Here is a 72,089-nt window from a genome sequence, read left to right as displayed (position 1 = left end):
CTCTTGGAAGGTCTGAGTCTGTGGCAGCAGAGCCCACCCCTTCCCACAAAGAGCTAGTGCACCCACCCCATGCCTGGGGGAGAAAATGAGGCACACGTCATTCCCCACAGGGTCCCTCCATTCGTGCAGGGAGGGTGACTAACTCTCCCAATTTGCTGAGAGACTGGCAGTGCTACAATCCAGTCAGTCCCAGAAAAACCAGGGAGATGTGGGAGCCTACTGGCAGGCAGGACCCAACCAGAATGAAGTCACCACACAACACAGGCAGGTCGTGCAGGGCCTGGAAAGGGAAAAAAGGGACTACACCTCCCCTCTCCAGAAACTGCAATAGAGATCCCAGGGAGACACTAAAGAAAAGGAGCCAGAGGCTCACGATGAGGAATACCACTGACAAGGAGTTCACCATAGGCAGGTGGTGGTGGACAATAAAACATGGCCTCCCTGGGGGCACAATGGATGGCCAACTGACCAAGATACAGCCTAAAATAGAAACTCAAAAGAGCAAATATGGACAACAGGGGGCTAAGGGCAGCAACCACTATAAACGAGTCATGATGCCTTGGCAAGGTTCTGCCCCTGAACCATGGACCAGGGAGGTGTCTGGGTCCCCAGAGAAAAGAATCTTGCAGCACCATGGCAGAAAGACACTGGAATGATCCCCCAGCCCTTCCCAAAGGGAACACCAGCTATGTACTGGGTGAGTGAACATTGGAAAGTGGGCAACCCAGACAGTTGGAGGCTGGGGAAACTCAGTGACCAACCTGACAAGTAGTTGGGAGACTCAGTAAACTGTGTCTGTGTATGCTTAAGGAAGGCCTCCTGTGCTGAAGTTTCAGAGCAGAGGATGTCACTGGGTCCAAGGTACAGTGGGCCAGTCCTGAGGATTTCAGTGGTCTTGTGCAGGGAGAGACTTGCATCAATATACTCTAGAATGAGGTGTTGAGCCTAGTGAGAGGTCTTCTGAGGAATCTTTCAGAAATAAGACAAAATGGTATTACAGCATAAATTCAACTGGGTAAAGAGAAAATGCATAAAGAACTGGGAGAATACTCACAAATTGTGAATGTTCTCGCCTCCTGGTAATGCCTCCCAAGCATCCTTTGACCTGATTCTTCGTGCACTTTCTGTCCTTTCCATAGTGGCCACAGTAAGCATGCAGATACTCCAGAGTCAGCAGAATAGGTCTTCTGCACATGGCCCATTAGTCCACCCATTAGTGCCCTGTAACCATGGTCCTGGGCTGGCAACACATGCTCCAGGCCCCCCATACCCGAATCTCCTAAACACAGCAGCTGGACTGCACAGCATGATGTTTGTAAGCCTACACAGGAGATAGGGAGGGCCCTGAGCATGGGTCGTGGCTTATTTGCTCAGAGACTGAGGACAGAAAAGAACACGTAGAAAAAGAGACCAGGAATGATGGAAACATGGAAATAAGTGGCTCCTAGCCCCTACCCCCAATTAAAGTTAATATAACCATTTGTAATATGAATGTGGGTGAAGGGGTGCCAGAAGTTCACAGAAACTCCCAAGGTGCCAACTCTGCTGTGCCACGTTCTGTGAGCAGGCCCCACACCTAACCAGGGAGTCCAAGTCACCTGTCTATATCTGCAGGATCCCTGTAGTGCAGCTTCTTTCCACAGCCTTGGAGTGCCAGGAAGACAAAACCAGAATTAAGTACTGCTCTCAGGATGGACCACTCGATCTGGACTGTGCTGAGAGGGACACAGCCAACGAGAGCTGCCCAGGGGGGCAGGGAGGAAGGGGGGCAGGGGAGTGTGCATATTGGAAACAGGCCTGAGGCTCAGGAGTCCAAATGGGAGAGTTGGGGAAGAAGTAAGAAGGCTTGCTCTCTTGCCACAGAGCCAAGGCTGCCCCTGGCCTTCTGCAGCAGTCCAGGGCACGGAACTGAGGCCAAGCAGTGGCCAAGTGAATTAGAAACAAGAAGCCCTTTGCCACAGGCAGACTGCTGGACCCAAGGGCACCTCCTCTCAGGGGACCTCTCATCCCAGGTGGCAGGCAGCCTCCAGCGGGAGGGGCAGTGGGACAGGCCCTGACCTGTGGGGTCGCTTAGAATTTGGAAAGTCTAGGTGAACAGTGCGTCCAAAGCAGGCCTGCACGGAGAAGAAAATCAGTCCCTGAGAGGCACAAGGAGGGATCTGAAACAGAAACCACCAACGTGGGATTAGCATCCTAATTTCACAATACCTGCCCACAACTTGACACAAAAAAGACAAGCAGCTCAGGAGAAGGATGGGCCACAGGCAGTTCTTGGAGGAGGAAACAGGAGATGCTGAGGAGGGAAACCAGGAATTTGGGACAAGCAGTGCTGAGCAGGGTGGTTCCATAAAACCTGTGGCAGGAGCAAACTGGAAACTTCTCAGGGCCTCAGAGCCAAATGATGCACAATGGGGTGAAGAGGGACAGCAAACTGCAAAGGCAAGTGCTCAGAGGGCCATGGGGGACAGGGAGTTCTCCAGGGTGTCAGCAGGGGGACAAGAAAGGGAGGCTGACTTTAGGCAAGTGCTCTGGGCTCTAAAGAGGTGGCTGTGTTCAGGAGCACAGGCCCCTCAAAGAGCAGTGACAGAAATGGCACGGACTTCTGAAAAGGAAGACTGGGTGAGTTATGGTATGGAACTGCAGGCTGGGGAAGAAGTGGAGCTTAGGGAGGTGCCTCTCTTCTGCCCTGGGAGGCAGTGAGCATTGTAGTAGTGTGTGTGGTAGTGTGGGAGGCCTGCAGAGGTATGGCAGGTGGCTGGGAGGGAGCAGGAGGAGTCCCAAGAAGGCCTCACTATCCCCTCAGAACTGCCAGATCTCCAGGGCACCTGTGCAAGGCCAAGCAGTGGAAGGCAGGAGTGGGCCTGGTCTGGCAGGTGAGGTGGACCTACCTTCCTTCACTGGGCTCTTACCTGCCAGGACTTTGTCCCTGAGAGGGGATGGGTAGCAGTTGGTAAAGAGAATGTCACCTGGCAATCAGAAATCAGACCATTTTCGGTTTCTGTGCCAACGTTTTATTTGTACCGACAATCAGGATTGAGTTGCAACTGGGTCCCTAAGACAGTGGCAGCCAAGACCATCCCACCCCCACCTGCAATGTGGCCAGGCCACTCTTCCTGTGCCCACCCACCTGGCATGGAATTGACCTTGCAGCCACCACCCTTGCATGTCCCCATCATTAGACCACCCTCTTCACCTTTACTGTTCTGCTCCCCAATGGAGAGACCATACACCCTGTTCTCAGCACATAAGAGTGACAGAAAAGGGAGTCCTTCTGTCGTGCCATCACTGTCTCCCACCAGGAGCCATAGAGTATCTCTAGCTCATTGGGCAAGTTCTATTTCTTCAAACAAGAGGATTTGGGAGGAACACCACAAGCTGGCCAGTTGAGAGACCCTCCTTCATGTCTTCAAACTCCCACACGAGGGTCTGGGTTCCTCAGTGACAGTAGCTGGAAACCATTTTGGGGGTGAGGAGTTGAGGAGGGGAGGCCAGCATGGATGGAGTTTGACCTGGTGGTCATTAAAGCCCCCTGCAGCCCTGACGCCTAAGTCTTATGAAGGTAACCTCTGTCCCTCACCTCATGGAGAGAATTCGTGTTACCGCCAGCTTCTGCAAGAAGAGAGTAGGTGCAGTTCACTGGAAAAGAAAGGCCTCTGTTGAGTCAACATTTACTATGCAACTACTGTGGCCCGGGCACTTGGTTTACAGAAACCAGTAAGACACAAGCCTTGCCTTCAATGACCTCGGAGCCCCTGAGGGGTTCTCAGCCGCCAGAGTTACAACCCTGGGAGGTAAGAGTCCAGTGAAGGAAGGTACATGGGAAGGTACAGGGTGCTACCAGAACTGGGACACAAAAGTACCTGGTGCTTGATTGCGGGGTAAAGAAGGGATGCTAAAGCCCCTGGAGCCGGGTGAGCCCTGGGCCCCGGGTCGGGGCGAGGCCGCGGGCCCCTGGAGCCGGGTGAGCCCTGGGCCCCGGGTCGGGGCGAGGCCGCGGGCCCCTGGAGCCGGGTGAGCCCTGGGCCCCGGGTCGGGGCGAGGCCGCGGGCCCCTGGAGCCGGGTGAGCCCTGGGCCCCGGGTCGGGGCGAGGCCGCGGGCCCCTGGAGCCGGGTGAGCCCTGGGCCCCGGGTCCGGGCGAGGCCGCGGGCCCCTGGAGCCGGGTGAGCCCTGGGCCCCGGGTCCGGGCGAGGCCGCGGGCCCCTGGAGCCGGGTGAGCCCTGGGCCCCGGGTCCGGGCGAGGCCGCGGGCCCCTGGAGCCGGGTGAGCCCTGGGCCCCGGGTCCGGGCGAGGCCGCGGGCCCCTGGAGCCGGGTGAGGCCTGGGCCCCGGGTCCGGGCGAGGCCGCGGGCCCCTGGAGCCGGGTGAGGCCTGGGCCCCGGGTCCGGGCGAGGCCGCGGGCCCCTGGAGCCGGGTGAGGCCTGGGCCCCGGGTCCGGGCGAGGCCGCGGGCCCCTGGAGCCGGGTGAGCCCTGGGCCCCGGGTCCGGGCGAGGCCGCGGGCCCCTGGAGCCGGGTGAGCCCTGGGCCCCGGGTCCGGGCGAGGCCGCGGGCCCCTGGAGCCGGGTGAGCCTGGCCCCGGGTCCGGGCGAGGCCGTGGGCCCCTGGATCCGGGTGAAGCAGTGCCCCTGGGTCCAGCCGAGACCAAACCAGAGGGAGTCGGACCTGCATTACCACCATTTGTCCACCATCCAGAGCTGAGGGGTCAGTGCCGACATGTACTCATAGGGAACCGGTGGACATTGATATTGGGTCTCAAAAGAACTGTTGGTCCAGAAAGAAACTCACTACAGACTGATTCATTTGCCTGTCAGCATAACTATTTTTGCTCGTCGCACATTCAATTCTTATAAGTATATCTATAGTGACACATGATTTCGCTCATCTAGGGGAAATGATGAACAACATAGACTGATGAACAAGAACAGAACCAGAAACAAGGAGGCATCGATCGGACTATCGGGCCTCAGAGGGAGGATAGGGGAGGGTGGGGGGAGGGGGGAGAGATCAACCAAAGGTCTTGTGTGCATGCATATGAGCCTAACCAATGCTTAAGTTCAACAGAGGGTTGGGGCATCCAAGGGGAGGGGTGTGGGATGGGAATGGGGGGATGAGGACAAATATGTGACACCTTAATCAATAAAGAAATTAAAAAAAAAAAAAAAAAAAGAAGGGATGCTAAAGTTGCACCTGGAAGGACAGGAGTTTGCCAGGACAGGAGAAGGCAGGCGCTCCAGGCCTCAGGAAGCACAGGCACCAAAGGCAGAGTCCTGGTAGAAGGCGTGCAGATGCCCAGGGTGCAGGGACTCCGCAGCACTGTGACCCAGAGGGCGATGAGGGAGAGCTGGGACCACTGGAAGGCCCTCCTATGACCCCCAGGTGTTTGCCCTTAAACAAGAGAGAACTCCACAGGGTTTCCTGTCTGGGGTTGATGAGAACAGATGTGCAGTTTGATGGCACCTTGGAGGACCCACTGGAGGAGGAAAGACAGGGTTGTCCAGGCCAGTGGGGGAGACTTAGGGAATAGCACTGGCCCCAGACCATGAAACCTGACCTCAGGGAGAAGCAGCGGGGACAAGAAAGTGTAGCATTTTTTCTCATTAGGAATTTTAGAGGCAGGGACACGGGCCTTGGTCATCAAGTAAAACTAAGGAAGCGGGTGGGTCAGTGGACTGGAGGAGTCAAGTGTGGTGGCATTGAGAGGGTTAAGCCTGTAACTGAGAGCTAGAAGAGAAGAAACAGCCAATAGGGAAGGTGGCTTTGTTTGAGACATGTCAGCTCTGAGAGACAGCAAGAAACACAGTGGGGATTTTTCTTCTCACATGCTACAAAAAATGCCAATGTGAAAACCTTAGCTCAAGGCACTACCAGGGGTTGGGGTGGGCTGGATAGGGGCGTGGATGAGCTTGCAGAAAGCAGAGCTGGCCTGGGCATTCAGACCTAAGGTGCAGGACTCAGTCTAGTTGTCCTGCCTGGGGCCTCCATATCCCCCAGGGTCCATTCTCAGGGTCCCCTTAGGTCATTCAGGCCCTGGGCTGCCACTTTGGTGCATGGCTACTGGTGCAGGGCAGACTGAGGGTAGGTGTCATGGTAATCAAAAGGGCACTGTCTGGCCTTGGCCATTGAGTGGGAAGCCACCTGTCACATGGTTCCCAGTGCCCAAAGGTACATCCTTGCCAGCTCTGCCCCACTCTCCCCGTGGCTCCTCCCCACCCCCCACGCTCAGAAGCTAATCCTCTTCAGCTCCCCGCTAGTTTAGCCCTGCTCCATAGCCAGCTATGTGCAGCTGAGCCCTAAACCTCCACAGCAATCCACCCCCTCTGCCCTGCTCCAACCCCAGATTCACCTCCACCCTGCAGCTCCACCCCCTGCTTTCTCACAGTTCTGCCCCCAGCTACTCCTGTAGCTCTTTCCCACAGATCATCTTCCCCCTGTTCCGTCTCTGCCACAGTTCCTTCCCATCTACTCCCAGAGCTATTTCACACTGATCTGCCCCCAGACACTGTCCCCCAACTCTCCCCACTGCCCGCCTCCTCCTTCACAGCCTCTGAGCTCCGCCTCCCCAGCTTTCCTCCACCCCCTCCCCTCAGATCCTCCCCAGCTTTCTCACAGTTCAGTTCTCAGGTCTGCCTCCTCCACCAGCTTTTCCACAGCTCCCCCTACCCCAGACCACAGATCCTCCCCAGCTTTCAGAGCTCAGCCCTCAGTCCTGCCTCCACGCTGTCCCATAGATACTCTTCCACCAGCATTTCGACAGCTCCTCCCCAGCTTTCTCACAATTCCGGCCCCAGCTACTCCCCCTGGCTTTCTCCAATGGTCGCACCCAGATACCCCGCCCCCAGCACAGCCTTCGCCCCAAGCCCCGCCCCTCTGCTTGCTTAGCCCTGCTCACTGTCAGGAGGTCCCAATCTGCCCTGGTCATCTTGTGAGCCTGTGTCCAGTGAGCCAACAATGTCTCCTAGCAACCGTGGTCTGCATGCGTGTCTAAGTCTCTACCCGACTGCTTACCTGCGCGCCAGCTAAGTGCCTGCAGAATCCTGGCACGTGTGCTGCTACGTCATGGAGTGCTGCTGTGTCCTGGCGTGCTACTTAAGGATGTATGTGTCTATGTGCCTTTGTAAGCCAGCAAGAAAAGGGGTTTTTGTCTCTGCCAGCGCGGGTAGCTCACCAAAGCCAGTGGGTGTCAACAGTCACCTGTTAGCAGTCCTGGATCAGCTGAGGAGCAGCCAGGATGCTGGCCTGCTGCTCTGTGGTCTCAGAGTCCCAGAATCCTCTCCTCATCAGGTCCTGGGAGGCGCTCTTCTCCGCACTGGCTGTCTCCCTGGGCCCCGGAGAGGAGGAGGACTGTCCTGTATGGGGGCCTCAGCTGGGTCAACCCAGAGCTTAGCCACCTCCATGGCCAGTGGGGCCAGGAGACCTGAGTCTCCAGAAGGGAGCAGGGATGCTCAGTTTGGCTGCAGGCCTGCTGGGCCCTCTGAAAGATAGTGCTCCGGGGTTGTGGATTGCTGTGGAACTGGAAGCACTCCTGCCCCAGCTCAGGCCACATTTTTCTGTGTCCTCCTCTGGCTACCTTCACTTGCCCACCATCCTCTGTGTGTGTGTGTGTGTGTGTGTGTGTGTGTGTGTGTGTGCACGCGCGGTTGCCCATAACAACCCTCCCAGTGGGCCTACCCAGGATTACATTGAAGGGAATGAGATTGTAGGATCCCCAAGTCCTTCCCATTTGATGATGTGAGGGGAGGGGGAGTTTTCTCCCCCTGGAGACAGGCTCTGCTGGGCTGTAAGAACATGAGCCACTTACATTACATGGTTTTCTGTGCAGCTGGCTGGGCCATCATGTGGTCCCTGAACAGGTAAGGCAGGAGAGAGCCACTGCTATGATTAGCAGAACCAAACCCTGAGTAAGGTGCCACACGTGTTTCCCACCAGTTGGAACCTCCTTGGTCCTGGTGGTTTCCAATCCCTGCTGAGTAGAAGACTGTTCTGGTATGTTAGCCAACATTGCTGTCTTGTCCCTAATGACCTTGACTCATTATCCCTCTTGTCCTCGTGCAGGAGAAGAAGCAAAGGCAAGTGGAAGAGTGTGTCTTCCTCAGGCCACAAAGCAGGTACTCTACATTGTGAGGCAGGAGGGCACTCAGCCCCCTTCGTGCCTTTACAGGGCCTCAGTTCTCCCTAGGGATGCCACCCATGCAGATCAGATCTCCTTGTGATTTTGTGGCTTTGATGAGAAAAGAGGCCAAAACTCCATGGCGGAAATGAGGCATAAACCCCAGCAGAACGAATACAAATGGCCAGGCCACAGGGGAACATCCAGCCTCTGCCATAAATAATTCAAACCCAACGACAGGGCGACCATTTGTTATTTAGCAGGTGGGTGAAGGGTAAGCACAGCGGTGATGCTCAGAGCCCACAAGCATGTGAGAAAATGGTACCGAGGCCCATGGTTGGCAGGGCATACACGGCTGAGCTTCTGTGGAAGGCCATTTGCTGGTGTGAGTGAGCATCTCAGATGTGCGTGCATGTGACCCAGGCCTCCTGCTAACAAGTCTATAGTCAATGAATGTTTGTGGTAGTGTCCCTTATAGTAGCAGAAAATGCGAAGTAGTCTGTGACTCTTCATCAGTAGGGGAAAATCAGTCAATCTTGGGGTAGCCCACAATGCTATACCATGCAGGCAGCAAAATATAGGCTAGAAGACAATGTAGACATGAAAGAATGTATTTGATGGGCTGTGGATGGTGAAACCATTCTTTACCCTGTTGAGATGTGTGGGAAAGAGCTATGCCTCTGTGGTCATTTGCTGGGGTGGTCACATGAAAGCACCACTGCTCTAGTGGCTTAAACAACAGACACGTACCAGTATTGTCTCACTGTTGCAGAGGCTGGAGGTCAGAGATGGAAATGTGGGCCCAGTTTGCCTATACTGAGGTCTGAGAGAGAATCTGTCCATCCCTGTCCCCAGCTTCTGGTGGTTTTCAGGCAAGCTTTGGCACCCCTTGGCTTGTAGGTCTCAGCCTTCATCTTTACAATGTATTTGTGTGTACATGTCTGTAAATTTCCTCTTTAGGTGAGGACACGGGTCATTGGAGGAGGGTCTCATTTTAACTTGATTACCTCTTTAAATTCCTTTTATTTATGGATAAGGTTCTGGGGTGAGCAAGAGGTGTGGTTCAGACCCCCGGGATAGGAGACCCAGCTAGAGCGAAAAGGAGTGAATTCAGAGGAGCTGGACACAGGGACTGTCAGGACACTGAGTTGGGAAGTTTGAACAGGTGGCAGTTTTTTTGCTCAGAGCCTTGTCTTTGAGAGTGGGTGTGTTTCATAAACACGAAGACATAATAGCTGATGTCAGGTTTATGTTCTTTAAGACAGGAGGGGAGAGACAAGCAGAGTGGGGGGTGCTCATGTGGAGTGCGGTACTGAGGCTCAGGTTCTATGATGATGTGTAGCCACTGGTTCTGACTGTCCTATTATGGGCCAGATACTCACAGCCCTGCGGAGACTGAGCTCCGCCAGGTACTAGGACCTGGATGAGACTTCGGCCCAGGTTTCTGCTCCTGTCACAGCACAGCTCTGCCCTCCAACAAGGAGGAAGGACCCCATTCCTCAGGTACAAGGAAAAGAGGCAAGAACAGGGGGTGAGTCAGTCAGGGCCCCAAGATCGTGGGCCATCTTTTCATCCCTAGGTGCCACCTTCTCAACTGTAGAATGGGGTGACAGTGGCACTGTCCCACCCAGTTATTTGAGGATTGAATTCTAAGATCCCTGGATCATGCCCAATCCCAGGGCCTGGCATGGGGTTGGTGTGTGTGGGTACTGGTGCCAATTCTTCCTGCTCCTGTTAGTCCTTTTTCTAGGCTGCAGTGGGGGCCAGGAGTGCCTGCTAAGAGCAGATAGCAGTGGTGCAGCCAGGGGATGGAGGAGGGTGGCTCCCAAAGTGGTCGAGTGTAGACACCTGGCAGGATGATCTGAGCTCATACGGTGGTGTCCCAGGGCCCAGCTGAGGTTGGATTCTAAGGATTTACAGTCAGGAGCCCTGGGAGAGGAACCAGGGTGCTTGGGGACTTGCCACCCCTTGGGATGAAAGGACAAGGTTAGCTGACTGTGTTGGATGGGGGAGAGAAGAAGCAAAGCCCAGGAAGGTCAGTGCTGGGAGAGGACTAGAACCCACTCACCCAGTGTGAAGCCAAAGCGCCCTTTCTCCCTCCTCTGTGCTCCCCTGGCCTCAGTGACCTCCTTTGTGGAACTGAGCACATCCTGTGCTGAGTGCCTCTCCTTACCTGTCTCCACCTTCTTCCTTGATCCCCCCAAAGACTCCATCTGATGGACGAGGCATCTGCATCGCCAGCCCTTTCCATTGGGCCTGGCCGCTGACTGCGTGGGGATAGGAAGGAGGAGCCAACACTCTCTGCTCTCCCACCATCCCTGTCAGTGGGGTTCCAGGGCCCCAGGGGTCATTGGGGAGAGGTCAGCCCACATGCATGAACATGGAGGGCTGATGCATGATGCTTATTGACATTCACACTTGTAGGTTTCCCCAGGCCACGTGAGGCCCAAGGATCTCTAGGGAGATGGAGTTCTCCTTCCCGCAGCCTTATGCAGGCTTTGTCTTAAATGCGATCAAGACTCTGGAGACTTGTTGGCAACCCTAGTGAGCAGCCAGGGGAACTGGCTCTTCACCAGGTGAAAGGAGCTGGTGTGGGACCTCAACCACTGAGGGGTGAGCGAACGGGCCCAGGATGCCAAGGGCAGTGGGGGTGGGACAGGTGTGTGAAGTGAAACGCCATGCAGATTCAGGCCCTGCTCCTGGAAGGGAGAAGTATGAGTGAGGAATGATCACTGGCAAGATGTGACACCCTGAGCACAGCTCACACCCCTCCAAGAGTACCCCCAAGACCTTGCTCAGGGGTTTGGGGCTTATTTTCTTTTAAGCCTGTGGTGGTGGAGCTGTGGTTTCTGTAAGCAGCACACCTTCAAAGGGGCAGCATGGAGCCCAGGCTGGGGTTCCTTGGGCCGAGTTCCTACGACCTGGGAGAACCCTTCTGTCCACACTGGACCTCAGTTCCCATTGGTGACCTGAGAGGCAGGGACAGGTCCAAGTCTGCATGTGGTGTTGCCTGTGTGCACGCATGTGTGTTTATGTGTGTGCACGCATGTTTGTGTGTGTGACAGACCATGGGAGGCTTCACAGCACACAGAGAATGTCAGGTGGCCTCCAGACTCAGGCTGTCTGCCTGACTTCACACACCTGCCTCTCCCCCACTGCCCATGGCATCCGGGGCACGTTCGCTCACCCCTCAGTGGTTGAGGTCCCACACCAGCTCCTTTCACCTGTGAAAAGCTTGGGACCTGATTGCCTGTGGGTTCCTCACAGTAGTCAGGGCCCTTCTGACCTGTACATGCTGCCCACAGCAGTTGGTCTGGGACCTGCCCGTTAGTGGAGCAGGCTCTGTCCTCTTCTTTTCCCTCTCTCCCCTGGCCTCACCCAGAATTCCCTGAACAGAGTTTGACACATCAGAAGTGCTCAGTCAGAGGGACCCACCTCACTCCATGTCCCTTTGGTGAAATCAGCTTAGCTTCTAGTGGGTGCAACTTTGAAGAATTGTTTCCTCTCACAGGAAGCCTTTGGTTTATGGAAGGAAAAACATCTTAGTGCTTCTCTCATGGTGCTGAGGGCTCCTTGACATTGGGGCAACTCTACAGTGCCCAGAAAATGTGGCTCTTGAGGAGGATGTGGAACTGGAAAAGCAGGCTGTACTGATCAACATGAAGCAGAAGTACCTGACTGCAATTTCAAACCCCAGGTGGTTACTGGAGCGCATACCCAGCAAAGGCCAGTTTTCCACAAGAAAACATTCAGACCATTACGACCCTTACAGAACCTCAGCTCCTCTTTTCATGAACTGAAGCCATCCCCTCTGACCAAGGCCCTGTCCTTTCTGAGTGCCCTGAGACAAACGTGAGGAGGAACCACCTCTGCAAACCCATGCCAGGCCTTTCCCAGGGCTGACAGCAGCACAGATTGGGTTCGGGGCACCCATTGTCTGGAGTGTGGTATCCTCCTTCCTGCCCAAGCGACCCATGTTCACTCGTGGAGTGCCTGGGACCTTTCTCTTCTGCTGACTGGAGAATGAATACTGCAGGCCATGTCCACTATCTCTCTGAGACCTCCAAGGTGGACTTGAGGACACACCACATTGACTATCATGCCCGAGTGACCCAGTTGCACCAGCAGAGACTATGCCAACTGGTCTAGTTATTTTTACTCGGGTGAGAGATACCACCATCCTGCCTCAAGACCCCCACTTTGATTACCCAGCACCTTCAGGACAATGCCCTCACCTCCCTTTGCCACTCCTAAGGTAGAACTCTGGAAGCAACCCAAATCCACAGGCCTAGCATGAGGCTTCCAGGTGCTGCTGGCAGGAACAGGCACACTGGGGACACTTATGACACTGGCCAAACCTCAGGCATACTTCAAGGTGTGCTAGTGGGCTTCCTGAGCCCTAACTCGGGTCCTTACCTCCTATCCTGGGAGAGCCCTGCAGCCCTTCTTTTCCCTCCTGGAGCCTGATCCCTCAGCCCTCAGGGGGTGGAGTCCCCTCTTCTTCCCGCAGGATCCTCACCGTGACTCCTGGCTGGAGTCGGAACCTCCTGTCAACCCAAGATGCCCAAGTCAGGAAGAAAGCATGTGGTCATCGACCGGCGGCCTCCCAGGGTTCACAGTAGGGGTAACATGGGGCATCTCTGTTGTGGGGTCCCAGGTCCCTCAGTCTTCCCTTTGCATGTCCACCTGGACTCTGTGCAAGACCCAGGTCCTCCCCTCTTCTGCATATGTTGTTTCCCCTGAATTCTCAGGGCAGACATCAAGTCTGGGCTTCTTTGGTTCCTCTAGGCATGGTCATCCACCACAGGGCCTCCCAAGACTTTCAGCAGGGCAGACTTCTGTGGCCTCCCCTTTGCTTAGGGTTCCTGGATTCCCTCAGTCCTCCCTTGGGGCCCTCCTAACCCTTCCCTCTGCCACCTGAGACCCTGCTCCTTACACCAGACCCCGGAGCCTGTCAGACCTGGATGCAGAAGTCAGGAAAAGCACCTTGACTCTGGGCAGTGCCTCTGCATCCCATCTGTGGACCTGAGGCCCTACACTTTTTATCAAGTTTCCACTCTCACTCAGACCTGAATGCTGACGTCAGGAGACACCACATGTGGTCAACCTCCCTGGGGCCTTCCAAGGCTGAGAGCAAGGTGGCGTTCTGTGCGGCCTCTACATTGGGAGTCTGGGTCCCCTCACTCCTGACACAGGGTCCTCACCTTGACCTTGGCTGGTTCTGGGTCCTTCCTCTGCGGAACTGGGGCTTGTTTGTTATATGAAACCCCACAGGCTCCTAGACCCTGATTTGAAGGCATCAAATCCACCTGAGTCCAGGCAGTACCTCTGCCCTCCCCTCTGTGGACCTGATTCCCTACACTGTTTTTATTTTTAATGTTTTAATAGTTCTTTATTATTTAAAAGACTAGAGGCCCGATGCATAGAATTGTGCAAGAGAAGGCTTTCCTATGCCTGGCTGCCAGCAACAGGTTCCCTCTGGCACCTGGGACCCGGTTTCCCTAGAAGCCCTGGCTTCCAACCGGAAGGTTATCTGGAAGGATGTCTGGTCTAATTAGCATATTTTGCTTTAATTTTTTTAGATTACATATTACCCCCTCCAGCATACCCCTGTCCCCTGCCCCCCGCCCTCAACACCCAATTGTCTGTATCCATGGGCCCTGCATATATGCATACAAGGTCCTTGGTTGATTATTTCCCACCCTCCCCAACTTCTCTCTGAGATTCCCCAATCTGTTCCATACTTGCACCTGTGGGTATCTATTGGGTTCATCAGTTTACTTTGTAACTTAGATTCCACATATGAGTGCAATCATGTGATATTTATCTTCCTCTGACTGGCTTATTTCACTGAGCATGATACCCTTCAGGACCCTCCATGCTGTCTCAAAGGGTCAGACAGCCTACCTTTTATACTGCTGCACAGTATTCCATGGTATAAATGTACCACAGCTTTTTCATCAAATCAATTACTGATGGGAACTTGGGCTGTTTCCATATCTTAGCTATTGTAAATTGTGCCGCTATGAACATAGGGGTGCATACATTCTTTCTCATAGGTATTTCCAGTTTTTTAGGATATATTTCTAGAAGTGTGATTCCCTACACCTTATACCAAGTCCTGAGTCTCACTCAGCCCTGGATACAGAAGTCAGGAAACTCTTCACTTGGTCTTTTACCAGGGAGCATCCCAAGGCTGATAGCAGGGTAAGGCTTTATGGGGTCCCCTAGTTGTGGGGTCCAGGGTGCCCTCAGTCATCCTGTGGCTGTGCTCCTTACAGTGAACCCCAGTGTGTCGCAGGCCTGCATGGAGAAGTCACGAGACACCACAAGGGATCATCTGACGTGGGGTCTCCCATGGCTTGTATCAGGGGAGGGCTTTTATGGGGTCCGCTACATTGTGGGGTCCAGGGTTCTGTCTGATCTCCTTCAGCGGACCTGTGGCTCTGCTCCTTACACCGAACCCCAGAGTCTCTCAGACCTCATGCAGAGGTCACCCCACCCTGTAGTCACCCCGCCCACTGGTCCTCCCTAGACTGATTATTATGGTGTCCAGGGTCCCCCAATCTTCTTCAGGGTCCTCAACTTGACAGCAGCAGGACCTGGGGTCTCCCCTCTGCTGCCTGAAGCCTCTCTCCTTCAATGAAACCCCCAGTGTCTCTCAGACCAAATGCAGAAATCTCAAAGCACAATGTGGGAGATCACCCCTCCCTCACTGCCAAGGAGGCCTGCCAGATGGACACGGTTCTGGGGTCCAGGGCTCCCATTGTCCCTCACTTTCCTCAACTTGACGTCAGCTGGACCTGGGGTTCACCCTCTCCTGCCTGAAGTCCTCTTCCTTGTATCAAACCCCCAGTTTATCTCAGACCAAATGGAGAAATCACAAAACACAATGTGTGAGATCACTCCTGCACCACCCCGGATGGCCTGACAGATGAACCCTGTTCTGGTGTCCAGGGCTCCCCAATCTCTCTCAGTATCCTCAACGTGGCAGCAACAGAACCTGGGGTCCCCCCCCCTCTGCTGCCTGAAGCCCCGCTCCTTCTATCAAACCCCCAGTGTCTCTCAGACCTAATGCAGAAATCACAAAGAACAATGTGTGAGACCACCCCTCCCCCACCCCTAGGAGGCCTGCGGGATGAACACTGTTCTGGGGTCCAGGGCCCCCCAATCTCCCTCAGGGTCCTCACACTGAGACTGGGCAGGTCCCGGACACCCTCTGCCGACCTGAGACTCTGCCATGACCCGAAGCCCCCCCGACTGTCTCCACCCCGAAGATGGGGAAGTCAGTCCTAGCCGCTCGCGGTCACCCCGCACCTTGGGGCTCCCAGGACTGACTGCTCTGGGGCCCGGAGTCACCTTGTCTTCCCCCACGGCCGGCCGTCACCATGAGGCCTGCAGGTCCTGGGACCCTCCCTCTGTGAGCCGGGAGGCCGGACCCCCACACGGAGGCCTCAACCCCGAGACCCCAGGGGAGGTCCGTGGGCCTCGCTCCCTAGGGCTCCCGGCAGGGGCTGACCTAGATCCCAGGGGAACCCCTCTGGTCCTCACCCTGACTCCAGGCAGAGTCTGGGCTCCGCCGACCTGAGATTGCTCCCCTCAGCGCTTGTCCCCTCTACCGGCCCGAAGCCGCCTTCTCAAGATGGCGCTCAGCTCCCTCAGACGTCTCAGGTGGAAGTCAATGACATCACTTCCGGAAACCAATTCTGGGGTCACCCAGGATGCTACCAGGGGCGGGGCTCCGCTCCCAGTGTGCCCAGCAGCACCGTCTGGTCCCCACCTGGGCTGGATGGCCTGGGACCCCACCCTGTGCTGACCAGGGTCTGTGCCCCTCAGGCCAAGTGTCGGCCTCCCCCAGGTCCCTCTCGGAGGTGGGGCGGGAGGGCACAGCCTGGCACCTCCGCCTGAGGTACCCCCGATCTGACAGGAGCACCAGAGCTGGGTGCCGGGTGGGCCCTGTGTTGTGGGGCGGGTAGAGCCCTCAGTCCTCACTTGGAGGGTCCTCACAACCCTGGTGTAGATCGCTGTGGTCACATCGCAGTTCCTAGAGAGGGCGCTGCATTGCCAAGGTCCCTGGGGAGCATCAGAGGAGAAGCCCCCTTTCTCACAGTGTCTATTTACTAGGCAACCAGACTTTTGAAACATTTTGTTCTAAAATAATTGTTTTCTACATGGAAAACGATGAGCAGCAGGAAATGAAGGTGGAAGGGGGTTCTGTTCTTTTGAAGTTATCTAATGTTTTATAGTCCAGATGACTGACTTTTGTTTTTTCAAACCCTCAATCGAAGTTAGACATAAATTTTACATCTTGCCAAGTTTCAGGATTGCATTCATACCCACCCTTACTCTGTCTGATTTACTCTGATCTTGACACTCTATTTCTAGTCCTGTCTGCATCTTTTATTAAAATGACTAGAGGCCCAATGCATGAAATTCGTGCAAGGGGCTCGGCCCTCACAGTCCCGGCTACCTTGGCTGGCCCTCGCAGCCTCTGCCAGCTCTTGCATCCCGGCTTCGTCCAGAAGGTCGTTCTGCTGTTCGGTCTAATTAGCATATTAGCTCTTTCTTATATAGCATTAGTTTGAAAAGTTCTGAGTCACCCACTAAGGTGATTTCACACGGTTATTAATACAGACTCTGAAGCCCTATTGGCTCCTTCCTCCCTTTTACTCATACTGTGCTGGTATTACCCGAGAGTTAGTGGCATCTGTGGCCTGATATGTTGCCTCTGATTTCCACAATGCAGTAGAGGTAGAAGTTTACACTTTTCCTACTTCCCATCCAGTCATCTGCATCTATGCAGGCTACGGACCCTCCCAACTTCCCACTACCTCCAACAGCTTACCACATTCTTCAGTCTTCCCCAGGAGTTTCTTCTGTTTTATTGTTTAGATTACAATTTTTATACATATATATATTATTTTTTCTTCTCTTCTTTTGTCTCTTTGGTTCTTTTTCGTGTGTTTTTTTTTCTGATATGTATATTTTACAATTTCATTCTCCCTTCTATAGTTTACCAGTGTTGATTTTGGGAGCAGAATGCAGAAGCCCAAGATTGTCAGTCATTTTGGTCCTAAACTTAAGGCAATAGATCTATAAATCTGTAAAAACATTTAAAAAAGAAAGGGTGATTGCTATCTTTGCAATATTCTGTTCTCCTTAAATGTATATGGTATACTGCTCTATTTATTTGGGAACTCATTAACTTGAATCTATCAGTATACTTGTATAATTGCCCCCCTTCTCATGGGGTTTCTTTATCAGCTCAGCTATCACTGTGGGTTCTAAAAGTTAGCTACTACTGAAGATGCTGAGCAAAGCAGGGATTTGGGGAGGTGTTGTGGGATTGTGGTTGTCTGTCTACATTTCTCTGTCCAATGCACTTCTTTTCTAAATATATTTTTATTGATTTCAGAGAGCAAGGGAGAGGGAGAGAGAGAGAAACATCAATGATGAGAGAGAATCATTGATCGGCTGCCTCCTGCACACCTTCCCCTCCCCCACTGGGGATCGAGCCCACAACCCGGACATGTGCCCTTGACCAAAATTGAACCTGGGGCCCGTCAGTCTGCAGGCTGACACGCTACCCACTGAGCCAAACCAGCTAGGGCTGATTTCACTGTTTAACCTTACTCATAGTAATCTTTCTCTGCCCCTGACACATCCTGGGCCCAGCAGCGCCCCCTCCAGCATCTGTACTGGTACTGCAGTGATCTCTGCAAGGGTTGTGAGGCCCTCCTGAGTGAGGACTTTGGGGTCCACTGGTCTCAGAACAGAGGGTACTATAGAATCCAACTCCTGGTGTTCCTGTCAGGTCTACAGGACCCTGGGTTGGACTCCCAGGCTGAGCAATGCCCCCTGCCTCCACATGCCTGGGGAAATCTGTGGGAGTCAGAGCCTTGGTCTGAAGGACACAGACTCAAATAGCAGAGGGCACAGGCCTAGGTCTTGCTGAGTCCAGGTGGGGATCATGAGGACTTCACCCCTGCCCCAACAAGCTCTGTTCAGATTATGCTAAGAACTTAGGTGGCCAAGGCATGCAGGGGAGAGTCACCATGCCTAATGAGTCTTTGGGTATAGTCTGAACATGCAGTATGCAGAGAGAAAGAGGGGTGTCATTGGAGATACTACTGTTGGCTGGGGAACACTGGCATCTGGACTTAATATTTCCTAGTTGCAGACTCTGGGCCTGTTACTTGACCTCTTTGAGGTTCTATTTACTCATGGGGATAATAGCAGTTGCACCTGCTTCATGGGGTCCTGAGGATTCAATGGATGTACATTAGGTAGCAAAGTACCTGATACTTAAATCATAGCTACTGTGTTTTGTCTAACAATTAATCTGAAATCTACTGAGCTTTCAAAATGATAAATCTGTGGCCTTTGGCTCCCATAGGAAATAATCTGTCACCAGAAAATGGTGGACTTCCTTGATGGTTGATGTGAAGCATGGGCTGAAAAGCCACACAATTTAAATGCTCATTAAACCACACAGGCAGCTAGAGTGAGCTAGACAGAAATCACAGACTATTTTATTTCATAAGCAATACTCAGCCACTGTTGTGACCACACAATGCCTTGGGAGCACCAAATAGCCAATTTCAGCTTTAAGATTGTCTTAGAACCACAGAACACTTTTGTAAGACTCGTGAGCTGTAACAATTACAGAACTGCGTTCATACTGTACCAGAAGACTCATTAGGGATGTTCACCCACCACCACATTTCTCAGCCACTTGTGGCAGCTAGCAGTTTCCTTCCCTCTGGATCAGAAAAATTTCAGTGTCCTGGACCATATCTAAAGCAAGAGCCATACAGAGTGCATAGAAAATGAGGAACCAGTTTATTGAACAGCTAAAGGGAGCAAAAATAGTGGGCTGATCTACACTTGTTACACACCAAGCAGGAAAGTCTACACGATTCCAAATGTCTCCAAGACAGAACAGCCTGGCTGGAGGCCAGGGCAAAGCTGGAGTCATGTATGTGGTAGACATCAGTAGAGCCCAGTTTAGACAAGTTAGCAGATGCCCACCTTAAACCGTCCACTCTTTTCCTGGGTGAGAATGCCAGTGTCCCTTTACCCTCCTTTTAAAAAATTCCCTACTTGTTCCCAGGCAGAAGGCTGTTACTTATAGGATCTGCTTTGACTCGTGGTTTTACCATCAGCTCTTGGAGCAACTGCTTTCCTAGTTAAAAGCACAAGCCCAGCCAAAAGTGTTCTTGTTGAAGGCAGACAGAAAGCCTCAGATCTTCTCATATACACAATTCTACTGGTTGTTCCTAGTCTCAGCAACTTCGTCCAGTGTACTAGTTTTAAGTCATGCTTGATAGTTTTCTGGCAAGCCAATATTCCCAGACTGTTAGAAAAGCACAGATCATTTCTTGCTTTATTTTGGCTGTTCTGGCAGTAGCAGCTACTATGTATGTGCAGAAATTCAAGGGGAAATGGTGATGTCCTGTTAAGGGGTGGCACCACAGTGGGTGGGACAGGTGCGCCCCCGACTTCTACTTCTGCAACAGAAGATGCATGTCTCCAGTACAAGCTTGTAAAAAAATACTTTAACAGAATATACTGTACAGAACTAGGATTTAACACGGTATATTACAATGCTAAAATATTTGTATAAATACTATACAAGCACGGAGTCACTCCATTAGAAAAGGCTCACTGATAGGGCCATTAAAAATTGCTGTCAGCATGCCCAAAGAGAAACTACTTCCACAGCAGGAACACAAACAGTAATGATTGTGTGGATACACACATGGTGCCAGAGAGGATTATTTACAGTTCCTACTGACTACGCCACAACAGGATAATCTGAGCTAAGCAGCAAGGCTGGCTGGGCTTAAAAATACATTTTCAAATAACACTTTTGATAGGCATTTTAGCACTTTGAAAACCAGCTCTGTAGATGTTACTTCTCTGGCCTAATCAGCCACCGCCAATTGGTCAGAATCAGCTTCATCTCTCCCTCTCACACATGCTCCCTCCATTGCATCCACATCCATTGACACACCCCAAACCACACCACATGTTCCAGTCACCTGCCACCTGTGTGTCCCATTGTGATGAGTCACTGGCAGGCATTGAGTGCAAACAAGGCATGAGATGGAAGTACCTGGAGCCCCAGCTCCAGTACCAGTTCTGGGGGATGAACAAAGAGGCAGAGGAAGGTAGAGGAGCGCATGCGTTCCAGTGCGCTTGCGTTCTGCCCCAGGAAGTGGTGTCTAATCTGGCATTTCAATGTTTAATTTGGGAGGTGGGAGAATGTATTTCCCAGGGCTTTGGGTGATAACTACCCTGGCCTTCTTTCGAAACAGAGGAGCAATTTTAGGAGGTTCAGGAACTGGGGTTTCCTCGGTTTCCTCATTATCTTCATGATGAAGATCATATGAAATGTTTCCATATTCTCTCAAAAATGGGAAGATTTCAAGGAGAAACTGACAGAAATCCTTGCGAATACCAAACCACCCTGAAAAAGAAGAACGCAATCTTTCAAATACTAGCCTGCACTGAATTTCAAATTACTTTTCCATCCTGAATGAATTCATCCTGGTGTCTTAGAAATGAAGATTGAGCAAGGCCTAAATATCCACTAAGGACAAGAAGTCAGATCTGTGCATCATGGTTTTCCAAGTGGGGCTCCCAGACCAGCTGTGATAGTGTCCCTGGGGTCTTGGTAGGGATACAATTTTGGCCCAGCCCAGACTGTGTCAGAATCATAAGTTGGGACAGTCTGCTTGCACAGGCCCTCTCAATGATTCTGAGGGGTGCTCCAGTTTGAGTACTTACTCTAGTAAGTCCCAAATACCTGTGGAGTCTAGACTCTATAGACATCCTCTAATCTTCCCTACCCAGGATAAACTAATGTATGACAAAGAGTGACATCCAAGGAAAGCATTCTTGTCATCCTCCGGAATCCAGGAGAAAAGCAGGCCAGGAAGCAGCCTGAGATCATGCGGCCACCTCGAAACTGCTTCTCTGAGGTTCACTCTTCCTGTTTGTTTACCATAGGACCATCAGAGTAGTACTGGCTCTCCTGGGGCACAACACCCTCCCTCATTGGCTTCCAGAAGGGCGGGTTCAGGGACTATATGCAAAGGAGCTTTCAGTCTAGTGAGGAAGGGATCCTTTCCATAGATCACAGCAATAGCGAAGAGGAAAGAGAGCTAGCAGGGCACCACTGACAAGACCTGGGAATGTCAGGAATGACACTGGGGAAAGCTAGAAGTAAATCGAACCTAGGAGGACTCCTGGGAATCAATGGGCAATGTGGATTTTTCTCTAATCCTAGGATCCCCTGAAAAGGAGTTACCTTGATTCTAATGTTGCAGTGGATGGGATGGGATCAGACAGGCCACGTGCCAGAGTCAGTCCTACCTCAAACTGTAGTGTACTGCTATGGAGGCTGTAGTACAGGGCAAGGAAAGCAAGGTTAACAGCATGCCCTTCCCTTGGAAGATTCCACATTTTCCTCAGCGCTAGCTTTCCCATGCAAGCTCCTTAATTGGTGCCCTCAGGCTCATCCTTACACACACACACACACACACACACACACACACACACACACACATTAAGGATTTCTGAAATACTGAGTACATACAGTGGTTTCCTCCTTTCTGTCCAAATGTGGTTGCCATCAGAGTGATCAAGGAAAGCCAAAGGGGAACAAATATTGGGATACAGGAGAATGCATTGTGACCATCCAGTTTGTGAACCAGCAGGATCTAAAGAAAGAGAAAGAGCTGAGTTTCTTGGATACAGCATCTGAAAATGGACAATGTCTGAAGCCATAATGCTCCTCCCTCGCCAGGTCTCATAAGGGGAAAGTCATCTCCACGGGAAACCATAGAAGCTCTCTACTTTGGGGAAAATAAAATCCATCCACCTGCAAAGTATCCAACAACAGCATTGTTAAGGGGACTTCCTCCTGGTGCTGGTTTTGAGGAGTCAACAGTGCCCATCCTATAACTTTCTACAGAATCATACATGAAATACAACATCCAACTTTCTTCCTAGAAGTAGACAAATTGATGCATACAGATGCATCATACCTAGAAAGGTACATTTCTCACTGTCAGTCCCTAGCCCTTTCCAAAGAAACAACATTCTGATTTTACTATCATTATCTCTTGGTGTACTCTCCAAGAGTTAGCTCATGGTGATATTTAAAAAGAGTGGATTGCTCTTATAGGTACGCAGGATGCTGTCATAGGAAAGGGTGGTCTTTAGGACCTCAGAAATTCTGCTGTCAAAAGCTTACCTCAAATGTAAGGAGAGGCACAACAATGGTCATCCAGCTCAGTGCCATTGTTATGTGTGTCCTGCGCTGTTCTGCAATCACATCCATGGATCGCAGGAACAGGACAGACCACACAATATAATAGAGAACCACCAGGCACAGAAAGGACATGAGAATCCACAGGGGGACACATACAACCTGAGGGAAGGAGAGAAAAAATGTCTTTATAGTATTCTAGTTTCTGCCCTAGAATCTAAGGGAAGGCATAGTCAACCCCTTGCTGGATCATTGTGGTGAAGACAGTACAAGCATGAACAAGGACAGCCTTACATGCTTAGAATGCTGTGAGGACACAGTGTGCTCACTGTGGGACCTGCTACCTGCCCTGAAGTACTCCACCGTGGATTACTCTTGGAGTGAAGAGCTTTGCAGCTGCTTTTTCTAAGGTATGATCTAACTCAGTCTGCACCTGCTCTGCCAACATCATCCTCATGCACACTCACCACATCTCAGGATGGAGAAATGTGCCCTCTTCACAGGCCATTTCTCCATCCTGCCAGAGGTACTTTGGCCAAAGACTGGGGAATGTGTGCCCTAGAAGCTTCAGCTGCCCAGGGTGCACAGGTCTTCTGCCAACTTGCACACTGATGCTGGGAGGACTCTGCTACCTGGTCCCTGCCTCCTCTCCCATGTGGGTTCTGTGTTTCTTGCTGTCATACCACAAAGACCTTGTTTAATGTCCATACAAGCCCACAGGCTAAGTTCTGGGGGGGGGCAGGATCTCTCCTCTGCCTGTACTGCCCCCTTGAACATGTCCATTAGTCCTCTATCTTCTGTTATCAAGCAGTAAACTTGTTTTCTTTGGTGTACATTCTATGATTTTTCATGCATGCATATGTAGAATACAGGATAGCTCCTTGACCTCACAAAACTCCCTCATGCTGTCCCTTCACTGTGTTACCTCCTTCCTCTACCCATAAACCCTGGCAACCACTGATCTGTTCTCTATCACTATACTTTCGTCTTTTCAAAAACATGCTACAGATTAGCACATAGCATGAGACTCCCTTCTTTCAATCAGTGAAACGTGTTTGAAATTCATCCAAGTTGTTGAGTGTATCAATAGGTCGTTCCTTTTCATTGCTGAGTTGTGTTCCACTGGATGGACATACCAGTCTGTTCATCCAGTCACTCATGGAAGATTTGGGTATTTTCCTATTTTTGACTATCCCAAATATAGCTGCTATAAACACTTGTGCATGGGTTTCTGTGTGGCTGTACATTTTCACTTCTCTATGGGGAATACCCAGGGTTGGCACTGATGAGTCACATGGTAACTCCATGTTTAACTTTATAAGAAATTGTCAAACCATTTTCCAGAGTGCCTATACAATTAGGCATTCCCTCCAGTAATGTGTGAGGGTCCATGTCCCTCTGCACTAGATAATTGTGTTAGCTTTGCCATTCTGATGTGTGTGTGTGAGTTGTGGTACCTCATCCTGGTTTTTATTACCTTTCCCTAATGGGTAACAGTGTCCTTTCCATGTGCTCATTCAGTATATGTATATATTTTTTTGTGAATGTTCTGTTCAAGTATTTTGTCAATTTTTCAAAAAAAATTGATCATTGTTTGGTTTTTATTTTTTAAGTTTTAAGAGTTCTTTAGAAGTTTTGGATACAATTCCTGGTCAGACCTGTGCTTTGCAAATATTTTCTTTTAGCCCGTGGCCTGTCTTTTCATTAATTTCATTTCGCTTTCAAGCTTCTTTTATAGGCCATGTTATTGGTGTTATTTCCAGAAACTCTTCACCTAATTCCAAGTCCCAAACATTTTTTCCTATGTTTTCTTCTAACAGTTCTTTGGGTTTACATTTTACATTTTTAGACCAATGACCTGAGTTATTGTATGATTTTTTAGTCCTCCTGAGTGGAGTTCCTGATCATAGGTTTTACTATAGAGTCTATGCACAGTCTCTTCCCTGTGATCAGACTCTCACTTAGTGGCATGTTCCCTGTGGGTGAAACATTAGTGGTCCTAACAGCCTCATTTGCTCTCCCTTGATCATTGTGGTAAATGTGCAAGCAGACTACTTCATCTGCTGGGACCTGCACAGGATTGGGTCTAGAAAAATTCTTCTGTTCAACTACAGAAAACATTCACAACTCCTATTCTTTTTTTTTTTTCTTCTGATTTACCTAACACTTAGATTTTGGTCTTACCAAAATTTGTTTCATCCATATCACAACAGAAAGTCTGAAACCCAATTATTGTTGTCTAGATACAGTACCCTGAAGATGTAGGATGGGTGCCTGGACAATATTTTCTATTATGAATATTTTATCAAAGATTTTGGGCAGAAGTGATGAGCCTTGTCTTTAGCCATTGTGAAGGCAACATATGTTCCCTTATTTTCTTCCCTGTTGCCAAATGAATAGTTTCGCTTTTTTTCTTCTCTATTTTTTTTCTTTTGGTTTTTCTTTTAAAGGTAAACCATGTGAATTAAGAAAATGTCTTCTGTGAAAAAATACACAACAAGCCCTAGCTGATTTGGCTCATTGGATAGAGCACCAGCCTGTGAACTGAAGGGTCCCAGGTTCGATTCTGGTCAAGAGCACATGCCTGGGTTGTGGGCTTGATCCCCAGTAGGGGGTGTGCAGGAGGCAGCCGACCAATGATCCTCTCTCATCATTGATGTTTCTATCTCTCTCTCCCTCTCCTTTCCTCTCTGAAATCAATAAAAATATAATTTTAAAAAAATGCACAACAAGCAGCGAAGGCCGGGGCTGAGGGGCGGGGGGAGGGAACTGGCATGACCACTTCCCAGAGGCAATGGAGCTCCTCTACCTTTATTCTCATTTTCTTTCTATGCATTAATAATAGAAACCATAGTGTATTCTCTAATTTATAGCTTTATATATATATATATATATATATATATATATATATATATATATATATACACACACACACACACACACACACACACACACACACACAACTAGAGGAGGCCCAGTGCATGAAAATTCATACACTGGAGAGGGTGGTCCCTCAGCCTGGCCTGCCCCCTCTCACAGTCCGGGAACCCTTAGTGGCAGGAGGCAACCCAGTGATCAGGGGAAGGCGACGCCCCATCACACCTCTGCTGCTACCACTGCCAGTAGCGCAAGCCTTGGATGGTCCTGGTTACCTGTGCCTCGAGCTGGCCCTGGGCAGCTGGGCAGCCACCATCCGAGGCTTACCTGTTTCTCGGGCTGGCCCTGGGCGGCTGGGCATCTGACATCTGAGGGTGTGGCAGTCAATTAGCATATTCCCTCCTTATTGGCTATGGGAACCGCCATCTTTGAGGGCGGGGCAGTCAATTAGCATATTTCCTCTTTATTGGCTTTGGTGCTGCCATCTTTGAGGGAATATGTCAATTAGCATATTCCCTCCTTCTTGGCTGTGGGCACAGCCATCTTGTGATGGTGTGAGTGTCAATTAGCATATTCCCTCTTTATTAGAAAGGGTATATATATATATATATATATATATATATATATGTACACATACACACACATATATGTATATATATATGTGTGTGTGTGTGTGTGTGTGTGTGTGAGTGTGTGTGTGTGCGTGAATGTATCCATCCATCAGTCCTTCTATCTATCTATGCACAGTTAATATTAACCAAATATACATTAGTTGAAGCCATAGGTTACAAGCATGACTTAGACCTCACCCTTGGCAGGAGTATAAATTGGCACCACTTTTTTGAAAAGCAAATTGGCAGTTCAGTTTTTATTTCAAAATCTCAAAAAGTTCCCACCCTCTGGTCTACTAATACTGTTTCTGGAGTTTTTCCTACAAAAACAATGAAAAAATTAGGCAAAAATTTTATGCACAAAAAATATATGCTGCAGCATGATTTATAATGCTGAAACACTGGTAACAACCTCAATAGTCAGAAATAAGGGGATGGTTTGATAAATGCATTTGAAGAATATTTTCCATCAATTAAAATTTAACAGTTATGTTTTTAAAGACCTTTTATTGACATGGGAAAATGCTTATGATAGATTAGGACAAAAAAGTAAGATACAAAATTTTACATGTGGTATGCTCTCAACCATCAGTATGAAACAATAAACCACAAAACAAGAAAAAATATTCTAAACATCTTATCCCCCAGTAGATTGTTATTATTATTCTATTACTTTTGCTTATCTGTCCTTTCTAAGTTTTCTACAATGAACACAAATTATTTTCATAATAAAAAAGTTTATTTAAAGATTTAAAATGTTACATACAAGCCAGGGCCAGTGGATGATCTTGTCCAGTCTTAAGGCAATGAATATAAACTGGAGAATGTTGACAGAACACAGGATTTCTAACTAAAAGTCAAGAGAAGTTCAGTTAAGCAAAGTAAAAGTAAATACTGCAATTATTTGGCTAACATACTAAAAGGTAATGCAAATTACAATATAGTAAAAGTTTTATTAAGTTACACTGGGACTGCCAGATTTTCAGCACATAAGAGCACAGCAGTGCTATGACTAGGAGAAACCTACCCGTGGCTTCCTGCCTTGATCCCTCTGCTCAGTGGCCGCCCTGTCCTTTATGCTCCCCTCAGGCAATGACCTTGTTTCCAGGATTGCTGAGTATAGATGCAATCTATGGGACTCCCTAAGCTTCCTCCCTGCCCCTATCCACAAACACCTCTATTCCTAACCACATTTGTATTTCCTTCTTGTACCCAGGACTCAGCTTTGCATCCACGCCTTTCTTTCTGGCTCCTTGAGCACCTGTCACATCAAGACATTAATTATAAATACTTTACTGCATCTTTAATTCTGCCCATTCCACTGATCTTTCCCAGAAACACAGAAACAAGTTCAACTCATTTCCATTACACACAAAAGAACCCAAAGACCAAAGGAATTCACCCTTCCCTTTATCCAGTATGTCCTCCTCGTTCTAGCTTTCTCTTTCCATGACCATCAAATTTTATGAGACATCAGGGATACTTAAGCCCCATGGCCTCCCCTGCCATTCCAAGCTCTACACACTGTGATCTGGCCTCCACCCTGATGACCACCCAAAAACTGCTTTCATCAAGGTGGCCAATAACCTTTGCAGCATCAGACCACTTCAGTTCAAATCTTATTGGTCATCTCTGCAGCATCTGATGTTGCTGACCACCCCTTCCTACTTCTAAGGTCTCAGTGCACAGTCTTGCCCACCTCTTGGTACTCTGACAGTTCTTTTCAGTACTTTTTCCTCTCCTTAAATGGTGATGCTTCTTAAACTTGGTCTTCTCTCTCCACTAGAGACATAGACACAAACACATGTTTTCATTCACTTGCTCTGCCCTAGTGGTTGGGAAGAAGAAATGTCATCCACACCCCTGGTTTGCATTACCTACAATTGGTTGGTTCTGTAATCTCTGTTTTCAATCTAGTCATCATGCTGTGGCATGGGCCCAGCTCTCCTTGAGGCACCTCAGATAAAGCCAGTCCCAAACTGAGTTCATTGTTGCCCATATCTTTACCCCTTTACCTTGTCCAACCCCTTTTGATAGCCTCCCATCTTGCTGTAAGGTACCACAGTGGCCTAATTATCCAAAGCATGATGCTATAAAGCACCCTATATTCCTTTTCCCAGATTCTTCTCTTCAGTCACCACATCCTGTCTTCTCTACTATCCAGACTTTTCTTGAATCCCCTGCCTGCTCTCCATCCCAACTGCTATTGCCTAGTTAGTTAGGCCCTCCTCATCCCTAACCTTCCAAAGCACTCCAACAGCCCTCTAACAAACTGCCCAGCCTTCAGTCCTGTAGGCCCGCTGGTCCCCATCCAGATTGTCTGCCTTCTGCCTGTAGTACGCACTGCTCTTCAGTGACTCACCAGTGCCTACCAAAGTAAAATCATATAGTCAATTGGATTTTGGCCAGAACTTCTCAAAAGTTCTCAGTTCATAGGACATTTAGTGACTCAGAAATTCTTTTGTAGCCTTCTGGACCAAAAAAAGTACCTAACAGTTCCATTTATTTAAGTAATTAGATCTAAAATTAGTATCTATATACTAAGTAGCCATTTAAAAATAAAAATCTCAACACAGCTTTTTAGGAGAAGACCTTTGCTTTGCATATCTGGTTTTTGCCTTCAGTCAAGATTCCAAATAACTTGATTTGGGGAAAGAAGAGGAGCTTCCTCACCTTTTTGGCAGTTGATAATGCTTTTTGGGTCCTCTAAAGTGATAGCTATTTTTGGAAGATAAGTAACTGCCCTTTGGAATAAAAATGGAACAGGACAGAGATGCAAATTCTCAGTCAATAGCCCCAGGTCTACATTAACTGGTGGACTAATAGAATGTTCCATTGGCCAGGCGGCCCATTGAAATTTATAAGTAATTACAGAAGGCACTGAGCATGCGCAGGTATATTAAGACAGTATGGTCCCTGGACCTAGAAGGACCAGATAACTTTTCAGAATGTGTAAGGCAAAAAAATTGAGACTAAAATGGTACTTAGCCTTTTTCATCCTCAAAATTGGTTTTCTAATTGCATAGCTTAATGAATAGAGAGCAGAAGCCCACGAGAACCTAGATGCCATTTTTAAGGTCCATTTCTAATATATTTATGAATTATAATAAAGGTGACTATATACTTAAAAAAAAACCTCACATAAATCAAAATCATTCTTAAATAAGCACAACTAATTGCTAATGGGATAGGTGTGCCGGTTGGGTACTGAATGATTTCTCAACAATTTACACCCTTTATACCTCTTCCCCATACAAATTTTTGCACACTAATACCTTCTCATCACAGAAACAGCCAACAACCAAGCTTCTTCTGTGATGTTATCAAAAGGAATGTAATGTGACTAAAACCGTAAACTATTTGGAGCTAGTAGTTCCTATGGTGTCCCCACAGATATCAGCTATCACTGGTTTTCCCTAAAAAAATGACCACTACCTCATAATGCCCTGTGAGTTCACTATGGAACCAGGGGTAGCTCAGCACATGCTTTGAGGACTGAAGTTCTGGCCCCTACTCAGCCTAATCCCTCTATGAAGCCTCCCTTTTCGCCAATTACCACAATGTCTTCCTTTCCACTTTATATTCCATGGATGTATGTTTTCTTGTGGTAAAATACATACAACATAAAACTTGCCATCTTTGCATTTATATTGTTGTGCAAATATTACCACTATTCACCTCCAAAAACTTTGCAGCTTACAACACTGTGCTCCGGTCATATTGGAGCCACCATAATTCGCTCAATATGACAGACTTTCTCCTGCCTCTGCCTTTATATGTTTTGTTATTCCCTCTGCTTAGAAAATACCATCTCCTCCCCTACATGCATAGGGCCAATCCTAACTCTTTTTTTACATCTCTGTGTGAGCCTATTCCCAAACAACCCTTAGCAAATGTAGGTACTCCTTCTTCTGGGACACAAGAACCAAGGGGGAGATCAACTCTCCAAATCATGTTTTTTCTTATAGGCAGGAATGCCAAGAGTGTGACTATATGAACAACAGACTTTCTATAACTCTGCATTAGGAAAATATTGTTTCGTGCTCAATGCATTCCTAGCCCTCATATATGCTTTTACTTTTAAGAAACAAAGTAACAAATTTTTAGTTTTCTTAAACCTCCTTCTCAGCCTCTATCCAACTTGGTACTTTTCAACCTAGGTGACAGCTGCTCCCTTGAAGGGGCAAGGCCTGTGTAGGGGTACTATTGAATGTCACAAAGACTAGGGGAAGAGGTCCTGCAATGCACAGGACAGTCCTGTTCAACAAAACATTTCCTATCCAGAAGGCCAACTGCGTACCCCATCCGCCACTGAGAAATACTGAACCAAATAAGCAATATCTGGAATATTTTAGCTCAGGGATTTTATTTAATGTAATCTTTTGCAAGTGATTTTTAAAGCTTGGTTTTACTTCGTTTTCTCTGGTAATAGAAAAATGTGCAAAGCAAGAGAGGCATAACATAGATAGGTAGGATTACTGGGTAGGAAGGGTGCCTTTAACCAATATAGAGAATACATATTTTGGTGAAGCTGAATATGGAGTCTGGAGCTAGAGGGAAAATCTAAGTTTAGAAATATGAATTTAGGATCTGACAGCACATAAGTGGCAGTGGAAATAAGAAGTGTACACATGATATTCAGACACAGTGAGGACAGAAAATACCCAAGACTAGAACCCTAAGAAACAGTATTGGAGCAGAAGATGGAGGTGGCCGAATGGTCAAAGGACCAGGAGCTGCAGAGTGGATGGTGGCCAGAAAAAAAATAAAGTGAGGATTTGGCTAGAGGGTGTTCAGTGCCAGTTTTAGGGTGTGTAGGAGCTGAATAGGGAGCGCAAGGTTAGAACAGAATTATTTCAGGGAGCCTTTTTGAAAATTGAAGGAAAAGGCACAATAGCCAGAGGACTGAGAGGGTTTTGCAGCTGTCATTTTGTTTTCTCATTCAGATGAGAGAGACCAGTTACCAGAGAGACTGTGGATAAGTTCAGGAGCAAATGCTTAGAGGAACAAGAAGGGGAGAAGTGCTGAAGCACAAGCATGACTGGCTTGCCCCAGGAGAGAGGATGGACTGGACAGGCAGGGAAGAGAGAGAACAGACAAAGGTCTCCAATGACTCCTGGGGAACAAGGGGTTGGGAGGGGCACCATACAGAGATGACTAGGTAACAGGTTGCAGGGGAAAAGGAGGATTTCACTTAGAGCTTCTCAACCTTGCTCAAATTATTGTTTCCTAGGAGTCATTTTAGACATTTTTTTCTTAATCATACTCCCTCCTGAAATTGTAATACTGATGGCTAGCAGCCACAGGGGGCAGTGCAGAGAAGTGGCTGGATTGGTCCATCTTGGGGAAGTAAGTGGAGGGTAAAAATCGGCCTTCAGGGGTACTCTGCCTCCACAGTCCACCCAGCACCAGAGGAATCACTCTCCATGTTCAAGATCAAGCTCTTCCTGGTGATTAGGGTCCTGTTACTTCTTTTTGTCACAGACCCACATTCCATCACTCTCCCTCTCCATAGGCACCTTCTTCTCCAGGTTCACACATCCTAAGTAAGCCACTCTCCACCTTCCTTCCAACCCAACTGCTATCTCCTTCTTCCAGTTTTTACCCACGAAGCTCAAAACAGTGTCCATAGTGTCCAATTTTCCCCTGAACCAATCTGTATAGGACTTCGGACCCACAGCTTCTATGCACTTCAGTTAACATGAACTGAAATGCAATCCTGATCCTGCCCTGAATGAGCCAGGTCCTTAAACTAAATCTTATATTTATATTTATATTTATATCTATAGCTACAACTATATCTACATCTATCCTGTTGGTTTTGTTTCTCACGAGAAGCCTGACTGAAACAGGTGGATAGGCAAAGATGTGAAGCTGGATGAAGGCTGATGACCTGGGTGAAAAATCAGTGTTTTAACTCAATAAAGTAGAATGTGATTATTTCCCTGGAGTTTTGTTTCCTTATATACTGTGATCTAGAGTTAATGATTAATCTCTCCATAACAAAGGGTAAAATTTACATTACAATAATTAATCATTCTTAAATATAAGAAATCTTACCTCCAGTGACCTGTCATGTCGAAAGCCCCAAACACAAGCTGCAACAGACACCGGGGAAACAAAGAACAGCGGCATGAAGACCAGAAGCCAGAAATGGCTGCCTCGCTCAATCCTATCACAGACCAGCACTTCAAACATCAACAGGAGTAAGTGGATGCCCACTGCAATTAGCATGGCTTTAAATTCCACACATGTTTCTCCTTCTGCTCTAAAAAGGGACAGAAGAAGAAGAAAAACACCCTCAGTTCAGACTAAATAATAAGCAAGCAGTCCAGGGAAAATACCAACTTATGTTGATAATGTGAGTTGTATTTGTAAATTTGACAAAAAGCAAAGGAAATATCAGGTAGAAAGCTAATTTAAACTTAATATTTAATAGGCGATCTTTCAAAAATAGTACTGCATGATAAGAAATAAACATTACAATTAAACCAGACTTAAAGTTTTAACTATATAAGGATATTATCAGAAGTAACAGCACAGTTATTATTTCCCTGACAGGGTACAAAACACTTTTGTTCATAACTTTAAACTACTTGCAAGATTACTTAAGCTGATTGTGTCTATTGCTAAAAACTGACAAGTATTCCTTAAATTTTATGATCCTCATTTCTTAACGAATTAAAAATCATGTACATCACATTTCATGCAATGCTATAAAAACAACTTTAGCTTTATGAACAAGTGTGGGTTATATTTCAAGAAAATACATTAATTATGGTTAGGTGCTATTTTAAAATGCAAGTAAAAAGTATTAATGCCTTTTTATTTTCCTTTCTATTCCAATAGGATGAATTAACACCTGCAGATGAAAGAGAGAAGAGCAAAAGAGTTAAAACTGTTCTTAAACAAAATCAGTTTAATTAGCTGTCTAAATATCATGCATGAACTTACCAGATGAACAACAGAAAAATAATAAGGCGACTAATCAGGAAAATGCTTCATAATACATTTGGAAGGCCTACAATGTTTCATTCAAAATATAGATGAACATTTATGAAGTGTCTTGATGATGATAAATACAACTGAGTTTAGGACACAGAGAAAATAAAGTTATTTCTATAAGACCCAACAATGTTTCCTTGACTATTGTTGACACTAGAACAACCACATCTGTATACTCAGTACATTAAAATACACACATACAATTCATTTCTTTCTTCTAAAAATCTTAAATTGAGCCAAGACAGAAAAGTTCAAATAGCTTCTAAATCTCAATTAGTGGAACCCAACATGTTCAGTGATTTAACTTTTTATTTTTGGAGTAGTAAATGTAGATATTGGAAAGTATCTCATTAGAAAAAAAATTGCAGCCACAGAACTAATCTGGAAAAAAACCATCCCAATAACATTAAAACAGCTACACTTGAATGTCCCCCACCTACCAAGGCTCTTTGTGTGGCTATGTTTAAGTTTTTGGACATGTATGTGGCAATATGTTTTACATAATCTAAATCTTATTTTAATGTCAATAACCAAGAATTAAACAAGTTGAGATGTCACAATGTCTACACTTTTCTCACATGAGCAGCTGCATGTGTTTTTCCCCTACAGGGCATTCCTTTACTTCTCACCATCCTGGTGAGGTTCAGAATAGCCCTCCTCTCAATTCCCCCCTTTTATCCTTTCTGAAGTTCCAGTATCTACAAGGTAGAAAAGAGAGACTCTAACAGGTCACAGCAGCTCCAAGCTACATGTTGGAGTGAGTCAAGTCCAGGCACTTGAATCAGCTGAGCCATCCAAGAAGAAAGGCACAGAAGAGCTGAAGGTAAAGGTCACACACCTGCCCAGCCCTCAAAGGTTCTGCTCTCCTGCACAGCATCTGGGCCTCAACTCTCCCTGTTTCAGGACTCACTGTTTCCTGGCCAAACTACCTCCTCCACATTGATTAGAGTCCTAAAACCCCTGGACTAAGAGATTGGACAAGGTGAGCCCCAGTTCCATGACTGAATTGAGAAGGATATATCCCTGATGATCAGAGCTAGAACTTTGGTTTGTAAAACTGCTCCTACAAATACGGTGGTTTCATACCTCCTAGTCTAGCATGGCTATAACAGTTCTATATTTGGCATGAACTTTAGATCACATAGATTTTTGTGGGCTAGCTAGGAAATGAACCACCCAAAATAACACTGCTTTTGCAAGAAAAATGCATGTTGAATACCTTAGTTTTTAAAAACTTAAGACTAGAACTCAGTGTGCCTATATAATAGTTCTAATAAAACCTTGGATAGGTAGAAAAGGAAATAGTCTTTACTTTATTCAAAGTGAAAAACAAGATATTGCTCCCTCAGGATAGAGACCGATGGGTTTTATAAAGCAGTATTACCGATACTGGGGATTTCGTGCCCAGACTCCAGTTCCAACGGAGGCTCCAACAATGACCATTAACTTCCACAGCCATATTGGTGCAAAAACAGCCCAGTAACTCCACTGAATGATGCCATCCAGACGAAGGGCCAATAGCACAGAGAACAGCAGCAGACATGCATAGATGAGGAATTTACTAGGAGAAAAGTAAAATTATTAAAGATGATTCACATTTACAAATATGTGGTACTGAAATGGGGAATAATAACAGCAGTGTTTTTTAGCACATGAACAGAATCACTAATTCAACAATCATTTATTGAAAAGTTCTATGTAGAAGACATACTATGTTAAGAGATAAGAAAAAACATAAAGAAGACTAAAATCAGTTCCCTGCTTTCCAGGGCTTCCTGTAAGGAGTCCATACAGAAACATACCATTGTAATACAGCATGAAATATGCCATAATGGTGCTATGGGGCAGGGTATGGATGGGAGCCCATAAGAGAAAATATGGGCACTGGGAAGCAGAGGTGATGACCCTGGAACTGGTTCCTGAGGATATGTGGAAAGCTGCCAGGCAGGAAAGAATGTGAGATTAGGAAGCATTCCAAGCTGAAGGAACTAGCCATACCAAATCATGGAGACTGGGAAAAAATGACATTTTTAGGAATGGTCAAGTTCTGTCACTGACTAATTATTTGATTCAATTTTTTAAAAGGCTGCCATCTCATAAATGCATAACCCATGGACACAGACAATAGGGTGATGAAGGCCTGGGGTGGGGGCATAGGCAGGCTAGAAAGGGTCAATGAAGGAAAAAGGAGACATATGTAATACTTTCAACAATAAAGATTTAATTTAAAAATAAATTTTAAGAGGCCGCCATCTGTCATGATCAGATAAAGTAACATTTTAGTACATGTATTATACTTTTAATGACTAAGTAAATTTATTTCTTCTCTCTCTCTCTCTCTCTCTCTCTCTCTCTCTCTCTCTCTCTCTATCATAAAAGGAACTTCCTGAGTAGTATATCCTTCAAATATTAATTAGAAATTACATTGTTGATGACTTCTATTTTTTATGTAATAAGAGGTATGGGGTTTTCCTTCCCACCTTAAATAAGAAACTAGGCAAAATATAAGAAAAAAAAAACCTGTTTTCAGATACTAGACAACAGGCAGTGAAGGACCTTGATGGTAGAAGGAAAGAAAGAAAACAAAGAAGATAAACAAACTCTATTATTGTCCCAGCTTATTGTCTGGAGGCAGTTTCCAGGCTGTAGCAGAAAGTAGTAATTAAAACCCAACCCAATGAACAATTATATGAAATGTAAATGATGTAAATACAAATTAAAAGTCAAAGATTGTCAGATTGGATTTAAAAAGCAAGACAACTGTATGCTATCAATAAGAAAGCCACTTTATCTATAAAGTCACATATAGACTAAAAGTAAAAACAAAAACACAGAAAAAGTTATACCAAGCAAACACTAACCAAAAGAAAGTTAGAGTGAATGACATTAATATCTGTTTTAGTCTTCTATTACTGCTGTAACAAATTACCACAAACTTAGAAGCTTAAAATAATACAAATTTAGTCAGAAGTCTAGACAGGCTTCATTGTTTCCTCTGCTCAGAGTCTCTAAGGCTGAAACCAAGATGCCAGTTGGCTGGGCTCTTATCAGGGGACTCTGGGAAGGATCTCCTTCATTCAGGTTGTTGGCAATCTGGTTTCTTGTGGTTGTAGTACTGAGATCACAGGTTCTTTGCTGGTTGTCAGGTGGGGGCCACTCTTGTATTCTAGAGGTCTCTCCCCCTCTGATTCCTGCACATAGGCCTTTAAATCTTAAAACCAGCAGCAGCATATCAAATCTTTCTCAAGCTTGTCAGGCCGGCATTACTCCGTGGGTGAGTGTCAACTTATGAACCAGGAGGTCATGGTTCAATTCCCGGTCAGGGCACTTGCCTGGGTTGCTGGCTTGATCCCCAGTGTGGGGTATGCAGGAGGCAGCCAATCAATGATTCTCTCTCTTTATTGATTTTCCTATCCCTCTGTCCCTATCCCTTACTCTCTGAAATCAATAAGAATATTTTTTAAAATAATTTTTCTCATGCTTGGAATTATTCTGACATTTCCTTCTGCCATATTGCTCCTGCTTCTTGAGAAAGTTCTTTGTTTTTAAGAGCTCATGTGACTAGATTGGGTCCATCTCAATAATCCGTGGTACTATTCCTATTGTAAAGTCTGTAACTATGGTAGGCAGAGAATTCTAAAGATGTTCTCCAAGATTCCTGTCCTCTGGTTATTCAATCAAACACAAATCTAGGTGGTACTACCATGAAGTAACTTTGCAGGTGGAAGTATGGTTACTAATCAGGTCATCAGCTCACCTTAAAATAGGGAAATTATTCTAGATTATCCAAGTGGGTCCAATGCAATTATATGTGCACTTAAGAGCAAAAGGCTGCATATAGGTAAGTCAGAGAGATGAGGCAGAAGGTGAAGTCAAAGATTTCAAGCATGAGAAGGACTTGACCTGCCTTCGCTTGCTTTGAAGTCAGAGGAAGAGGTCCATGAGTCAAGGAATGCAGGCAGACTCTAGAAGCTGAGAATGAATCCTGGTTGACAGGTAGTAAGGAAATAGGTTCCTTAGCCCTACAACCACAAAGAACTAAATTCTGACAACAATTTGAATGAGTCTGGAAACAGATCAATCCCCAGAGACTCCAGAAAGGAATACAGTAAGTCCTCAGTTAATATTAATAGGTTGTGTAACTTTAAGTGAAAAGATATAAACAAAACCAATTTTACTATAGGCTAACTGATATAAACAAGAGCTAATGAGTTTTTTAATTAATTTAATACGTTATTTTATATATATATATACACACAAAAACTTATTATCTCACAGTTCTGTAGTCAGAAGTACAGATATAGCATGGCTCAGTTGGATCTTCTGCTTAGAGCCTCACAAGGTCGAAATCAATGTGTCAGAAGGGCTGTAAACAGAATATCCAACTGAGCCACGCTGTATCTGTAGTTTTAGCAGTCTTAAGACACTAAATCTGTGGTAATTTGTTCTGGAAGCAATATAAACTAATATTGCAAAACTAAATACATCTGCAAAATCCCCTTTGCCATGTAACAAAACATATTCATAGGTTCCAAGGCTTAGGGCCTGGATATCCTTGGGGGGACATTCTACCTACCACAATATAAGACATGGTATATTTTTTAACAAGGAAAAGTACCAGAGACAAACAGGGGCAGATCATAATGATAAAGAGGTAAATTTTTCAAAAAGGACCTAACAACTGTAAATATTTATCTACCTAATAACAAAACTTCAAAATACATGTAGAACATATTAATATTTACTAGTAAAATATTAAGGAGAATAGAAAAATCCACAATTATTATTGGAAATTAATATTTCTCCTTAAATAACTGATAAAACACACAGAAAATTATTAAGGCTATACAAGATGGTAATAACACTATCAACCAACCTCATCTAATTTATATTGATAAGGCATTCCTTCCAATACCAGCAGAATACAAATTCCTTTCAAGTATACACAGAACATTCACCAAGACAGACTGAATTCTGGGCTATAAAACAAGCCTCTACAAAATTAAAAAGATTGAAGTAATACAGAGTAAACATCTAAACACAATGAAATTAAACTAAAAAAATCAATATAAAATAGATATGGAAAATTTTCATAAAACTTGTAAATTAAACAACCCTCTTCTAATAATTCATAGGTGAAAGAAAAAAACACAAGGAAAAAAATCTGAAAAATTCTGGACTAAATGAAAGTGAAAATACAATATACCAAAATTTGTAAGATGCAGCTAAAGCAACATTAAAAAATTTGTAGCATTGAATGCTTACATTAAAAATGATATTAAGTTAATAATCTAAGATTCATTTAAAAAAACTAGGAAGAGAAGGAAATTTAAAAGAAGGAAGGAAATGATAAATGTAAACACAGAAATCAATAAAATACAGTAAAAAGACATTAGAGAAAAATTGATGAAACTAAAAGCTGGCTCTTTCCAAAGATCAAGAAAATTGGTAAACCTATAGCCAGAGTGACTAAGAAAAAATAGTATACACAAATTACCAGTATCAGGAATGAAAGCAGAGACATCACTACAAATCCTACAAACATTATAGAGATTAGAAGGGGATATTATGAACAACTTTATACTAGTAAATTTCTTGAAAGAAGGACATTATCAAAGTTCACACAAGAAGAAATAGATATTTTAAATATCCCTATAGCTATTAAAATAACTAAAATTATAGTTAAAATTCTTCTAACAAAGAAAATGTCAGGCTCTGACAAAATCTACCAAACACATAGCACCAAGGAAGAAATAGCACCATTTTTTTCACTAACTCTTGCAAAAATAGATAAGGAAGAAACATTTCACAATTTATTTTATGAGGCCAGCATTACCCTGATACCAAAACCTGACCAAGAAAGAAAATGACAAACCAGTATCCTTCATGAACATAGATGCAAAAACCTTTAAAATTAGCAAATTGAATCCAGCAATCCTATCTAATAAAGGGGGAATATGCAAATTGACCATCACACTGTAATGGTCAAGATAGCTGCACCCACAGCAGAGGCAGGGATTCTGTAACACAAGATGGCTGTGCCCACAGTGGAGGCAGGGATTCCGTAACACAAGATGGCTGCGCCCACAGTGGAGGCCAAGTTCCCAAAACGAGCCTTAATGAGCAATCAGCAGGGACCTCTGGCCGCGCCCCTCGCCTCAGTGCCAGGCCGGGGGACCTCAGGCCGCGCCCCCCGCCCTGGCACCAGGCTGGGTGACCTCAGGCCGTGCCCCCTGCCTGGCAGGGCTTGACAGGGGACCTCAGGCTGCATCCCCTGCCCTGTGGAGCTTGATGGGGGACCTCAAGCTGCGCACCCCACCTGGCAGGGCTTGATAGGGATCCTCAGGCTGCACCCCCAGCCCTGGCGCCAGGCTGGGGGACCTCAGGCTGCGCCCCCTACCCTGCAGGGCTTGACGGGGGACCTCAGGCTGTACCCCCCATCCCAGCACCGGCCCGTGGGACCTCAGGCCCTGCCCCCTGCCTGGCGAGGCTTGAAAGAGACCTCAAGGCATGCCCCCTGCCCTGGTCTGGGCCGGGGGACCTCAGGCCGCGCACCACGCCCCGGCCTGGGGGACCTGAGGCTGCGCCCCCTGCTTGGCAGGGCTTGACAGGGGACCTAAGGCCACACCCCCCACCCCAGCGCTGGGCCAGGTGACCTGAGGCTGCGCCCCCCACCAGGTGGGGCTTGATGGGGGTGGGGCCGGCCAGGTCTGGGTCTCGCGCAATTTTGAGGCACACGTGGGTGGGCGGGGACTTGACTCTGGTTCCCATGGCTCGCCCCAGACGCTGACAGGAGGAAGATTTTCATATACATTTTACTAATTTTCTTGCATCTCTGACACTTCTATTATAGAGAAAGGGCAAATAGCAATATTAAAATATTTCCTCTAATTAATTCCCTTTTAATGAGCACGAATTTTGTGCACCGGGTCACTAGTATACATATAAAAAAAGATGTCACATTACGATCAAGTGTGGTTTTTGCCAGGATTGCAAGCTTGACTCAACATTTGAGATCAATTATAAAATTTGTAGTACTGATAGAATGAAAAAGAGAAAAACATGATTATCTCAATAGCCCTAGAAAAAGCATTTGACATAATTCACTACCCATTCAACTTAAAAGTTCTAAACAAATTAGGAGTAGAAGGATATCTATTTAAAAACCCTACAGTTATAATACTTAGTAGTGAAAGACAATACTTTCCCCCTAAGATTGTAAACAGGCAATTGTGTCCACTTCAATACATCTATTCAATATTGTACTAGATGTCCTAGCCACAATGATAACACAAGAAAAAAGAAATAAAAGGAATGAAGATTTGAAAGGAAGGAGTACATTTGTTATTTGCAGACAATATGACTATATATGTAAAAATTCCCAAATCAGCTACTAAATCTAATAAGTGAACTAGGCAAAGTTGCAAAGTACAGAGTAAATGTACCAAAAATATTATTTCATCTTTATATGCTAGTCATTGAATACTGAAAAATTTAAACTATCATTTATTGCAACTTTCCTATAAATCTAAAACTATTCTAAAAATAAAATTTACAACATCAAAATATCAAATACTTATAGATAAATGTAACAAAATATGTGCAAGACTTGTTCACTGAAACCTACCAAACACTACCAAGAAAAGTTAAATATCTAAATAAATGGAGAGATATACCATGTTTATAGATTTAAAATGTCATTATTGTTAAGATTTACATCCTCTGTGTATTAGTTTCCTATCTATATATATAAAAGACCAGAGGCCATAAGCATCATGACAGGAACGACCGCTCAACCAGTCACCATGAGGTGGCATTGACCACCTCTCGGTCCCTCTCCCACCTGGCCCGCAAGCGGGGGTGGGCGGGACTGGCGACTGGCGAGTGGGCTGAACGGCTGACCTCTTGGTCCCTCCCCCTGGCCTGCAGGCTCTGATGGGTCAGCAATGGTGAATGGGAGAATCAGGGTGGGTCGCGGGAGGACCAGGCTGGCTGTCAGGCCATTGGGATCACCAGCTCATCCCTGGCTGCTTGGGGGCTCAGGCCTACGAGAAAGCGGGCGCCAGCAATTTCACCTCCATGCGCATGCACCGGGCCAGCTACTGGTGGAACGCGCTGCCCACTCGGGGCCACTCATGCCAGGGCAGGTAGGTCGCAGGCGCGACCCACAGCCTCCGTCAGCGCCTCAACTTCCAGCAGCTGTGGCAGCGGCAGGGTGGTGCCCATGTGAGCAGCCCCCAGTGGGCAGCGTGTTCTATCAGCGGCCAACCTGGCACACACGCATAGAGGTGAAGTCACCGGCGCTTGCTTTCCCACAGGCCTGAGCCCCCAAGCAGCCAGGGATGAGCTGGTGATCCCAACGGCCTGACAGCCTGGTGGCATTAGGCCTGGGGACTGGCAAATGGGCAGAAGATGGCCCTGATTGCAGGAGGCTAGGCCTAGGGACCCTACCCACACGATTTCATGCACTGGGCCTCTAATGTTTGCTGTAACAAATTACCACCAACACGGTGGCTCAAAACAACACACATTTATTCTCTTATAGTTCAGAGGTCTAAAATGGGTTTCACTCAGTTACAACTTAAGTGTCAGCAGGGCCCTGATTCCTCCAGAGACTAGGGGAAAATCCATTCGTTGCTCTTCCCAGTTTCTAAAGCTGCATTACGCCCTGACCGGTTTGGCTCAGTGAATATAGCGTCAGCCTGCGGACTGAAGGGTCCCAGGTTCGATTCCAGTCAAGGGCATGTACCTTGGTTGCGGGCACATCCCCAGTAGGGGGTGTGCAAGAGGCAGCTGATCAATGTTTCTCTCTCATCGATGTTTCTAACTCGCTATCCTTCTCCCTTCCTCTCTGTAAAAAATCAATAAAATATATTTAAAAAAATAAAAAAAAATAAAGCTGCATTACTTGCACTCCTTGGGCCCCTTCCTCCATTATCAAATCCAGCAATGTAGCATCTTCAAATCTCTTTCTCTGCTTCCATCAAATTGCCTTCTCCTCCTAACAGTTTCTCCTTCTGCCTCCTTCTTATATGGAAACCTATGAATACATTGTGGTTCACCTGGATAATCCAGGATACTCTTCCAATAGAGATCTTTAATTTAATCACATTTTGGCATATAAGGTAATTATCACCTTTTTGCCAAAGAAAGGTAATATTCACAGGTTCCATGGATTAAGAAGTGGATATCTTTAAGGACCATTATTTACCTTGCACCACTCATCAAATTATTCTAAAGATTCAGTGCAATCCCATTGAAAATTCCAGCAGTCTCTTCTATAGAAATTGGCATACTGATTCTAAAAGTTACATGAAAATGCAAAGAACCTAGAATGCGCAAAACAATTGTAAGAAAGAACAAAGTTGGAGAATCTATACTACATGCTTTCAAGGCTTAGTATAAAACTACAATAATCAAGACAATGGTATTACATAGAGAATAGGATAGAGTCCAAAACAGGCCCATACATACATGGCCAGTTAACTTTTGCCAGGGTAACTCAATGGAGAAAGAATTGTGTTTTAAGAAATACTACTGAATCAACTGGATAGATGGGAAAAATACACCTAGACCCTTAACCTCACAGCATATACAAAAATTTACATGAAATAGATCATAGACCTAAATGTAATCACCAAAACTACAAAATGTCTAGAAAATATAGGGGGAAAAATAATTGCCACCTAGAATTAGGTAAAGATTTCTTAGATGGGATACAAAATTGGACTTCTTCAAAATTAAAAACTCTTACTCTCCAAAAGACACAATTTAAGAAATGACAAACCAAGCCACAAACTGAGAGAGCATGTTCTGAAAACACATCTGACAAAGTACCTGTATCCAGTATACATAAAGAACTTTTATAACTAAAAAAATCTGATTAAAAATAGCAGAAAAATAAGAATAGACATTCCATCAAAAAGTTACATAAAAGGCAAATATGCACATGAAAAGATACTCAATATTTTCAGAAAGTAAGGAAATGCAAATTAAAACAACAATGAGATAAAACTACCTACTCACCACAATGGCAAAAAATAAAATGATCAATTATGACAATTGTTGCTAAGGATGTAGAGCAACTGGAACCCTCATATATTGCTGGTGGGAATGCAAAACAGTACAGCCACTTTAGAAAACACTTCTGCAATTTCTTATATAATTAAGTGCATACTTACTTTATGACCCAGCAATCCCATGCCTAGGTATTTACTCAAGAAAAAGAAAAACAAATATGCACACAAAGACTTGTATTCAAAAGTTCAAAGTAGCTTTATTTATAACAGCCACTCGAAACAACCCTAATGTCCATAAACTGGTAAACAGTTAAACCAATTGTGGCTTATCTATTCAATGGAACACTAATCAATAGTAAAAAGGAACAAACTAGGGATGCATGCAACAACATGGATGAACCTCAAATGCACTATGCTAAGCAAAATTACTTGGACTGAAGACACAATATACTGTATGACTCCTTTTATTTGACATTCTGGATACAGATACAAAAACACAGATCAGTGTGGTTACCAGTGGCTGTGTTGGGGGAACGATTGACTACAAAGGACATGAGGGAAGTTTTTTCAGCAATAAAATTTTTCTATATCTTTGGGTGGTGGTATTACAAGTGAATGGATTTATTAAAACTCATAGGACTGTGCACTAAAAATGGGTAAGTTATACTGCATGTAAAATTTACTTTGATAAACCTGGAATACCTATTGATCTACCTACACACATCAACAGCTAACATTTATTAGATGTTTGTGGAATGTCAGGTACTGTGCTGTTTCTCATGCATTATCTCACTTAAGCCTCACAGCAACCCTATAAAGGAGGCACTTTCACTATTTCCATTTTACAGATGAGGAATGAAATCTTAGATGCTAACTTGTTCAAGCAGGTAGCAGCTCTGGATAGAGAAACATGGATGGGCTGCCTCCCCTAAGCTTGAGCGGACTGGGGATTTAACCTGCAACTTTTTGGTGTACTGATGATGCTCCAACCAATCGAACCCAGGCTCCAAAATATTTTCAATTGAATACTATCACAAGTAACTTTATATTGATAATTCAACATTTTTGGAAAAGCATCCAGGTAGATAGATATACACTGTGGATGAATAGCAATCTCCAGCAGGGAAGATTAAAGACAGTCTTCACACTTTTTACGTATGATTGCTGATTTTTTTGGAACAGTTTATGCACTGTGTATTACATATACTTTGTATTATGAAAAACACCATAAGGAATGTCAATTGGAAAAGTGGGGGGGGGGGGGGTTGTAAGGAAAGGAGACCTACAAAATTCAATTCTGAAGCAAACCTCCAAGAGTGTAAACTGCAGTGATTTGGAGAGGTTGCTAACATTATATATATACTAGAGGCCCAGTGCACGACATTCGTGCACGTGGGAGAAGGGGAGGCAGTCCCTCAGCCTGGCCTGCGCCCTCTCACAGTCCAGGAGCCCCTGCTCTCCATGGAGGGTGGGCCTAAGCCGTCAGTTGGAAATCCTTAGTGCTCGCCAGCCATGAACCCGGCTCAGGACTTCTGGCTGAGCGGCGCTCCCCCTGTGGGAGTGCACTGACCACCAGGGGGCAGCTCCTGCATTGAGCGTCTGCCCCCTGGTGGTCAGTACGTGTCATAGCAACCAGTCGTTCCTCTGTTAGGTTGATTTGCATATTAGCCTTTTATTATATAGGATATATATATATATATATATATATATATATATATATATCCTTTTTGTGTTGTGGTATTCTGCTCTACAAAATCTGGATAATATGTACCCCATAAGGTGGTTTTGAATGTAATATCATGAGTATGAAAAGTGTGTTGTGTAAAGCACTAAATGAGTAGTTCTCAAAATATTTTATATCAGGATTCCTTTACTATCTTAAAAATTAATGAGGATCCCAAACAGCTTTGTTTTTATGCATCATACCTATCAAATTTTTAAACTTCTGTTGAAAAAACATTAATTAAAAATAAATAATAGCCCTGGATCAGATGGTTGAGTGTAGTCCCATGCACCAAGAGGTCCTCAGTTTGATCCATGGTCAGGGCACATGTCGCACATGTCGGGTTGTGAGCTTGATCCTTAGTGGGGGGTGTGCTGGAGGCAGCAGATTGATGTTTTTCTCTCTTCCTGTCCCTTCCTCTCTCTCTCTAAAAATCAATAAAAACATATTTAAAAATACACAAAAAAATAAAAAAGAATGTTTTAAAAATAAATAAATAATAAATTCATATATTAATACAAGTAAAATAATTTTAATTAAAAACAATTTTCCAAAATTGTTTTTATACTTTTGCAATATTTTTAAGTGTCTGGCTTCATAGAAGACTCCTAGATTCTAATATCAACATCTGCATTCATTCTGTTGCAATATGTTGTTTTTATTCAAGCATATGAAAAAAATCTGGCCTCACAGAGATATGTAGTTAGAAAAGAACTAAATATTTTAATAGCTCTTTCAGATAATAGTAGATATTCTTCTTTGATAGGATACCAAAGCTGAAGCAGTGATAATTTCTTGAAGGTTGACTGTGGTGTGGAATTTTAAGCCCTATCAATGAGCTTCTAGAAAATACTGGCTCACTGAGTAATAAAGAACTTTCAAATGTTGACATATTTCACTATACAATAGTAAAAATCATATTAGTTATTGTCACAACCCACTTTATCAGAAATATTTTATGTATTAGGAGACTCAAGCTCATGGTGGTGGATATAACATTTCAAAAATTCTAATTTTCCCTTGAAAGCTCAAATTTTACCATTTGAAAAAACACCATCAGCTGTTTTCCTTGAAGTGACAGGTTCATTTGCATTTTTGAGTAAATTTCTGTTAAATACCCTAATACAAACAACTACAGTCCCAGATTAAAATGATGTTCCATGAAAATGGCAGCTTGCAACTTAGGTACACAAGTGTTTTTCTTTGAGTCAACTACTGTATTTCAGTATACAGCAGAGGGCCTTTATGTATTCTTTCTATTTTGTCACATGGAATACAAAAACAATGTATATACAAGGGCTAAGATTGAATGAGATTGGTATTTTTTTCTGTTTTATCAAGAACATTCCTAAGTAAAGCTGCCTTTTTTTTAACTGCAAGAACACTGGTGAATAATCCAAAGAACACTTGTACAGTTTCCTCTCACCAGTGTGATTTGTGCTCAGATGCCAGCAGTTTACCCACCACTGCTTTTGCACCATCAGTGTAAATGTCAACCCAGAGATGGAGGCAAAGAATATCTTAGTATTATTATGCAAATAGTTGTGACTTGCGGACCCCTGGAAAGGTTCTCAAGGGTCCCCAGGTGTCTGTGGAAAACAGTTTGATAACTGCTGCGCTATATGTATGTTACTTATGATTATTAATGCTCAAAGATAAAGGGAGGCTTTTAAAAGCTGCTGCAAAGAAAAAGAGAGCTACCACTGAAAGATGCCAAGTGAATGACTTCATCCCTAGACTTTGGAGAAGAAAGGGGGGAATCCACAACTAATAAAAATGGAGTGAGCAGCACAAATAGAGAAATAACCAGTTGAGATGACTTCTTCTCTCTGAAAGTACAGGGAGAAATTGCAAAGTCTAGAAAATCAGAACCCATTTGTCAACCAAATTCAGCAATACATATCATTACCAGAAACGATGAACTTAAAAACAAATAATATTTAAAAGAAACACAGTGGAACCTCGGTTCTGGAACATAATTTGTTCCGGAAGGCTGTTCTCAGAAGCTATTTGTTAGAAAACTGAATCATTTTTCCCATTTGAAATAATGTAAATTGAATTAATCCGTTCCTGACCCCTAACTGATTCCCTATTTTAACCTTTCTTATATACAGTACATGTCTAATGCACTGTTAAATCTATAAACAAATACTTTTTTTCTTAAATTTATGGAACCACTCCCTGCTAGCCTTAAACAAATCACTTTCAGCACTGGGTGTAGCATCTTCCTCTTTCACAAATCATTGCCCCAGAAATGCTGTCACCTGCCTATTGCTTTTCCTTTAATCAAATCAACAAGTTTTTCTACCTCTTCATTTGCCTGTGAACATTGTTTCTTTCACACCATTAGCAACATTAGCACTCTTAATGGCCTCTTTATGTTTTGAAATTGTGCTAACTGTCCATTTCACCAACAACAAAAGCAAAAAAAAAAAAAAAAAAAGAAGGAAAGAAAACAACACGAAAATATCCACAGCATGGTAAACTGACTCACATTCTCTCCTTTGTTAGTGGCCAGAGAGACGCTTTTTGTCATGCTGATGTGTCAGCATTAAAGGGTTGTCAGGTCAGAACTGAAGTTTTGTTCAAAAAAAACGAAGACATTTTTTCCTTGAACAACTTGGTCGAGAACTGAATTGTTCAAGATGGGAGACATTCGAGAACTGAGAACCCAGGCTTGACTGTAAGTGAATATGCAGCTGGAAGTAGAGCCCTGGTCCTCTTTTCAGTAACTAGAACAGAAGTTGTGGGCTGGTGATGTCATTAACTCTCTTGTTCCCTGTGGCTCCATTCCATTTTTCTTTCTGGGCATAAATCCCTATCCAGGCAATCCTATTTAACTTTATATAGAAACAAACCTCTCCTTCATATTTTAGATTAAATCACTGTGGGATCCTGAAATTAAAAAAAAAAAAGAAATGTGATTTAGAATATCAATAAATGAAAGGAGAATGATAAACATAGGATTCATAAGTAAATTAGATAATATGTAGAGGTAAAACTTTTCTAAAGGAGTTGCAGGCTTAAAAAAAATAGATGAGTTAGGGGGAAATAAAACCTGTAAGCTAAATTCATTATCTTCCCTAAAAGAGAGTTTTCTTATTTAATAAAAGAAAAGAGTAGTGGAAATAATAAAAATATAAGTACCAAAATGTGTAAGATGTTGTAAAAGTGATTACTTTATTACTTTTTTTGAGATAGTTTAAAGGAAAAATATGAGTTCTGGGCCTATTACATGAAAAATGAAAAATAGGAATGATACAAAATGAACTTACAAGAGGACAAATAGTAGTACAAAATGTAATTCCCAATTCAAATACTAGGGCTGGAAAATAGAAATAGGGTGGAATGTCACCCTTTTATTATTCTATTGCTGCCATACAAAATTGCCACTCACCTAGTGCCTTAAAAAGCACAAACTTATTAACTTTACAGTTCTGGATATTAAAAATCTGAAATGGGTCTCACTGGGCTAAAATAAAGGCGTCATCAGGGCTGTGAATCTTCCGGAGACTCTAGGAGAGAGTTTCCCTGTCTTAACTTGTAGAGGCTGCCTCATAGCCCTTTGGCTCTTGGCCCTAGGCTCCAGTTTCAAAGCCAGCAGTGGAGAATCCAGTCCTCCTAACACTGACTCACTCTGACCTACCCTTCTGCCTCCCTTTTCTCCATTTAAGACCTGTGATTATGGGTCCAACCAGATGATCCAGAATGATTTCCCTATTTTCAGGTAAGCTGATTAGCAACCTTAATTCCATCTGCTACCTTGGTTTCTCTTTGCCAGGTAACAGAACATGCTTCCAGGTTATAAGGATTATGATGAGGAAATATTTTGGGGGGAGGGGTGTTATTACTCTGCCTACCACAGTCCAATAATAAGAAAGGTCACTTGCTGGATTAAACAATAAAATCTAAATCTATTGCATTTAAGAGTCACACTTGCAACCAATGTGAAATGTCAAACCAACTACAAGAAAAGAGATTACAAAGGTGTATCATGCCTGGGTAAGGAAAGAGAAGCAGTTTACTAGTACAGTAATTTAATAAATTAGATTTTAAAGAAAAAGAATTAAAATATAAAAATGATTAATAAGAAAAATCTAAGTAATAATAAACTAACAACATGGCCATAGAATATGAAAATAACCTGAAAATTTTTATTTTAGAATATATACAGAGATATTGCGGGCTTCTACATGCTACTATTAAATCAAAATAGATAAAGTAGACAAAGTTCCTAAAGAAACTATGGACATGAACACTCAAGTAGATAAAAATAGCATGGTTCTATCGAGAGAATTAAGTAGCAGGACAAAAAAAAATGCTTTCTTTACATGCATACAGATTTTTCCAGAAGGGGATAAAGAATCATGGGGCACTGATACACAATAAACACAAATCTAATTTAAATTTTAAAAAACTGTTGGAGTGCCTGCAATGTGTGGGTTATACAAAGATGATGAAAAAACAGTCTCTTCCCTGAAGATGCTCAAAGACTAATAGGAGCAGAGTGGGACTACCGATCAACAGTAACTATATTTACCATGGAAGATTAACTTCCCTGGGAGAGCTGGGAAAGGAGGTGGGACTGGGTCAGTAGGTTGGGGATAGGGAATTCTAGGCAAAGGGATAAGGTTTTTTAAAAGTAGGAGACAATCTTTTGTATCCAGGAGACTGGAACACATGGAGTACATTCTGTGAATTTTGCAGGGTAGGGTGCTGGGGAGGCAGGAGAAAAGATACCTGAGGAAATAAGGGAAAGGAAGGCTCAAGTAAGAAGGTAGGGAATTAAATAACAAGATAAACTCCTCTGAATTTATAAGTAGGCAATAGAAAGCCACTGAAGATTTTCTGGGAAGAAGGGTGACAGAAGGTATAGTGTGCAAGCTAGACTGTAATTGGTAGAGATCGTGAGGCAGAAATTCTACGCAATTCATAATAAACTGACAAAAACAGACTGAAAACGGTCTAACTATATGGGTCTGTTAAGCAGAATAGTAGTGTTGAAGAGATTATTTGTGCAACTTCATTTGAACTTCAGGTTTCTCATGAGCAAAGGGCAAATAATACAACCTCTACCAGGCAGAGCTGAGAAGGACTATAGTAAATAACTATCAGAAAGCATTTATTGCCGAAACCGGTTTGGCTCAGTGGATAGAGCGTCGGCCTGCGGACTGAAAGGTCCCAGGTTTGATTCCGGTCAAGGGCATGTACCTTGGTTGCGGGCACATCCCCAGTAGGGGGTGTGCAAGAGGCAGCTGATCGATGTTTCTCTCTCATTGATGTTTCTGACTCTCTATCCCTCTCTCTTCCTCTCTGTAAAAAATCAATAAAATATATATATATATATATATAAAAAAGAAAAAAAAAGAAAGCATTTATTGCAGGGTTTGGTGTCAAGCAGGTAATAGTCAATGAATGTTAATTTCCTTCTTTAAATAAGGACTAAATCAAAGATGAAATACAAAATTACCACAGAATATTTAAAATACTGCTAAAACACAACTGAAATATCAAAATACTTGGACTGCTGCCAAAGCAGAACTCAGAGAAAATGTGTCCACTCTGAAAGTGTAAATAGAAGCAAAAAAAGAAAAGAAAGAAAAATGAGGCAAAGGAAAAACTAGTGAACTGAATTTCTAAGAAATTTAGAGGGGGGGGGGGACAAAAAGAAGCCAAAAAAATAATAAAACTAAAAGTAGAAAGATAGATACAAAAACGGAATTAAGTTACACCAATAACTGGTTCTTTTAAAAAAAATGAACAAACTATACATTTGGTTGAAAAAACAATGCAATCACCTTTAAAAAGATCTTTATTCATTGATTTTAGAGAAAGAGAGAGAGAGAGAGAAACATTGATATGCTTTTCTACCCATGCATGCATTCAGTGCTTGATTCCTGTATGTGCCCTGACCAGGGATTAAACCTGCAACGCTGGCATATGGGGACAACTCTCTAACCAACTGAGCTACCTGGCCAGAACCAAGTTTGTTTTTTTTAAAAAAAAATATGGCATACTAAATAGGAAATCACAAACCTGACAGGCAAGAATAGAATACGATATAGCAATAACACAGTGATAAGAAAATTAATTTTTAAGAAAAAATCATAGTCAAATCCAACACTATTCTGTGTTATTTTGCAAGAAACATTCAGACCAAAGAACAAGTATAAAATAAATTTTGCTTGGTTCTTCACAAACCAGCAAACGGAGGTTCTAATGGATATTCTGGCATTAACCACTATTTCCTAAATTTCACTTTTTCAATTACACCTTTAAAATAGATTTATTCCACTCTTCATCTGAATCAGTAATGATAGCATGTGATCATTAGTAGCCTCACATGGATCAAATTATAAAGTTAGTATCCTCTCTAAAATCTATATGGAGCTTTGGCTTGAGGCTCAAATTCCCTCTCTACTTCGTGGGGAGGGGAAAAGAATTGATAGAGGAAGAGAAGGGAGGGAATATACTTAGTAAAGAGATGACTCTATGAGTGTAAATGTTCTAGTATCTGTTTTCTGCAAATCCAAAGAATGCAACTGAACTCTTTTTAGACCCTTCAGTTTTCTCCAGTGAAAGCTGCTGGTTTAACTAGAGCAGGCACACATGCACACACATGAATGCTTTGGGTGACACATCCCTGTGAGTACTTCTATGTCTAACACTTCAGACAATGACCCCAACTGACGATCTGCTGACACTGTCCCAAACTGTTAAAGGGACTGTACCTCTCACACTGAGCATAATCTTACTAACCAAATTTAATGTCTTTTAGTGGCAATTTAAACTGGTTTTTTTAAGATAAAAATGTTTAAGAACATCTAACCAATAGATATAAGGAAGCACAAAAGCCAAATAAAAACAAATCACTTTTAAAGAGAAGTATAAGGAGCCAAGGACTGCACAAAACTGTGTGGTCATGGGTGGAACAACCTGGGCCTAAGCCTGTCTCCTCATCAGGCTGCTCATATATCAATCAATATGTTAATATAAGGAAAGTGAAAGCCCTGAGCCAATAATCAATTTAACTTAGTTTAGTTGCTACTATCTATCTATCTATCTATCATCTATCTATCTATCTATCTATCTATCTATCTATCTATCTAGAGAGGTAATATGCTAATTGGTCCTAACGGTGTCCCATTCACAACCGGTCAACAGGCTGCGTGTGCACAGGAGCCACAGGAGCTGGTGGGCAGGGATGGGGGCAGGAACTTCCGCCCCTAGCAGAGATGTGTGCAGTCCTGCCCAGCACTAATGTCACGCTGCCTCGGAGGCGGAGGCCGTTCCCAACAGAGGCACGCACAGGCAGGAGCTGGTGGGTGGGGACACAGACAGGGGGTCGTGCCCGAGCTGCCGCGGCACGGCTTGAGCAGGCCCAGAGCGGATACAGGCATTTTTTCGTGGTAAAGGGACTGGAGTCTGTGTTGATGAAAACACCTTGGTGGCAGCTGAGGCCGGCAGTGGTGGCTGCGGCCGGCAGTGGCCGCAGCAGCGGGGTGATGGGGGTGGTGCATTTCCCTGATCAGCCCGGTTGCCTCTGGCAAAGGGAGGCCAGACTGCGGTTTAGGACATCCCCTGAGGGCTTCCTGACTGTGAGAAGGGGCAGGCTGTGCTGAGGGACCCCCCTCCAGTGCACAAATTTCATGCACTGGGCCCCTAGTTTTTTATAAAACAGAACAGTTGTAACGATCTCATTTAGCAATCATTTTTCTCACTGTCAGGTCTTAGTATAACCAAGAGACTTTTCTCCCTATTAGGACACAGTACAAATCATCAGTTATAAAGATCCCATCTCCAGAGCTTAAGTCAAGGCTTTCATGTTAAATTCTAGTCACCTTGTATGGACATGAACTATAATCAGGCAAGGCAATTAGAAACCTCAATATTGGCAAGCTTAACCCCGGAATCCTAGAGAAACCATCTAAAACTCCTCCAACCCACTCTTTCTCCCCTAAAACAAAGTCTCCAGTGGTACATGTCTATTTATACTTAATATCACTCATCAGTACATTTGTTGAATGCCTCAACATCCTGGCCTTCGCCGAAACCGGTTTGGCTCAGTGGATAGAGCGTCAGCCTGCGGACTGAAAGGTCCCAGGTTCGATTCCGGTCAAGGGCATGTACCTTGGTTGCGGGCACATCCCCAGTAGGGGGTGTGCAAGAGGCAGCAGATCGATGTTTCTCTCTCATCGATGTTTCTAACTCTCTATCCCTCTCTCTTCCTCTCTGTAAAAAATCAATAAAATATATTAAAAAACAACAACAACAACAACAACAAAAAACATCCTGACCTTCAAAGAACTCACAGCCAAGAAAAATATGTGTGTAATTGCCAATTATAAGAAAAATATTTTTAAAACCAGAAATTATGCATTCAAATGAGACTTGTCTCCTTTAAACAATTCCCCTGGGATTCAATGCACTATTCCACTTCTTGGCTCAAACCATCTTTTTTAAAAAAAATATATTTCTTTATTGATTTCAGAGAGGAAGGGAGAAGGAGAGACAAAAACATCAATGATGAGAGAGAATCATTGATCAGCTGCCTCCCACACGCCCCCTACTGGGGATCAAGCCTGCAACCCAGGCATGTGCCCTTGGCTGGAATTGAACCTGGGACCCTTCAGTCCACAGGCTGATGCTCTATCCACTGAGCCAAGCCGGCTAGGGCTCAAACTATCTTTACAGTGTGCCTCCTGGAATCACTTGAGAGAATGCAGTCTGTTCTTCTGAATATCTTCATTGCTGTCAAAACTTGACCAAGAGGATATTCAATTTTTGGAAACAACCAAAAGTCAGAGTCAAGTTTAATGAATAAGATGCGTGATCAAACTAGGTGGCATTATTTGAGTTCAAAATTATATATGATTACAGAACAACAAAACATTTCCTTATATGATTTCTAATCTGACTCCAAAGGAAATTTCAGATATGTAACAAGGAGTATGAGCAATGGAATAAATATATGTACAGGGTGGGGCAAAAGTAGGTTTACAGTTGTGAGTACATAAAAATGTTTATTCTTGTATCATTATTTACTAACTAGAGACCTGGTGCATGAAATTTGTGCACTGGGGGGGGGTGGCAGGGGGGTCCCTCAGCCCAGCCTGCGCCCTCTTGCAGTCTGGGAGCCCTTGGGATGTCCGACCGATGGCTTAGGCCCGCTCCCAGCAGTCAGACATCCCTCTTGCATCTGGGCTCTCGCAGTCCGGGACCCCTCGCTCCTTACAGCCCACCTGTAGCGGAGGCTGGAGAGGCTCCCACTAAGGGTGCTGCACTCACTAGAGCGGCGCTCCCCCTGTGGGAGCACACTGACCACCAGGGGACAGCTCCTGCGTTCAGCATCTGCCCCCTGGTGGTCAGTGTGCATCATAGCGACTGGTCGTTCCACTGTTTGGTTGATTTGCATATTAGCCTTTTATTATATAGGACTAGTGGCCCGGTGCATGAAATTCATGCACCGGAGGCGGGGGTGTCTCTCAGCCCAACCTGCATCTTCTCCAATCTGGGGGATTGGGCCTAAGCCAGCAGTTGGACATCCTTCTCGCAATCTGGAACTGCTGGCTCCTAACTGCTCACCTGCCTTCCTGCCAGATCGCCCCTAACCACTCTGCCTGCTGGCCTGATCACCCCCAACTGCCCCCCTTCTGGTCTGATCACCCCTAACTGCCCCCCTGAGGGCCTGATTGCCCCTAACTGCCCCCTCAAAAGCCTCCTTGCCCCCAACTGCCCCCCTACCAGCCTGATTGCCCCAACTACCCCCCCACCAGCCTGCTTGCCCCCAAATGCCCCCCAGCTGGCCTGCTCTCCCCCAACTGCCCCCCCTCCTGTCCTGATCGCCCCTAACCACCTCTACCTCGGCCCTGCCACCATGGCTTTGTCAGGAAGGTCTCCCAGAAGGTCTCCCAATCTAATTAGCATATTACCCTTTTATTAATATAGATTATTGTATTATTTCCCATATGAACTGTAAACTTACTTTTGCCCCACTCTGTATATATTTCTCTTTTCCCTAAGTAGCTTCTTTGAAGGATGATACACATTTGAATGTGTAAACTCTGAATAAGGTTCCCTTTATTTAATCAGTTACAACTCATAAACAGAAGGCTCCTTAGTATATTGGACATACTATGTCATGGGGTGGGGAGACTGTCACTAAATTAGAGATTAGCATGGCATGCAGGAATGAACACAACCTTCAGAAAGAGATCTATTTGTGTTAGAATCCTGACTTGGCCCCTTATTGACTGTGTGACTTTAGGGAAGTCACAAGCTATCTAAGACTCTGTAAAATAAGGCTGATACCTAACTAGCAAGGTTGTTGTAAAGATTCAAGATAATAGATACAAAATACTGACACTGTGTCTGGCATATGGTAGGTGCCCATAAGTCACAACTATCTATATATATAAAACCCTAAGTGACCGGAATGACGGGTAGCTATGATGTGCACTGCGGGGGGCAGGGCCGGCCGGCCAACCTCCCGCAGCCCCTCCCCCTGGCTGGCCCTGGCCCCGATCGGCCCTCCCCACCCCGATCAGGGGTGGGACCAGCCGGACCCCCACCATGCACGAATTCGTGCACTGGACCTCTAGTTACTAATAATAACCTCAGTATAATCAAGAGACTTTTCTTACTACAGGTGCTTTGAGATGACAGAATGACAGGTAAACAGACATTTGGGTAGTGAGTAGCTCATTCACAGTACTGACATACACTCAGTGCTGTGTTTTTAAAAAATAATATGTGAATAATATTTTAAGTAATTGTTAACACTGTGTACAGTATTTTTAATGACACGTGTAACTAGCAGTGTTCCCAGTACACTGACATTTCACCACTGTCTGAACATACCATGCCCTCCCATGAACCCGTGCCTTTGCATACTTTGTACCTTTCCTGCCCTCTGGGCTGACAAAACCCTATAATTATACCCTTCAAGATTGAGCTGTGGAACCTTCCCAGCATGCTCTAGACAGAATTAGTGGCTCTGCCCCTTGTGCTTCCACAGCATTTGGTTCCTGTCTCTGGAATGCCTCATCCTGTGTTGAACTTTAATTTCTCTCTCCATTTCTGCTTCTTCTGGGCTTGAGCATGGAGAGGGACTATGTCCCATTTCTTCTTGTACTTAGAGCACATAGCACATGTCTTGGCACACAGCAGGAACTCGGGAGATATTTGAGTAATGAATGCTTTAAATATGAATCCTTTACAAACAGACTGTTAAAGGCCAAGTAGCTGCCTTTTGTTAACAATTACCAGCAATCGCATTTCATTTTTTCCTGACTTCAAATAAGAGACAAGGTAACTTAGACTCCAGAATAACTTTATAAGTTGAAGCACATGGAAGTTTTTAAACACTACTGACCTCCTCAGTACTCCACACCCACTGGAAGGAATCCCTAGAGCAAGGTTCCTCCGCTTTTTTCTCAATCCAGCACACCTGTAGGATGCACCACTCTCTGTCAGGAGCTCACTGCAGACGACTCAGAATGCCTAGCAGAGTCCTCACAGCCTTCAAGCACTGCCTGGCTACCAGGGCTGAAGGTCCTTCTCTGAGCCAGCAATTCCACCAAGACAGCAGAAAATCCCAGTGCTTCATGGGAAGGGCAGTGTTCCAACTTAATGCCACCTACTTCCAGATCTCTACCTCTCAGGAACACCTTGGAGTCAGAGTTTGCCAAACCTGTATACTTCTAATAGTTTGCTAATTCAATGAATAGGCTCCCTAGGCATTAGGAAGCCTCAGGCATGCAAGGAAGGACTTGGTGGGTCCAGTGAATCTGTTTCAGCAAGTCCTAACCTGTGTACCTAAGAAGTAGTTCATGACCAACCAGTTCTATGCCAGATGGAAACAGGCAGAGGGTCAGCAGTCTTATGCAACTGAGTGTTGACACTTGTGAATCATTCTCTATCACTGTAGTTTTTCAGAGTGTTGGCAATACAGCAGCGAGTTCAGACTGACCAAGATCAAAAGGTTGGAAAGGAGATCTGGAGCCATGGCCCATGAATTGGGATCACCAAACCATGACAGTGACTATTTCTGTGACACACATAATCCAAGAAGAAAAGGCAGTCACATTCTTCCTTAGTGTCATCACCTTTCCTGTCTCTGCAGTGGAATGGCTGCTTTCTAAAGGAGGGAAGAGGATGAGAGGAAAGAGAACCAGGCCACAGACCATCAGGAAAGCAGTGACTGAAAGAAGCAGTTCTAGACTTCTCTCATAGGCTCTGGAAAGTAATTAATTTGTTCATTCCACAAATATTTATTGAGCCAGATACGAGTACTATTCCAGGTATGCATGGTACCATAATGAATGGAGTCCTGGCCTGGCCCCATGGAGCTTATAGGAGAGAACTATAGTAGGGGATAATTTAGTAGGGGAGACAGGCATTAATCAAATAAACACACAAATATAAGGGTACAAATAAGTACTATGATGGAGGAATACAGCATGCTACACAGATAGTACCAAGAGGAATCAATGGACCTGGTCGGGGAAGTCAGAAGAGCTTCTAAGTGAGCCGAGATCTCAAAGATAAATAGGAATTAACTGGGTCAGGAGGATAGGAGAAGAGAGGAGAGGGAAACATCTCCAGCAAAGAGTACAGTATGTGCCAAAATCCTGGGGTAAGTTGTTGAACTGGTTCTGAATTAGAGGCAGGGAGCAAGGCAGCAATGATAAGGTTTGAGATCCTAGCACAAGGTATCTCTTGTCTAAACACCTCAGTTTGCTTTCTAGCTGTCTGGAGGGCCCTCCTCCTCATGGAACAAGACTAAAGAACAATGTCAAAAACTAGATGTGCCCACAAGACATGACACACCACCAGCTAAAAATATATATATCAGACTTGCTGATATTCCCTGGCCACTGTCTTAGCAGTCACTACTGTGGGGTAACACCATTCACTCCCACTGATTCAGGAAAATGGCACCCTATAAAAGATTTTTAAACTTTTCAAGTAGAATTAAAGTGTTGATAAATATGCTGATGATTACTACAAAACTGTTTAGATACCTAATCTTTCATTGTAATTTTCATATACCAATTTTTTTTTGAGGGGGGAAGATGCTAGAGGGAAAAATAGTTAAAGATGGTATCTGTGCAGCACTATTTTGCTTTGGCAACTCTGAAAGCCAGTTAGATTACTCCTCAAAGTTCTTTGTGGCTTCTGAATTATCTATCAGCTTATAAAATAGTCCTGAATCTTTCTATTTGTAAAGCACTTTGTACTCAATCATTAATTTGGCCTCCCTATCCTGCTGAGAGATTATACTCATTATACAGATAAAAATGGACAGATAAATGAGTGGTCCAAGGATGCAAAACAATTCAGGTTTGACATAACTTATCACCCTCACCAAACAATGCAAACACACAAGGCCTGTCCAACTCCAGCACCAATCCTGAAACCCAGCCCTAACTCCTATAAGCAGCAGAGGAAGACACTGCAGTTTGTTTTCAGTAACCTGCTCTCAACAAGACCCTCTATGTAGAGTGCCTTCAAGCCAAAAAGATCATGACTACAGTGACTGGGACTTTGTCACTACAGACCCAAATATGAACTCAGCAGTGCTCAAAGAGGAACAAAAGCACCTAGGAAGTCACAATGGCTCGTAGCTTAAAATGTTTCCCGTCCCTAAGAAGACTGCACTCCCAACACACTCTATGTCTTTCTTCCTCCCACCTCGGACTTTCTTTCATCCCCCACAAGGAGCCCAGATAGTGGGCTCCACTGGGCTCCCACAGTACAATACTGAACAGTGCTGTAAACTGTCTACTAGTATTTACATGCCCTTCTCCACCCCCAAACTGGAACCTCCCAGCATCTTAAGCACCTGGCATAAGACCGAGCATACAAAAGGTTTATTGAGTGCATGGCTTCCCACCAGCAAATAAGGGAAATAAGTACACCCTTCATAGAGTAGTGGACTTTAGAGATCAATTAGGCTAACCCCTTATTTTTCAGATGAGCAGAGAATCACCTAGTTACATATGGCCTTGTCTCCAATCCAGGTCTGATGGTCCGGTTTAGTTCCCTAATATTTCATAAGTGGGTACTATTTGTCAGACATGATGGGAGGTGCTGGGATAGTGAGATGATCAGGAGATGGTCGCTGCTTTAGGGAGCTCATAGCCTGGGGGAGGGAACAGTTACAGAACATTTGGGCAAGTGGAGGGACAGATGCTTGATTATTTAGCCAGTGTTCTCTCCATATTGTCCACTGTTATTCCCCCACTGGGAAATAGAACAGCAATATCTACTTCCTGCAAATAAACTTATAGTGAACATATGAGAAAACCCGTATGGAAAACTGTCAGGTTCACCCCCAAAGGCATTATGTAAGGTATTGCCATACCCTGGCACCGACTCCAAGGATTCAACGTTTCAGATATCAGATATCGGCCCCACAAAGAAGCAAACAAGGGAGAAATGGGCTTACCTCCAAGGAAACCTCAAAGGCTGAGAAGACATGTGGGATAGGGGTGTGCGGGCAAGTGAAATGGCCCTTGTGAGGAGAATAGGGGGGAGGCAGAGCAGTGCGAAAAGCTGGAACTGAGAGAGGGAAGTTGGGACAGCAATAAGAGAGGGCAGGCCAAGAAGAGCGGGGTTCCCTCAGGGCCAGGCGGGGGCCCTGGCCGGGAGAGTCTGGACTGTGCCGCAGGCCAGAGGACTGAAGGTACGGGGCGCGGGAGGAGGAAGCGGGCCAGAGCGGAGACAAACTGTTTTCCCAGAGAGTCTCTGGCACCCGCAGGGAAGCTCAGGCAGGCGCCCGGGGCTGCAGGTGCCCTGCCTCTCGCTGCAGCTTAGCGCTGCTGTGCCTCCCTAGAGCCGAGCCCGCAGCGCCTCACCTCGGGTTGAAGTCCTGGAAGAGGCCCCTCAGGTTCATGGCGGAGAACTTCACCGCGGAGGCCTCCTCCTCCCCCCGCCCCCCCTCCCTCGCAGCCTGCGCTTTACAACGGGTTCATGGTGCCCGCGCCAGCCGCGTCCCCGCTGCTGCCGCCGCCACCCAGAGAAACCAGAGCCACCGCCTCCTGCCCCTCCTTCCGGGCTGCCGTACAGCAGTCGCGCATGCGTTCTAGGCCCCGCCCGTCGACCCTGTGAAGAGCCTGGGTCTTGAGCTATGCCAGTCCCTGACCCTTTCCCTTCCTGGCGGGCTGAGGAGACTGTGGGGTCTAGAGGCTGGTCGAGACCGGGGTCCTAGGGAAGGGCGGAGAGCCCAAGGAGGACGCTGACTAGGTGCAGACTTGCGGGGAGGGAGCGGCCGCTTAGGAGGCCTACAGTGAGGTCTTCCAGGACACCTGCCTTGACCCATGCTGCCTTCTGGACATTTGCTCTAGTGAGTACTAAGCCTCCTGGGGGAAGGGAAGAAGTGGCCAAAGGTGAGAAGTTGCATGTTGGCGATCTTATCCCAGGCTTCACTACTCAGATTTGTCAGTGACTCCAAAGTCTGCTTCTCAACTTCCCTCCCAAGGTGCAGACCAGCTCAAAGGGATATGCTGGCCTACCCAAACTCAGGTTACCCTGCACCAAACTTATCTTCCCTCTCTAAGGCCTTCCCCTACTAGGTTGCCTCTCCTTTAGCAACAGATATTCACGGGTGGGGGTGGGGGATGCCCAAACTGGAAATCTGGGAATCATCCTTGCTTTGCTAACCTAATTCAGAGACTCCTTGGCTCCTGCCTAGACTTTTTGGTCACCTTACATCTGGCCTCTTTCACCACTGCAGACCATCTATTTAAGCTCCCAGGTTTATCTTCATTGGACAAGTCAACATCTTTGAGCCTCAATTTTTCTCCTCTGCAGAGATAATAAAACCTACTTTCTAAACTTGTTGGGAACATTCCATGACAACTTGCATGACACACTCACTGTGTGATACACACTAGGTGCCCTAAGAATGCTATTGTTGTCGGTGCTCTTACAGTTGTCTACCTCCTCAAGGAGTCTATTTACTTTTGAAATTGGAGATCAGGACAAACTCATAGCAGGTCACTTAGCCTACCTTCTTCATTTCCTTCTGGGTGATTTAAGAGTTTTCCATAAGCATAGCAATACTTTAGACATTACTCTGGTATTATGGATAATAGTCATTTTTACAATACCACAGTTTCATGAATGGCAATTTTATACAGGTTAGCCCTGGGGCAGCTTCAGAAGATCACAATTATGATAGTCATACTCTGCTGTGATGTATAACCTTTCTTCTGAGAACTTGAAAACATTTCACAAGTAGTAATTTGGCTTCCCAAACCCACTGGGAAATGGGTATTATTATATGAGCTTGTTTTAAGGATGAGTAATCTGAATCAAGTTTGTCAGCTGCTGAAGCACCAGAGTTTTTGGTCCGCCTCCCCTGCCTATCCTTCAGGCAGAGTCAACCAACCCTGAGGAGGTTCCCAATGAACATTTAAATACAGGAGAGAATGCTGAGGCACAGAAAAGCTTGTAGAATGTGCCCTGAGCCACCCAGCTAGTAAGGATGTAGGAGTAAAGATGCAACTGGGGGTCTGGCTGAACTTGCAACCCACAATCTGCTAGAAAGAGGTACTTGACAGTGGCCAGCACCATCTTAATTACCATCAGAATCACCCCCAAAAGGCATTAAGGAGTAAAATTGTTAAGACACTTGAATAACAGGCATTTTTGCCCTTTCAAGAGTTTCACAGAGACCAGGCAAGCTGTCAGTGTCCCCAGAGCCTTGATGGCAGGTACTACTTTGGTGAGGTCACAGGGAGTCTCACAGCTGAACCCACTGCTCTGCAGGACCACAGTGGTCCCAGATATGACCAGGTTGGGGGGTACTATTTAGCCTAAGGAATAGGACACAAATACACAACAAATTGCCCATGTATTCTTTTGCTCTGACAAACAAAATTGCCAAGAAGAGCCCTGTCCATGAGGATATCTACACTAATAAAAGAGAAAGATGCAAGTTGATCATACCTCTGTGACACCCACCAGCCAATCAGGAGTGAGTATGCAAATTAACCCAACAAAGATGGTGGGTTAATTTGCATACGCAGGCGCCAAGCGGTCTGGGTCCGGGGAACATCCTCGGGACCCAGACCTCTCTGAGCCTGTAGGCCCGCATGTAGGCCCTGAGAGGCCGGGGTCCTAGAACGCCCCTGGCCAGGAGTGGCCTATGGGTGCTGGCGCCAAGTGGCCCGGGTCCCGGTACAAGCGGCCAGGGACACCAAGCGCAAGTGGCCGCAGGGCAAGGCGAGAAATTCCACCCCGCGGCCACTTGCACATGCACCTGCACCAAGCAGCCCAGGTCCACGCCCCCCAGCCTGGCGGACACAGTGAACATGCGGCTGCCGGGCTTGGGGGCATGCCCCCAGTGGCCAGGGACATGCCGCTAGCCCAGTGGACACAACTCAGGGGATCCTCTGTGTATGGGTTGCAGAGGAAACACCTTTACTTTTTTTAAAAAAGTATATTTTATTGATTTTTTACAGAGAAGAAGGGAGAGGGATAGACTGTCAGAAACATCGATGAGAAACATCCATCAGCTGCCTCCTGCACACTCCCCACTGGGCATGTGCCCCCAACCAAGGTACATGCCCTTAACAGGAATCAAACCAGGGACCCTTCAGTCTGCAGGCCGATGCTCTATCCACTGAGCCAAACCAGTTTGAGCGTAAACAACGTTTCTGACCGCTCATTGGCTAAGCTCCCTGTATGCCACCACTTGCAGTATTCTTGGTAACTTGGGTAATAAGAATCCAAGAAGGTGATCTAGGGTTTTTCCACCACACTCCTGGAGAAAAAAACGAAGGTCCACTGCTGGAGGAGCTAAGAAATGTCATATCCTGCCCTAGCCAGTTAGGTTCAGTGGATAGAGCCTTGGCCTGCTGACCGCAGGGTCCGTGTTTGATTCTGATCAAGGGCATGTATCTAGGTTACAGGCTCCTACCTGGCTGGGGCCCAGGTCAGGGCTCATGCAGGAGGCAACCAATCAAAGTGTCCCTCTCACACGGATATTTCTCTCTGTCTTTCCCTTTCTCTTCCACATTCTCTAAAAATCAATGGAAACATATCCTCAGGTGAGGATAAAAAAGAAAGAAAGAAAGAAAGAAAGAAAGAAAGAAAGAAAGAAAGAAAGAAAGAAAGAAAGAAAGAAAGAAAGGTCATATCCTATGAAAGACACATCTTGAAAATGCCTAAAGAAAGTTGTCATTTTTTCATGATGAAGGGACTGGAGTCCGTGTTGATGAAAACACTTTGGCGGCTGTGGTGACTGGCAGTGGCTGCAGCAGCGGGGTGATGGGCTGGTGCCTTCCCCTGATCAGCCCTGTCGCCTCCCACAGAGGGAGGCCAGACTGTGGCTTAGGCCCGCTCCCCATGGGAGTGGGCCTAAGTTGTCAGTAGGACATCCCCTGAGGGCTCCCAGTCTGTGATAGGGGACAGGCTGGGCTGAAGGACCCCCCCCCCCCCGCCCAGTGCATGAATTTCATGCACCGGGCCCCTAGTATGACAATAATAGGACTTAACCAAGGCCTCACATACCCAATTTTCCAGAAGTATTTGTACCCCACTGCTTCAAATTAGCTGTGATTTCATGGAAAGCAAAGTTGTCCTGTGGCTCACGCCCCTGGGCAGGCTGGAGGTCAGGCACATGGCAGGTCAGCAGTCTCCTGCACAGTACCCACAGGGACTGTACTCTCTTGCATCCACATGGGGGTGTCTATGGGTCTATGGGGCCCTTTTGGATAGGTCCTCTGGATGCTGGGCAAACATGGCTTTGCCTCTGATTTGCCTTGTGGATACCCACTGTGTCACACACTACATCCTGCCACCTTGCCACGAGCCCACCCCTATCCTTATGCCAAATCCCAGCTAAGGGACCAAAGGCAGGCTAAGACCTGGGGCCAGTTACTCTCCCAGGACAGCTGCCACACATAGTTCCCGTAGAGGAGGTTAGATAAGAGCCAGGCAGGAGGTCAGCGCCTTGCCCAGGAGGCTGGAGTTCAGAGCAGGCCATAGTCCTGGCAGGGGAATGGTGATTTCTCATGGGAGCAGGACCATGGCTGAGACCCATCACACCAGCCACTCATGGGGCAGACTCAGGGCATCTAAAAAATGTCAGAACATTCCTGCTAATAGGCAGTTGAGTTCCTGTGTGCTCTGCCCCACCTTCATCAGGACTGGCCAGACAACTGGGTGGTGTGCATTTGCAGAGGTTACATTATAGTTTACTGTACCCTAAAAAGGCCTCCCTGAAGGACCTAGGAAATGCTCAGGATGTCCAAGCTGTTCCTGCCCTGTGGTCCATAGCCTCCTTGTGTGAGCACTAACTCACACCAATCAGTTTCCTCCAGGAATGGGCATTTGGTGTTCCTACTTTCATCCTGCAGTGCCCCACAGGGTTCTGCTCCTGGCACTTGTCCCAAGGGCACTCATTTCATGATATCCTGAGGGTTCCAGCTCACCTCCTGCTGCATCTTCCCTGAGTTCTTGCACAGGCCAGCCCAGGGAAGCTCAGATGGAATCTGGCGGGTGCTCCTCTTTCCAATTCTCCTGGGATTGCTGAGCCTCTTCCAAGCCTTCATCCCTGGACCCTAAAGCCCTCCTCTGCCCAGGTCCTTTCCAAATCCTCACTTGGCTCTCAGGTATCTGTGGCCTGGGAGGGGGCGTCCTGACGACCATGCCTGCCATCTGCTACAGCCCTTCCTCTGCTCAAATTGCCTGTTTGGAACACAAGGTCCAAGTTGGTTTTGTGGGTGACTGACAAGGCACCCCTGCCACCCTCTCTGCCTCAAGCTCATCCTCCGACACCAACCCCTAATAATCACCTGAACAAGACCATCAGTTTAATCAAGCATTTGAGCATAACAAAGGGAATTATTTGAAAACTAGTGGCCCAGTACATGAATTTGTGCACACTGAAAGGAAATTAATTAGAAGAAATATTTTAATATCACTACTCACCCTTTCTCTATAATAGAAGTGTCAATCAACTTCAATCGACAATGACAGATGGAAACACACGTGTGCAATTGGCCCCATCAAGAGCATGTATATATATTTATTTATAAGTTTGCTTAATTAGACCTGCTTTCTGTTTTAGCTAAACTTTTCCCAGCCCAGTGAAGCATCCCAACTTCTCTTTCAGGTAACTGTCAGCAACACAGCAGTAAATCAATATGAAGCAGATTATTATTGTAGATCACGCAGGGAGAACAAAGGGTAAAATATTTTTTTTGTTTTAATTTTATTGTTTAAAGTATTACAAATAGTAGTACACATGTCCCCCCTTTTTCCCCATTGACCTTCCCCCGGCCTCCCCTAACCCCTGGCACATGCCCTCACCACCCCCCCCCCCAGATCTTGAGTCCATTGGTTATGCTTATATGCATGCATACAAGTCCTTTGGTTGATCTCTTACCTCTCCTCCTCAACCTTCCCCAGCCTTCCTGCTGCAATTTGACAGTCTGTTGATGCTTCTCTGCCTCTGTATCTATCTTTTTGTTCATCAGGTTATAATGTTCTTTATTACCCATAAATGAGTGAGATCATGTGGTATTTTCTTTCACTGACTGGCTTATTTCACTTAGCATAATGCTCTCCAGTTCCATCCATGCTGCTGCAAATGGTAAGGATTCCTTCTTTTTTATAGCAGCATAGTATTCCATTGTGTAGATGTACCATAGTTTTCTAATCCACTCATCAGCTGATGGGCATTTAGGCTGTTTCCAAACTTTAGCTATTGTAAATTGTGCTGCTATGAACATAAGGGTGCATATATCCTTTCTGATTGGTGTTTCTGAATTCTTGGGATATATTCCTAGAAGTGGTATTACTGGATCAAATGGCAGTTCCATTTTTAAATTTTTGAGGAAATGCCATACTGTTTTCCCCAATGGCTGTATCAGTCTGCATTCCTACCAGCAGTGCAAAAGAGTTCCTTTTTTCTCCGCATCCTTGCTAGCACTCGTCATTTTTTGATTTGTTGATGATAGCCATTTGGACAGATGTGGTACCTCATTGTTGTTTTGATTTGCATCTCTCTGGTGATTAGTGACTTTGAGCATGTTTTCATATGTCTCTTGGCTTTCTGAATGTCCTCTTTCAAAAAGTGTCTATTTAGGTCCTTTGCCCATTTTTTGATTGTATTGTTTATCTTCCTTTTGTTAAGTTGTATGAGTTCCCTATAAATGTAGGAGATTAAACTCTTATCAGAGATAACATTGGCAAATATGTTCTCCCATGCAGTGGGCTTTCTTGTTGTTTTGTTTATGGTTTCTTTTGCTGTGCAGAAGCTTTTTATTTTGATGTAGTCCCATTTGTTTATTTTCTCCTTAGTCTCTCTTGCCCTAGGATCTGTGTCTGTAAAGATATTGTTACAACATATGTCTGCAATTTTGCTGCCTACGGAGTCTTGTAGGACTTTTATGGTTTCCCATCTTACATACAAGTCCTTTAATCATTTTAAGTTTGTTTTTGTGTATGATGTAAATTGGTGATCTAGTTTAATTTTTTTGCATGTATCTGACCAAATTTCCCAGCACCATTTATTAAAGAGACTGTTTGACTCCATTGTATGCTCTTGCCTACTTTGTCAAATATTAATTGAGTATAATGGCTTGGGTCAATTTCTGGGTTCTTTATTCTTTTCCATTGGTCTATAAGTCTGCTCTTGTGCCAGTACCAGACAGTTTTGAGGACCATGGCTTGGTAATATAGCTTGATATCTGGTATTGTGATCCCTCCAACTTTGTTCTTCTTTCTCAGGATAGCTGTGGCTATTCGGGGTCTTTTAAAATTCCAGATGAATTTTTGGAGAGTTTGTTCCCTTCTGGCCTGATGTGTTTCTGTTGAGAAATCAGTCACTAGTCTGAGGTGGGATCCTTTGTAGGTAACTTTCTGTCTCTCTCTAGCCGCTTTTAAGATTCTTTTTTAAAATATATATTTTATTGATTTTTTACAGAGAAGAAGGGAGAGGGATAGAGAGTTAGAAACATCGATGAGAGAGAAACATTGATCAGCTGCCTCTTGCACACCCCCCTACTGGGGATGTGCTCGCAACCAAGGTACATGCCCTTGACTGGAATCGAACCTGGTACCCTTGAGTCTGCAGGCCGATGCTCTTTCCACTGAGCCAAACCGGTCAGGGCAAGATTCTTACTTTGTCGTTGGTGTTTGCCAATTTAATTATAATGTGCCTTGGTGTCAGTCTTTGGGGGTTCATTTTGTTTGGGACTCTGTGAGCTTCTTAGACTTGTATGAGTTTTTTCTTCCCTATATCAGGGAAGTTTTCTGTCATTATTTCTTCAAACAGGTTTTCTATTCCTTGCTCAGTTTCCTCTCCTTCTGGTGCCCCTATTATGTGGATGTTGTTTCGTTTCATGTTGTCCCAAAGTTCCTTTAGGCTCTCCTCCTGTTTTTAAAGTTCTTTTTTTCTAGATGCTGCTCTGCTTGTGTATTTTTTCCTACCTTGTCTTCTAACTCACTGATGTGGTCCTCCACTTCTTCCAGTCTACTGTTGATGCTTTCTATTGAGTTCTTTATTGCAGTGATATAATTTTTCATTTCTTCTTGGTTCTTCTTCATTTCCTCTTGGTTCTTACACATATTGTTAAATTTGTCTTCCAACCTTTTCAGTGACCTTATGACCATTTGCCTGAATCCTTTCTCTGACATATTGCTTGCCTCCATTTTGTTTACTTCCTTTTCTGTTGATGCCTCCTTTTCTTTCATATATGGGCTGTTTCTTTGTCTCCCCATGATGGCTCCTCTCCAGGTGTCTGCTTATGTTGCTCTCTCTCTCCTGCATTGACTACTGGGTACAGCAAATGCGTGGGCTCTGTTCCTTCAACAATGCTGTTGCAGGGCTTCCTGAGCTTACAAGCAGTAGGTCACTTGCCAAGTCATAAAGCTGAGAAGCAGCAGTGACAGGAGAGACACCCAATTTCATTGGCTCCAGAACTCAGGGCTCTCTAGTGAGGCTGTTCGCCTGGAAGTTGGTATCCTACTGATGTTTTGTAGCAGCAGTAGCTTCCCTGTAGGTGATCAGGGCAAACTGGGAGACTACTCCCATTCATCACAACAGAAATCAGAAGCCCAGCGGTGCCCAAGGAGCAGAAGGCCGACAGGTCCAGGCACCAAAGGGTAAAATATTTAACTGCAGCAGTATGTGACTAAATTCTGCACAGTGACAAAACTTGAAGTCATTTTCAAGGTCCACCATTTCTTACTTATTTTCACTTGGGTCAATATCTAAGCTTTCTAAATCTCCGTTTTCTGGCTAATAAAAAGAAAATAGGATTCCACCCAGTCTCCTATCTACCTACTCCAGGACTTCTGTGAAAATCAAATGAGGTGAGGCACAGGAAAATCCTTCACAGACATTTGGTTAAAGTGTGAAATGTTTGCACCTGGCTATAAAGCAAGTTGTGTTCCTGGGCTGAAGAAACTGCAAGAAAGCTAGTCATCGCTAGGGAGAGCAAGCCGGGTGTTGCTATGTGATGTCATTAACCGGTGCCCACAGCCACTGTTTTCTGGCTGGGCTGGGCTAAGCTGTGGACCACATTTTGCACCATGGGGTCTCAGCAGTGTTGGCTGCGATTTGTTGGGCTTTTGCTCTGGGGTGGTGGCGGGACCTGTGTTCCACATGGGGGAAGCCGCGTGTTGCTTTGTGGGAGGCAGGTCTGTGGTGCCATTTCTCTGTAAATGGCCAGTGTGCATCATGGCAGCTCCTGCACTTAGTGTCTGTCCCCTGGTGGTCAGTGTGTATCATAGCGACCAGTTGGATGGACACTTAGCATAGCATATTAGCCTTTTACACATATAGAAAATAACTTGCAGTCACAGTGATTAGTCACATGGTCACACGACAGTGATTATTATTTATCAATCACTAGGGCACTCACCAGGTTGATACCTCACATCCTACCAGCTCTGCCTGAATCACAATGGCTGAAATGGGATACTCTTCTGGGGGCTGTCATGTAAAGATAACTTCATATGAACATCATTACCGGGAACTGGGTGGTTGTCTGTGGGGACACAGGCAAAGCAAAGCCCCAAGATGTGCATACTGGGGCCAGGGTGGAGAGAGAATGGGTAGCAGTGGTGATGGGGGCAATGAGCAGGGCCCCAGAAGGAGGACACCACCATGCCATCAGGGCCAGTTGGCTCTTGGACTCCTTACCAGCACTCATCACAGCACTGAGAGGTAGATTGGAGCAGCTCAGGAGCCTAGGGGTGCAGGAGGCATGAAGGAATTCCTGCAGCCAGCTTCCAGTGGGCCAGCTCCTCTTTTGAACACCCCCATCCCTGTCCATGGCCTTAAAGGAACACAATCTGGCATCTCACTTCTCCAGGGAAAATGTGCATGGCTTAAGTCCCTGCGTGAGCTAGCACAGTGCTCTGTGTCTGCATTCTCACGGCTTGAGAATGAATCCACGGACCCTGTGCTGCCTTCTGTAGAAATGGCTGTGACAAACAATGCTGCTGCTCAACATTCAGTGGCAACGGGTCATCACACAACCCTTGCTAAATACAAGAGGACTGGCAATGCAGGGTCCCCATTCATTCAGGGAAGAGGAAGACAAGGTGAGGATGAACATTTGACATCTCCCAGTTGACAGTTGCATGGTAGAAGCTCTAAAATGCAGCTGCTGTAATCTGTAGTGAAAAACAAACAAACAAACAAAAAAACACCTTCATTTCTGGGAGGACTTTCTCAGAAAGTCACATTTCTCTTGAAATTGTCCACCCTTTTCCAGTGCCTCCCTGCTGTGTGAAAGGTGCTTCAAATCCCCCATCACATGAATTTTCAAATCATTCTACACATCTCAGCAGACAGGGCTCACCCTCTTCATTCCAGAGGACCTTTCTGCACTTTCCATAGCAATACCCCCTGAAATCTCATGAGGCTGTGGATTTTCTCCTTTCTTCCTGTGCAAGATCACCATATCCATCTGTGAGTCTCTGCTGCCTTCCACATTTCTGAGTGTACATGAACAAGGAAACTGGTGTATATTGGATTTACAGTAGTTAGTAATTTCTAGTATAATTTTTGGCCCCAGACGCTACCAATCTCTCCTTTGAAAATGTGTTTCTCTGATCAATCAAAGATCTTGGAGCTCAATTAGAAACTAAATAGTAAATGAGCCAAAACGGCTCTTTGGTGAAATTCCCTCCTAAAGGATAGACTATTCTTTTTGGGTGTGGACTCTCAACATCATGGTGCAATCAACACAAAGCCCCTAGAATTCCAGTCCAATACCAACTCCTTTCCTCTTTGCAGCTACCCTTCCATTGAAACCACCTATTTTCCTTCATGTTATCTCACTAATATCCAGCATTTTCTTACAGTTGGCAAAGGTAAACTGAAGGTAACTGTAATAAATTGTCAATTCAATGGAGTCAGCCCTGGCTTTCCCCAGCCAGGGAGAAGAGTGCATGTCCAGTAACTTAGGGGCATTGTTTCAAGGAGCAATACCCTTATTGCTCAGGAAATCCTTGTAGGTAATGGGGATAAAACAGCTATATCTTCACTGTGTTCTCCTGCAGTGAGACAGAGGCACAGGACAGACACCCTTCCCTTCCTGACTAGGGTGGATTTTTCTCTCTGGTTTATACATGATCCAGAAGGAAATTCAGAGCAATTCTCCATTTCAGACTTTTACATCCAAGATACACCATCTGCAGAGCCTAGCCACTGCCACCACGCAGCTCAGGCCATTTACACTTGAGTGCTGTCCCCTGGAGCCCCACTGCCCCTCCCCTTCTTTTACTTGTTCTATAGAACTTAGGGGACACCTCACCAACTTCCTCATATGACTGTGGCTCCTAAACTATCATCCTGTGGGTGGGTGTACCCTGCTTATTTTAGTGTGCCCACTACTAACACAGGACCTTCCAGAGGACATAGGCTCAGTAAATGTCTGGGGATTAAATGAACCATTGAGCAGGGGCCGTCTTTATTCAGATGAAATCCCTCCACTTTCTTGAATGAACCAAGCAAATCCAATGATCCTTATACAGTTTGTTTCATAGAAAGACAGACAAAAATGGATCAGAAGCAAGAATTAATAACCTTTTGCTTTTATTTTTCTTTCTTGAACCCACTGAATGTACTGATGAGTTCTTTCACATTTCCAAGGAAATCCTTTTCCAATGCCATATTATCTCCTTTGGGATCACAGAATAGGATGGAAAGTGTCCCAATTTGTATTACACAATAGTAAAACTCTTTTGAACTGGATAGTACAAATACATGTATGGTCAATGTCATTCACAAACTTAGATACTGAAGCTTATGAAACCTTCTATGGAAAGGAACAACATTTGAAAATTTCTACACAAAACAAGGATAAATTTCTAAACCCAAAGATACTACAGCCCTTATTCCTCCAACTTGCCCTGGGCCTCACTACCTAGAATGTTGACTATCCTCTCAAACACAGTGAAGAATTGGCCTCACATCATGTCAGATGTGGGCCTGAAACATGCCTGGGGGAAACTTGGCTCAGGCCTCCTCTTCCTCATCACTCAGAGCCTCTTGAAATAGGGATGGGACAGAACTGGGATCCCTTCTATAATCCCTGAGAAAAAACTTGAGGACTTTCAACTTGGTGGTCTCAGCGTGAGCCCTGGGACCCCACAGGAACTCATAGCGTGCAGGATCACTGTTGGGCACCTGCCGGTACTCCAGGTACTTTTCCTGCACCCAAACTTTGGTGAGGAGCTCCCTGGGCTCCCCATAGATCCAATGCTCCTTCCCGTCATACACACCCATGACATTCAGTGTTTCCCAAACATTCTCCTCAGGGGCACAGTCGCCCTCTGCAAGGATCAATCTCAGGAGCATGACCAGAAGGCCAGTGTTGGGCATGGACTGCCCATGGGACACCATCCCATCATATGTGAGCCCCAAGGTGGTGACCAGGACATAGGTGAGGTTGCTGTGGTCCACTTCCTTCACATCAATGCCAAAGAGGAACTGCATGCACTCAGAGGCTAGGCTGAAGATCTCAGGGAAGTGGTCCTGATACTTTTTTATGACTCTACTCAGCATTTCTGCCTTAGTAGTTGGCTGCTTTGCACGATACTTCAGGAGTAGAAACTCCACCAGTTCAGTCATCTTCAAATATAGGGCATCGTGAAGTGACGACTCAGCATCTCCAGAGTCCTCTCTGCTGCTTGTCTCCTGTTCATCTTGGCTGCTGAAGCCCTCATCTTCAGATTGGCTACAAGCAGGGGCCGCCATGGCAGGGGCACAGAGTCAGGAACCCAGAGGGCTCTGGGGAGGACTTGTTGTCTCAGCAGCACACACCTGCTCTAGGCTGCATGGGAACAAGGCAGAGAGGGACAAAGATAAGGAGGCAGACATCACCAAGTCCTCATCCCCGAATAGCTGCACCTCAAATAGGCTTTGATTCCCCCTTGAGTCTTCCTTGAGATTACAGAGGTCACTTTCTAACCAAGAAGCATGATGACTCATGTTGG

At 45.4% G+C, this 72,089-nt stretch overlaps 2 protein-coding genes across 2 annotated transcripts; both read right to left on the bottom strand.

Moving 5' to 3' along the window:
• Nucleotides 1–18,936: 18,936 nt before the first annotated feature.
• On the bottom strand, nt 18,937–59,552 carry TMEM185A (transmembrane protein 185A). The gene is made up of 7 exons (XM_079765994.1): nt 59,480–59,552; nt 34,261–34,437; nt 31,932–32,139; nt 26,638–26,721; nt 22,369–22,545; nt 21,709–21,832; nt 18,937–20,577 (listed from the first exon to the last, which is right to left on the bottom strand). The coding sequence occupies exons 1-7, from the start codon at nt 59,515–59,517 to the stop codon at nt 20,333–20,335; spliced, it is 1,053 nt and encodes a 350-aa protein (XP_079622120.1). The 5' UTR covers nt 59,518–59,552; the 3' UTR covers nt 18,937–20,332.
• An 11,557-nt stretch (nt 59,553–71,109) lies between these two features.
• On the bottom strand, nt 71,110–71,850 carry LOC307095379 (melanoma-associated antigen 10-like; the record flags this gene model as incomplete). The annotated part of the gene is made up of 1 exon (XM_079764590.1): nt 71,110–71,850. The coding sequence occupies one exon, from the start codon at nt 71,848–71,850 to the stop codon at nt 71,110–71,112; it is 741 nt and encodes a 246-aa protein (XP_079620716.1).
• Between the last annotated feature and the right edge of the window lie 239 nt (nt 71,851–72,089).

This window comes from Cnephaeus nilssonii (assembly GCF_951640355.1).
Source record: "Cnephaeus nilssonii genome assembly, chromosome: X".
Lineage (NCBI taxonomy): Eukaryota > Metazoa > Chordata > Mammalia > Chiroptera > Vespertilionidae > Cnephaeus > Cnephaeus nilssonii.
The sequence above is the reverse complement of the archived record's forward strand: the minus strand, read 5'-3'. Positions and strand labels throughout refer to the sequence as shown.

Bases quoted from the DNA above. Each gene is read 5' to 3' on its own strand.
- TMEM185A (XM_079765994.1), bottom strand. From the start codon at position 59,517: ATGAACCTGAGGGGCCTCTTCCAGGACTTCAACCCGAG. The intron at 26,722-31,931 runs GTAAGATTTCTT...CTTGACTTTTAG, and splicing joins GACATGACAGGTCACTGGAG to TTAGAAATCCTGTGTTCTGT. The intron at 22,546-26,637 runs GTATGTAACATT...TCCTTCCCTCAG, and splicing joins TCATCCACTGGCCCTGGCTT to GTTGTATGTGTCCCCCTGTG.